Source organism: Microcaecilia unicolor, unplaced genomic scaffold (genome assembly GCF_901765095.1).
Source record: "Microcaecilia unicolor unplaced genomic scaffold, aMicUni1.1, whole genome shotgun sequence".
In the NCBI taxonomy this organism is placed as follows: Eukaryota; Metazoa; Chordata; class Amphibia; order Gymnophiona; family Siphonopidae; genus Microcaecilia; species Microcaecilia unicolor.
The window spans coordinates 1-54,532 of NW_021963063.1; the positions used below are offsets into that span (position 1 = coordinate 1).

The window sequence follows — 54,532 nt, forward strand, 5'->3', positions numbered from 1 at the left end:
CTGAGCTAGTGTAGGCACGTGCTTTGGCCAGGCGCAGATACATTTTTCAGTGCGCCTGTATAAAAAGGCCTTTTTTAAAATTTTCCCAAAAATGGATGCGCGGCAAAATAAAATTGGCACGTGTCCATTTTGGGTCTGAGACCTTGCTGCCAGCCGTTGATTAGCAGCAAGGTCTCGTGCGGTAACCGAGCGGTAAATCATCTACATGTGAAAATGATGATTACCACCCAATTTCTGCCGCACGCCGGAAAATAATTATTTTCCGGCGCGTAGCAGACGCATGTCAAAAATGAAATTACAGCGAGGGCCACACGGTAGCCGGGTGGTAACTCAAACTGACGTACATTGGGCGCACATAGGTGCCTGCATGGCTTTGTAAAAGGGCCCCAATAATTAATTTATTTATTATTTGCTGCATTTGTACCCACATTTTCCCACTTATTTGCAGGCTCAACGTGGCTTACAAAATGTTATAAAGATGATCACTTAATGGAATAAGAATTTCAGAATATTGTTGCAAATAAGGTGCATAAGAATATCATGTAGGATTAGAAGTAGATAAGTAGATAAAGCATAACATAATGAGATGTGTAATTAAAATGACCAAATTAGAAGAGTTCCAAGTAGTTAAATCTGATGAAGTTTAGGAATCAGTTCGTTATGGAGGATCCTTATGTATGTCTTTTTGAACAGGTTAGTCTTCAATAATCTCCGGAAGGTTGTCAAATCGTGTGTTGTTTTTATGGTGGTCGGTAATTCATCAAATCAAAAAAATCCGCTGTTCAGTGGAGAACTCGAACGCCTCATGGGAGAACACAGGTATGGAAGAAAGTGGGATGTTTGGCCACGGAAATACAAGAGAGATGGATCTTAAAAATACTTGTTTATTGATGAAAAAAAGACTCTACAAACTGTTGTGGTTCGGCCGTTAGGCCTGCATCAGGAGTCTCACTCGACGTGTTCCGTATAGTGGGTCTCAGACGTCGTAAATCAGCTGATGCGTGCGCTGGAAACACTTAATGTGATAGTCTATAGAGTGGGTCTTTAAAAAGACCTTTATGAAAGAACTTGCGCGTAAACAAACAAAATGTCCGCGGACCCATAGTTGTGTGCAGATGTATGAGAAGCTAGATGTATGTATAGATTTGTATTTAAGTCCTCTGCAGTTGGGATAATGGAGGTTTAAGAAGGTACGTGATGAACTTTGTTGTTTCTCTCTGGTAAATCTATCAGGTCAGATATGTAAGATGGGGCATTTCCATAAATGATTTTATGAGCTAACGTGCAGATTTAGTTCTACTACCTCTGCATTAGGCAGTTCCAAGCGCATGTTACCCTTTCACAGCGGCGTAGCAAGGGCGGGGCGGTGGGGGTGGTCTGCCTTGGGTGCATGCCGCTGGCTCCGCTGGTTCCATGCTCCCTCTGCCCCGGAACGTGGGGAGCCAGCGGAGCAGAGAGCCACGTGGCTGCTCCCAGCAGCCAAGAATGCACCCGGGGGGGGGGGGTTGATGCGCTGGAGGGGGTTGTCATTGCACCGCAGCCGACCTAGGATCGTCACTGCCCTTTCAGTAAAAAGTGTTTCCTCACAGTTTTCTGAGCTGCCCCTCCTTCTAACTTAATATCATCAGCCCCTTTCGTTGCATTTCTTTTCACTAATGTTGCCTTGAGTACTCAGTTGAACCCTCCTATATAGTTACATATTTTTAATTTAATTTTTCAATAATCAGTTCAAACCACCCTAGTCCTAGTATTTTTGGAAAGCGTGAACAGACGCTTCACATCTACCCGTTCAACTCCACTCATTATTTTATAGACCTATCATATCTCTCCTCTCTATTACTTGTAGAGAACGATCACCACAGACAGCTCACAGCTATCAATTGGACCCTTCAATTTTTTAGTGATCTTTGCCAAATAAGCATTTGCACACTTTTTTTTTGGGGGGGGGGGGCTATTTATTTATTTATTCAGGGGCCCTTTTACTAAGCCGCGTAAGCGTCTACACATGCCCAATGTGCGCCAAAATGGAGTTACCATGTGGCTACTGCGTGGCTTTTGTGATAGTTTCATTTTTGGTGCACGTCCGAAAAATAATTTTATTTTCAGACGCACGTATCGGACGCGCGCCAAGTGGCATTTGACGCGCGCAGGTCATTACCGCCCGGTTACTGCGTGAGACTTTACCGCTAGGTCAATGGCTGCGGTAAGGCCTCAGTCCCAAAATGGACGCGCGGCAATTTTCATTTTGCGCACGTCCATTTTTGGCAAAAAAGTTTAAAAAGGCATTTTTTTACAGGTGCGCTGAAAAAAATGGATCTGCGTGTGCACAAAACCTGCACCTACACTACCGCAGGCCATTTTTCAGCGCACCTTAGTAAAAGGACCCCTTATTCTTATAACCCACAATTATCTGTATTTCTGTGCCAAGGATGCTGGTTGACCCATCAAGTATTATTCTTTTTGGTTCTTTGAGCAGTTTGCTTCTGTTTTGTTTCCTGCCTCTCTGGTTCACCTTGTTAGAGACATTTAAATACCTTTGTGACATAAATGCACGGGAGGCGAGTCTCTTCCAATTTAAAAGGAAGCTCTGGAACAAGGGGGAATAGGATGAAGGTGAAGGAGACAGACTCAAAAGCAACCTGAGAAAATACTTCTTCACAGAAAGGGTGATGAATTCGTAGAACGGCCTCCCGGTGGAAGTGGTGGAGATCAAAACAGTATCTGAGACAAGTACACAAGATCTCCAAGGGAGTTATAAGGAGAGTAGATGCCACAGATGGGAAGACTGGATAGGCCATATGGTCTTTATCTGCCTACATTTTTCTCTGTTTCTATGATCAGGACCGCCGAGGGGGGGGGGGGCAGGGGGGACAAAATTCCCCAGGCCCAGGCCTCCAAGGGGGACCCAGTGCTGGGGTCAGGCCACCAGCGCTGCAGTCCCTGGTCTCACTTGCCTGCCCTCGGCTTCGTCTGCCACCGGGCCCTCTACGTTAAAATCGGCAGCACCGCAGCTCTGTTTGGAAAGGCAGACCGCCTCCCTATGTCCCGCCCTCGCGGAAACCGGAAGTTACATCAGACGAGGGCGGGACACAGTGAGGGAAGGCCCGAAGGGAGGCGATCTGCCTTTCCAAATTGAGCTGAGGCACTGCCGATTTTAATGTAGGGGGCCCGGTGGAGGACAGAGCAGAGGGCAGGCAGGTGAGACCGGGGACTGCAGCGGCAGTGGGGGGAGGGGAGGTCGGTGAGGGCGTCGACGGGGGGGGGGCAGCGGCCTTGCCCCGTGCCTAGCTTAGTCTCTTGGCTGCCCTGTCTATGATCCCTTCTGAGTTTCTGTTTCCAATTATCCAAAAACAAGTTTCGGTTCAGCATGGCTTACAATTGATAGGAGAGGTTACATTTTTGGTATACAATTACAAGCCATATGGAACTTTGGTAGCACATTCGGTTAGCTGTAGAATTTATTGAAAAGGTAGGTTTTTAGTTCTTTTCTGAACTGGAGATAGTTGGTAATGCTTCTTGTGATCTTGGGTATTGAATTCCACCATTTGGAACCCAGATAACTAAACCCAGCCATGTACATGGATTTGTAGGTTATGTTTCTGCAATTTGGTAGATGGTTCCTGGATTTGCATTTCTTGGTGATAGTTTGATCGAGTCTAACATGTAATCAGGAGACATCCCAAATAGTGTTTTGAAAATTATGGTGTTAGTTAAAAAAAAAATAATCTAGCCTTAATTGGGAGCCAGTGTAACATTAAAGTAGTGGGGTTACTCTTTCGTATTTTGACTTTTTGAATATTAGTCTTACTGCCGTGTTTTGAACGGTCTGCAGTGATTTATTATGTTTTCTTTGCATCCTACATATGCTGCATTGCAATAATCTAGTTGGGGTAATATCAAAGATTGTAGTATGAGACGGAATGATTGTCTTGGAAAATATTCTCTGATCCTTCTCAATTTCCATAGAGTGTTGAAACACTTAGATGTGGCCTGCTGAAACCTGATTTTCAACAGATAGATGTTTATCAAGAATGATTCCTAATATCTTTAGCTGTGATTCAGTTGGGTTATGTTGTTTGGTCGACTGTGAAATTTTTTATAAGGGGTAGAATTCTGCAAGCTAGACAGACCCAGGAATTTGGTTTTATCTCTGTTCAGTTTAAGTCTGAAAATTTTGGCCCCATGTTCCATGAAGTCCAGACCTTTTTAAATCTTGTTCAATATTTCTGTGAGATTGTTGTTAAAAGGTACGTAGACAATGTGCTAAATCCCATCTGAGTTTTTCCAAATGGGTTAGATTTGCACATGCTGTGATAGGAACGAACTTCACTTCTAAGCCAGGATATGTGGCATATTATCCCAGTAATGCATTATTTTGGGGACTGATGTGGGATCCGTGTCCAAATTTGGGTGACCTTCACAAAATTTGGTGGAATGTGTGTCCTTTGTGCACATAGGAGGCCTTTTTACTAAAGGGTTGCCACTCGGCAACCTGGAACTTCTGCCATCCCAATGTTGAAGCCAGCGGCAGTTCCGCCTTGAGCGCGCACTGCTTCCAGTGCTATGGAAAATAATTCCATCATTTCTAGCACAGCACTAACCTGGTGGCACTGCCTAGTTACCGCCCGGTTACCGTGGGAGCCCTTACCACCACTTCAATGGGTGGTGGTAATTGCTCCTCCTGCACAACCATGTGGTAAGAATAATCTTACCGCGTGGCCATGTCTTTTTACTACTACTACTTATCATTTCTAAAGCGCTACTAGACGTACACAGCGCTGTACACTTGAACATGAAAAGACAGTCCCTGCTTGTCAGAGCTTACAATCTAATTAGGACAGACAAACAGGACAAACAAGAGATAAGGACAAAGAGTTTCAAGATTCCGGAATCCCAAAGAGTAACAAGGTTCCGGAATCCCAAAGAGTATCAAATTCTGTGCAGAATCCCGAAGAGTAGCAAGATTCCAGAATCCCAAAGACTACTACTACTACTTATCATTTCTAAAGCGCTTCTAGACTTACGCAGCGCTGTACACTTGAAACATGAAGAGACAGTCCCTGCTTGTCAGAGCTTACAATCTAATTAGGACAGACAAACAGTGACAAATAAGTGATAAGACAAAGAGTAGCAAGATTCTAGAATCCCAAAGAATAGCAATATTCCAGGAATCCCAAAGACTACTAACTACTCATAATTTCTATAGCACTACTAGATGTACGCAGCGCTGTACCTTGAACATGGAGAGACAGTCCCTGCTCCAGAGAGCTACAATCTAATTAGGCCAGACCAAACAGGACAAACAAGAGATAAGGGAATATTAAAGTGAGAATGATAAAATATTGCTTGTTCACTCTTTCCAAAAATACAAGGACTAGGAGGCACACAATGAAGCTAGTAAGTAGAAATTTAAAACAAATTGGGAAATATTTCTTCACTCAGTGTACATTTTAACTTGAATTCGTTGCCAGAGAATGTAGTAAAAGAAGTTAGCTTAGCAGGGTTTAGAAGAGGTTTGGACAAGTTTCTTAAGAAAAGTCCTTAAACATTATTAAGATTGACTTTGAAAAACCCACTGCTTATTCTTTTTGGAGAAGCAGCATAAAATCCTGTTTTACTCTTCGGGATCTTGCCAGGTACTTGTGACCTGCGTTGGCTACAGGATTGAAACAGGATACTGGCTTGATGGATCTTCAGTCTGTTCCAGTATGGTGATGCTTATGCACTTATGCACTTATTTTCAGCAGATGGTAGTGAAAAGGCTTCTCCAGTTGTAGGTTGATGAGTCTGTGTGACTATAGTGATTAAATGGTGATAGACTAGTGTTTCAAAAGTGACACATATCCTCTTAGTAATTCTTAAAGTCTATTTCAGCCTTAGTAGGTGATAACATCTTTCAGAACTGAGCCTCTTGATGACATACCAACAGATGATAAGGACTCTTATGCCGATAATTTTGAATTGCGTCATTTCTCCCTGGAACAGTGAAATCAAGCAAGTTTTACAAGGGTCAGAGATCATAATATAAGTAATGCCACACTGGGAAAGGACCAAGGGTCCATCGAGCCTAGCATCCTGTCCACGACAGCGGCCAATCCAGGCCAAGGGCACCTGGCGAGCTTCCCAAACGTACAAACATTCTATACATGTTATTCCTGGAATTGTGGATTTTTCCCAAGTCCATTTAGTAGCGGGTTTATGGACTTGTCCTTTAGGAAACCGTCTAAACCCCTTTTTAACTCTGCCAAGCTAACCGCCTTCACCACGTTCTCCGGCAACGAGATACTGTATGATGTTAATCTAGTCATTGACTTTTTAGGGGCTTTTTACCCACAGGGCCCTTTTTATTACCGCAGTTCGGTACAAGGACCCCCCATAAGCCCACCCTCTTTCAAAAGACTTTGCTCCAGCGATGAATAAACGGCCAAATGAAAACAAATAAAATGAACATTCCCAGAAATGACATGAACCAAAAGTTGTCTGGCTGCCCAGCCGTACTTTTAACCAGCTATGGGGACATATTTTCTGCATTCTCAGGGCTTCTGGAAAATAGCAGCAACCATCATGGACCCTGAGAGGCCATGGTTTATCTCACTCTCAGTTTAGATGTTCCAACTTGTGTATTACAATGAAAAAAGTTGGAAGGATGGTTTTGGACAAGGCTGTGCTCTGCATAATTTGTCTTTACAAAGGCTGTTTACACATCACCAGCTTCAACACTTGCAAAAATAAACATGGTTTTTAAGTGTTTAAGCCAGAACTAACAATGTTTACAGAAGATGATCTCTGCCTTATGCCGTCCTGGACTGCTGCTCTACCATTCCATGACGCTTTTTGCCTAACCCAACCCAGCACATAATTTCATTGGCTGCTGTCATGAAGCCTGGGTGTACTGTAGAATGCAAGGCAGGGCCGCAGAGAGGGGGGTGCAGGGGGACAAAATTCCCCAGGCCCGGGCCGCCGGCGCTTGCAGTTCCCGGTCTTACCTGCCTGCCTCCTCCGGTCCGGGCCCCCTGCATTCGAAGCGGCAGTCACAGCTCGCCTCCCTTCAGGCCTTCCCTCCCTGTGTCCCGCCCTCCGCGGAAACCCGGAAGTTACATCAGATGAGGGAGGGAAGGCCAGAAGAGAGGCGATCTGCGACTGCCGCCTTGAATGCAGGGGGCCCAGAGCCGAGGAGGCAGGCAGGTGAGACCGCGGACTGCAGTGGCGGGGGGAGCAACAGGGGGTGGCAGGGGGAGCGACGGGGGGCGGCAGCGGCGGGGGGCAAAGGCAGGGTGGCTTTGCCCCGGGGCCCAGCCTAGTCTCTCGGCAGCCCTGACGCAAGGATCAGAGCAAAATAAGGGACCCTTTTACTAAGACTTGTAGTCGTCCTACATGCGTACAATGTGCGTCAAATTAGAACTACTGCTTGGCTACCGTGTTCCCGGGCAGTAATTCTAATTTTCACGCACATCCAAAACGCGTGGCAGAAAATAATTTCTATTTTCTACTGTGTGCCGCTAACCGGGCGGTAAGCGTCAGTGTACGCGCACTGATGATTACGGCCCGGTTAACGCGTGAGACCTTACCACTAAGTCAGTGGGTGGCGGTAAAGTCTCAGGTCCAAAATGGATACACGGTGGTTTTTATTTTGCTGCACATCCATTTTTGACAAAAAAAAAGGCCTTTTTTGCAGGCGCACTGAAAAATGTACCTGTGCACGTCCAATACACATGTCTACACCAGCTCAGGCCATTTTTCAGCGCATCTTAGTAAAGGGCCTTTAAGTGAAAGACCTGCCAGTCTATGGGCTTGGGGACATTTAAATAGTACATTTGTTTTCCCAGAGATTTCATGCCTGCAAAAAAATAATCCACAGATAATGATATGCAAGTAAAACAATCCACCCGATATTAGCACTATTTAACTGGTCAGAGCGGATTGCTGACCAGTTAAATAACGCTTAACTGCTGTCCGCCAATATTCAGCGGGGAATAACCAGCTATCCTCCATATCTGAAGAGCGTGACCATATGCTGTCATTCTTTGGAGCGTATTTATAGACCCATCCTGGAGGAAGTCTATCTGCTGGGATTTTTGGTTCTCCTGCTGTTTTGCTTTACTTCGCACTGCATTCAAGCCCCTGACGCAGCCCCTTGTGGGCGAAACACAGTCTCTGTCGGGACAATTATTTTACAATAAAGTTTGAACTGTACTGCTGATTGTAAACATAGTAAATATAGAAGATGACGGCAGAAAAAGACCTGCACGGTCCATCCAGTCTGCCCAAGAAGATAAATTCATATCTGCTACTTTTTTATTTGTACTGTCCTCTTCAGTGCACAGACCGTATAAGTCTGGCCAACCCTATCCCTGCCTCCCAACCACCAGCTCTGGCACAGACCCTATAAGTCTGCCCAGCACTATCCCCGCCTCCCAACTACCAGTCCCGCCTCCCACCACCAGCTCTGGCACAGACCGTATAAGTCTGCCCAGCACTATCCCCGCCTCCCAACTACCAGTCCCGCCTCCCACCACCAGCTCTGGCACAGACCGTATAAGTCTGCCCAGCACTATCCCTGCCTCCCACCACCGGCTCTGGCACAGACTGTATAAGTCTGCCGAGCACTATCCCCCGCCGCCCAACCACCAGCCCCGGCACAGACCGTATAAGTCTGCCCAGCACTAGTCCCGCCTCCCAACCACCAGCCCCGGCACAGACCGTATAAGTCTGCCCAGCACTAGCCCCACCTCCCAACCACCAGCTCAGGCACAGACCCTATAAGTCTGCCAGCACTAGCCCCGCCTCCAACTACCAGTCCCGCCTCCCACCACCAGCTCTGGTACAGACCGTATAAGTCTGCCCAGCACTATCCCCGCCGCCCAACCACCAGCTCTGGCACAGATCCTATAAGTCTGCCCAGCACTAGTCCCGCCTCCCAACCACCAGCCCCAGCATAGACCGTATAAGTCTGCCCAGCACTAGCCCCGCCTCCCAACCACCAGCTCTGCCACCCATTCTAGGCTAAGCTCCTGAGGATCCCTTCCTTCTGCACAGGATTCCTTTATGTTTATCCCACGCATGTTTGAATTCCGTTACCGTTTTGATCTGCTTTGTTTGTCTCCACTTGGATTTTGCGGCTCGTCTGCCTTGCTCTGTCTGAATATTGACATAGCCGGGTATCTTCAAACCGGCTAAAAAAAAAACGAAACGGCCCGGCATTGAAAATCTGGGTTCAGTGTGGACTGTGGAGACAGCCCAGCTATCTCCTGCATTCTGAATATCGGGGCCAATGGAGTCTTTTTGCAAAGGAGCAGTACAAAATAGCTTTAGTGTGTCTTTACGCGGGTCTTTCCCACACGCTTAGGCCATTTTTACTGCTGCTGTAAAACGCCCTGTTTTCTAATGTATTGTATTAATGATTCCTGCCACCCATTTTGTAGGTGATAAGGACTCATGCTGTATCCTTGCGCAAAACCAGCTAGTACATGTAATGTAGATACAATAACTGGTTGGTACAGGAATATCCACTATGCACATGTTGCCAAAGGACGCCTGAAAGCATCCTATGATATTCTGTTTTCAGGTGTGTGCTAGAGGCAGGTCTTTTTGAGGGGGTACTTGGGGTACTGAGTACTGGCACCTGTTCCATTGTCTGCTAAAATTGACCCAGGGACCCAAATTTTAATGAAAGAGCTGTGCCTTGTCATAGATTCTGAAACTGGTTTGCAGGGGGCCGGCTATGTGGGGTGGGTTCCTCAGTGATCACCCCACCCCTGAAGGGTGACCTAGCATTTGAGTACCGGCATCTTTTTTGCTAGAAAAACACACACTGTATATATATATATATATATATATATACAGTGGTGGAAATAAGTATTTGATCCCTTGCTGATTTTGGTAAGTTTGCCCACTAGACAAAGACATGAGCAGCCCATAATTGAAGGGTAGGTTATTGGTAACAGTGAGAGATAGCACATCACAAATTAAATCCGGAAAATCACATTGTGGAAAGTATATAATTTATTTGCATTCTGCAGAGGGAAATAAGTATTTGATCCCCCACCAACCAGTAAGAGATCTGGCCCCTACAGACCAGGTAGATGCTCCAAATCAACTTGTTACCTGCATGACAGACAGCTGTCGGCAATGGTCACCTGTATGAAAGACACCTGTCCACAGACTCAGTGAATCAGTCAGACTCTAACCTCTACAAAATGGCCAAGAGCAAGGAGCTGTCTAAGGATGTCAGGGACAAGATCATACACCTGCACAAGGCTGGAATGGGCTACAAAACCATCAGTAAGACGCTGGTGCGAGAAGGAGACAACTGTTGGTGCCATAGTAGAAAATGGAAGAAGTACAAAATGACTGTCAATCGACAAAGATCTGGGGCTCCACGCAAAATCTCACCTCGTGGGGTATCCTTGATCATGAGGAAGGTTAGAAATCAGCCTACAACTACAAGGGGGGAACTGTCAATGATCTCAAGGCAGCTGGGACCACTGTCACCACGAAAACCATTGGTAACACATTACGACATAACGGATTGCAATCCTGCAGTGCCCGCAAGGTCCCCCTGCTCGGAAGGCACATGTGACGGCCCGTCTGAAGTTTTGCCAGTGAACCCTGGATGATGCCGAGAGTGATTGGGGAGAAGGTGCTGTGGTCAGATGAGACAAAAATTGAGCTCTTTGGCATGAACTCAACTCGCCGTGTTTGGAGGAAGAGAAATGCTGCCTATGACCCAAAGAACACCATCCCCACTGTCAAGCATGGAGGTGAAATGTTATGTTTGGGGGGTGTTTCTCTGCTAAGGGCACAGGACTACTTCACCGCATCAATGGGAGAATGGATGGGGCCATGTACCGTACAATTCTGAGTGACAACCTCCTTCCCTCCGCCAGGCCTTAAAAAATGGGTCGTGGCTGGGTCTTCCAGCACGACAATGACCCCAAAACATACAGCCAAGGCAACAAAGGAGTGGCTCAGGAAGAAGCACATTAGGGTCATGGAGTGGCTAGCCAGTCACCAGACCTTAATCCCATTGAAAACTTATGGAGGGAGCTGAAGCTGCGAGTTGCCAAGCGACAGCCCAGAACTCTTAATGATTTAGAGATGATCTGCAAAGAGGAGTGGACCAAAATTCCTCCTGACATGTGTGCAAACCTCATCATCAACTACAGAAGACGTCTGACCGCTGTGCTTGCCAACAAGGGTTTTGCCACCAAGTATTAGGTCTTGTTTGCCAGAGGGATTAAATACTTATTTCCCTCTGCAGAATGCAAATAAATTCATATACTTTCCACAATGTGATTTTCCGGATTTAATTTGTGATGTGCTATCTCTCACTGTTACCAATAACCTACCCTTCAATTATGGGCTGCTCATGTCTTTGTCAGTGGGCAAACTTACAAAATCAGCAAGGGATCAAATACTTATTTCCACCACTGTATATATATATATATATATACACTGTGATACATTGTACCATACTTTGTATTACCTCTGTGATACATTGTAACATACTTTGCACTGTCTCTCTGATACTTTCTAACATACTTTGTATTGTATCTGTGATACTTTGTACCATACTCTGTAAGCCGCACTGAACCTGCTATCGAGCGGGAAAGAGCGGGGTATAAATGCTACAAATAAATAAATAAATTATGTTATATTAATTGGCAAGCATTTATACCCTGATAATAATGAAAAACTCCCACCCTCAGCAGATAGCAATTAAAAAAAAAACCATAGAATTACAATTAACTAGCATTCAACAAATATTAAAAACTCCAAACCTGTAGCTCTTTCAACACCCCCCTCCCCGGCTCTCTGCTGTTATGAACAAGTGACCTGTACCGTCCTCAAGTTCAACCATTTGTGAGCAGAGAAACCTAAACATGATTGGGTTATTTTATTTCGTTTTGCTGAGTAGGCAGTTTCCTCCCATCTCTGCTAGAGCTTGGCAGTGCCTGATAAGCAGGGTAATTTGTTTTAAGCCTGTTTATTTATGACAGTTCAAGCCTAAGGGGAAGTTGTTACTGTTTGGGATTCTGTAGGTCAAATGCATCCAGTGTATTCTTTTCTTCTGCCAAGAACAATTTCTGTTTTAGGACTGGAGCCTGGTACAAACAGGAGGAGAAGGTTGGTCCTAGAAATATATGGCAGAATTGCATAACTGGTACCCAAAGTCAGGGATCCTTTCACTAAGGAGCGCAGAAAAATGGCCTGCACTGGTGTAGACCAGGGCCGCCGAGAGACTAGGCCGGGCCCGGGGCAAGGCCACCCTGCCTCCACCCCCTGCCCCCGCCGCCCCTGTTGCTCCCCCTGCCGCTGCCGCCCTCCGTCGCTCCCCCCCCCCCCCACTGCTGCCATCCCCCACCGCTGCAGTCCGTAGTCTCACCTGCGTGCCTTCACAGCTCCGGGCCCCCTGCATTCAATGCGGCAGTCACAGATCGCCTCTCTTTTGGCCTTCCCTCCCTGTGTCCCTCCCTCGTCTGATGTAACTTCCAGTTTCCGCGAGGGCGGGACACAGGGAGAGAAGGCCCGAAGGGAGGCGATCTGTGACTGCCGCTTCGAACGCAGGGGGCCCAGAGCCGAGAAGGCAGGCAGGTGAGACTGCGGACTGCAGCAGCGGGGGGTGGCAGCAGTGGGGGGGGGGGAGCGATGGGGGGCGGCAGCGACCGAAGACTGCACAACTCAAAAGGTGGCACGGCCAGGGGTGGTAGGGATGTTCCAAAAATTTGCACACGGCGTTATAAAAAACCGCTATTCCCACACCCAAATGCCAAGAGTTGGGCACCAGCACTTACACCAGGTTTCAGCTGGCGTAAATTTGGGCGTGGGAATGGGCTCAAAGCACTCAACTCGGGGCAACTCTTTATAGAAAACATCTGTGCCAAATGGCACCGTGTAATGAATCCGGGCCGTAGCTTTAGGGCAGACCTCTGCAGCCAGACTTGCCCACCGAAATATCTGGTCTACCAATAATCGTTGCTGGGCAAATCAAGGGCCCCTTTTACTAAGCCGTGTAGGTGCCAACGCACGTCAAATTGGAGTTACCGCCCAGTTACCATGTGGCCCCTGCGGTAATTTCAATTTTGGCGCATGTCCGCTACGTGCGTCTGAAAAATATTTTTTTATTTTCTGGCGCGCATTATGGATGCGCGCCAAGTGGCATCTGACGCATGTAGGTCATTACTGCCCAGATTCTTTACCGCTAGGTCTATGGCTGGCGATAAGGTCTCAGACCCAAAATGGACGTGCAGCAATTTTCGCAAAAAAAAAAAAAGGGCTTTGGTACCGGTGCGCTAAAAAATGGATTGGCGAGCGCCCAAAACCCACGCCTACACTACCGCAAGCCATTATTCAGCGCACCTTTGTAAAAGGACCCCTAAGTTTTGCTGTGGCATGCAAACCCTCCAACCAGCCTATTTTTATGCGGAGATTGGAGGTGGTGGATGCAGGAATGACTGATAAGTCTTGCTGAGTCAGTTTTGTTTTGTTTTCTAAAATGTAGATCAATTTAAAACATCAGGCTTTGGTTAACTCCAAAAATTATCCAGAAAAATCCTTTGAATGTTGACCCCATAATGCATATTTTGATAATGCTCCCTATCTCTATGACACTCCAGCTTATAATCGAAAGACAAAAACGCCTATATTGCGAGCTAAATCGGGAGATAGGCGTTTATCTCCCAAAAACGAATAACTGGGTATAATCGAAAGCCGAACTTGGACGTTTTCAACTGCACTCCATCGCGGAAGCGTACAAAGTTGACGGGGGCGTGTCGGAGGTGTGGTGAAGGCGGGACTGGGGCGTGGTTATCACCTGAACAGAGATGGGCGCCTTTCGCCGATAATGGAAAAAAAGTATGCGTTTGTAGCTAGAATTTAGGGCAAATTCCTGGACCCTGTTTTTTCACGAATAAGGCCCCAAAAAGTGTCCTAAATGACCAGATTACCACCAGAGGGAATCGGGGATGACCTCCCCTGACTCCCCCAGTGGTCACTAACCCCCTCCCACCACAAAATATGATGTTTCACAACTTTTTATTTTCACCCTCAAATGTCATACCCACCTCCCTGGCAGCAGTATGCAGGTCCCAGGAGCAGTTGTTAGGGAGTGCAGTGGACTTCAGGCAGGTGGACCCAGGCCCACCCCCCCCCCCCACCTGTTACACTTGTGCTGGTAAATGGGAGCCCTCCAAACCGCCCCCCAAACCCACTGTACCCACATGTAGGTGCCCCCCTTCACCCCTTAGGGCTATAGTAATGGTGTAGACTTGTGGGCGGTGGGTTTTGAGGGGGATTTGGGGGCTCAAAACCCACGGGAAGGGTGCTATGCACCTGGGAGCTCTTTTACCTTTTTTTTTGTTTTTGTAAAAGTGCCCCCTAGGGTGCCCGGTTGGTGTCCTGGCATGTGAGGGGGACCAGTGCACTACGACTCCTGGCCCCTCCCACGAACAAATGCCTTGGATTTATTCGTTTTTGAGCTGGGCGCTTTCATTTTCCATTATCACTGAAAAACAAAAACGCCCAGCTCACAAATTGTCAAATAAAACATGGACGTCTATTTTTTTCGAAAATACGGTTCGGTCCGCCCCTTCATGGACCCGTTCTCGGAGATAAACACCCATGGAGATAGACGTTTTCGTTCAATTATGCCCCTCCACGTACCATAATTTGTAAGCCGCACTGAACCTGCTATTGAGCGGGAAAGAGCGGGGTATAAATGCCACAAATAAATAAATAAATAGATAGAACATGCCTAGCACTGCACAATAGTGATAAACCTGCAGGTATGATAAGTCCATACCCCAAACAGATTACAGTCTAAATAGGTATCTGAGGTCATGAGAGAGAAACTCATGTGCCCAATGCCACAAGGAATGTTGGTGGGTGAAGTGGGATCTGAGCACTGATGTGCAGATCGTTGCTCTAACCTCTGCGCTATGCAGCTTCCTGAAGGGTACAGATGAAAGAGTGCAAAATTTCTAATCTAAATTCAGATTCAAAAAACCCCACATACAGGAGAAGTGGCCTAATGGTTAGTGCAGCAGGTTGCTGACCTGGGGAACCATGTTCAGTTTCCCGCTGCTGCCTGACAGTCGGCAGTGGGTTGAGATCCTGGGGAACTGGGTTCAATTCCCTCTGCAGCACCATGTGATCCCTGGCAAGTCATTTAGGAGGTGTTTTACAAAGGCAAGCTAGCAATTTTAGCACATGCTAAATGCTAGAGACGCCCATAGGAATATATGGGCATCTCTAACATTTAGCGCATGCTAAAACCGCTAGCGTGCCTTTATAAACTGGGCCCTTAGCCCTCCATTGCCCCAGGTACAATATATAACTTAGATTATGAGCCCATTAGGGCCAGTGCAACATACCTGTAATAGAAATTGTAAACCACCTGGAGGGGCATAATCGAACGGTGCAAGCCATCTATATGGCTGGCCCCATAAAGCAGTGCCCCAACCGTATTATCGAAATAAGATAGCCGGCTATCTTTCGTTTTGATAATGCGGTCGGAGCCAGCCAAATCTCAGCATTTGGGCTGGCTTTAGAGATGGCCGGCATTGGTTTCAGGCGATAATGGAAACTAATGCCAGCAATCTCAAACCCGGCCAAATCCAAGGCATTTGGTTGTGGGAGGAGCCAGCATTTGTAGTGCACTGGTCCCCTCTCACATGCCAGGACACCAACCGGGCACCCTAGGGGGCACTGCAGTGGACTTCAAAAATTGCTCCCAGGTGCATAGCTCCCTTACCTTGGGTGCTGAGCCCCCCAAATCCCCCCAAAACCCACTCTCCACGATTCTACACCACTACCATAGCCCTAAGGGGTAAAGGGGGGCACCTACATGTGGGTACAGTGGGTTTGGGGGAGGGGGTGTTGAAGGGCTCCCATTTACCAGCACAAGTGTAACAGGTGGGGGGGACGGGCCTGGGTCCATCTGCCTGAAGTGCACTGCACCCACAAAAAACTGCTCCAGGGACCTGCATATTGCTGTCAGGGAGCTGGGTATGACATTTGAGGCTGGCATAGAGGCTGGCAAAAAATGGTTTTTAATTTTTTTTTTTGGGTGGGAGGGGTTTGGTGACCACTGGGGGAGTAAGGGGAGGTGATTCCCGATTCCCTCCGGTGATCATCTGGTCAATTGGGGCACTTTTTTGAGGCTTGATCCTAAAAATAAATGGACCAAGTGAAGCCGGCCAAATGCTCGTCAGAGCTGGCCTTCTTTTTTCCATTATCGGCCGAAGCTGGCCATCTCATAACCACGCCCCTGCCCCGCCTTCCGTACCCTGCAGAAACGCCCCCTTTAACTTTGGCCGGATCTGCGACGGAAATCAGTTGGAGCCGGCCAAAATCGGCTTTCGATTATACTGATTTGGCCGGGTTCATAAGATGGCCGGCCATCTCCCGATTTGTGTCGGAAGATGGCCGGCCATCTCCTTCGAAAATAAGCAGGATGGTCAACTCAGGGATCAACTTGCAGTATGTCAAGTGCTGATAATAAATACAATTTAAGATGATAGACCTGGAAATTTTCTAGAACTGAACTGCCAAAGAATAAAAACCAACTGAGCCCTTTTGCAGTCTGTCCCTATTGGGGGGAAAAAAATGAGATAAACTTGTAGGATATGAAATTGATGAAGCAAAAAGTGTGTCCTGCGTGGTTTCCATCTCTTCTTGGTAACTGATCATCTTCTGTTCCCCTTTTCGTTTTAGGTCTCTCGGAGGACAGAAGCAATTCTTCTCGATGGGCCTCCGTAGAGACTCCTGTGGTCCTTACAGGGGTAGAACCTCAGTCATGTTGCCTGCCACCTAAATCTTCAGCCGCTGTTATGGTTCATAGCTGTGGTCCTAGACCAGGCATGTACAGACTTGCTTTATTGATCAACCTCTGTGAGCACCAGCAGTCACCTGCATCCTGGAAGTGACCGCCCCAATCGGCCCGCTCTTGAAGGACCACCACAGCCCTGGGAAGTTACTATGCATTTTGGAGTGCTACTGGCCCTGCTTTTCCTGAGCCTGATGGATGGAGCAGACTGCAACAAGATTGTCAAGGGGAAGAGGCAGAAGCGAAGTATGTATGGACTTTTCTGGTTGCTTTGCTTCCCTCACTTTCTTCCAAGCTGCAACTTTTGTTTTCTGTTACTAATGCATTGGTCCTAATGCGCATTTTATGCAAAGAAAGATAATAGAGTTTTGCTAGTATATAAATACGTAATGACAGAGGCAACGTTACTGTTTTAGTAAAATATTTACAAGACTGATCAGACAGCTGTCTAGAAAGCAAAGTGCACTGGTGCTTTAACCCCTGAGAGAGGTTTTAGGATTTTCAGGGGAGTGTGAACGGATAGCGAATGGCATTTAAATGTCCTCACAAATGACACTACATTATTTAAATCCAGCGCCACTAAATGGAAGAATGCGCAATGGGTTCTATGAATCGTAGTCTAAAAAGACTGCTAAAAGAAATCAGCTCAAGAATGTCAAGGAGTTTTTTTCACGGCTCAGTGAAAGTCTTTTGATGGGGAAGTCCACCGAATTAGCGGCTAAGTGATATAGCTGTTCAATTAAACTGCATGAGGGGAAACGCCGAGATCCCACATGCACAGTAACTGCAACGCAATGCAGGATAATGCGTATTTTGATAATGCTCATTAGAACATGCCTAACGCTGCACAATAGTGACAAGCCTGCAGGTACGATAAATCCATACCCTAAACAGCTTATAGTCTAAATGGGTATTTGAGGCCGTGAGAGATAAACTTATTTGCCCAACATCACAAGGAATGTTGGTGGGTGAAGTGGGATCTCCTTCGCTGGCTCTTTATTTCTCCTCTTCCCGCCGCTGTGCTTGGGCCACACCCCTTCACCGGCTTCCCCACCAATCCCTGCCGGGGTTTCCTGTGAGATCACTCCGTGCAGCGAGAAAGCCGGGAGAGGGCAGAACATGAGTTGAGAGCTCCCGCATGGCAGCCGCCATGTTATTTTCGGCTGCTCGCAAGTCAGTTTGCCGGCCTTCTTAAATGGGTATCTGAGGCTGTGAGAGATAAACTCATTTGCCCAACATCACAAGGAATGTTGGTGGGTGAAGTGGGATCTGAGCACTGATGTGCAGATCGTTGCTCTAAGCACTACAAGATCATTTTTATTTTCTGGCATGCGGCAGAAACCGGGCGGTAATCGTCATTCTACGCTCGTAAACGATTACCGCACGGTTACTGCGTGAGACCTTACCACTAAGTCAACGGCTGGCGGTAAGGTCTCAGACCCAAAATGGATGTGCGCCAATTTTTATTTTGCTGCACATCCATTTTCAGCAAAAGATTTTAAAAGACCTTTTTTACAGGTACGCCCAAAATACGCGCCTACACTCCCGCAGCCCATTTTTTGGTATACCTTAGTAAAAGGGGCCCTACTACTACTACTACTACTACTATTTAACATTTCTAAAGTGCTACTAGGGTTACGCAGCGCTGTACAATTTAACATAGAAGGACAGTCCCTGCTGAAAGAGCTTACAATCTAAAGGCATCTTCCTGAAAGGTACAAATGAAAAAGTGTAAAATTTCAAATCTAAATTCAGATTCCAAAAACCCACACACAGGAGTACAGGATGTCAAAAATGTGTTTGTTTATTTTGTGAAGGGTAATTTTATAAATTGACGTCTAAAGATAGGCGCCAATCGTACGCATAAGTTACAGAATAGCGCTGATTGGTACTACTGACTGGCAATTACATACATAACAACTAAGTGCTAATCTGTAATGTGCATGACATCACTTATGGGAAAATTCTATACATGACGCCCAACGTTAGGTGTTACTTCTGCACTGAATTTTCGGCAGAAGAGCCTTCTAACGGATGCAAAAGTACTGAAATGGGTCACAAATTGCAGATCTGCGTGAAAACAAATAACAGGAAATATTTTTTTCACTCAAGGAATAGTTAAGCTCTGGAACTCTTTACTAGAGGATGTGGTAACCGCGGTTAAAGTGTCTGGGTTTAAAAAAAGGTTTGAACAAGTTCCAGGAGGAAAAGTCCACAGTCTGTTATTCAGATGGACATGGGGGAAGCCACTGCTTGCCCTGGGCTTGGTAGCATGGAAATCTTGCTACTCTTTGGGATTCTGGAATGTTGCTACTCTTTGGGATTCTGGAATGTTGCTAGTCTTTGGGAATGTTGCTACTCTTTGGGATTCTGGACTCTTGCTACTCTTTGGGATTCTGGAATGTTGCTACTCTTTGGGATTCTAGAATGTTGCTAGTCTTTGGGAATGTTGCTACTCTTTGGGATTCTGGACTCTTGCTACTCTTCGGGATTCTAGAATGTTGCTACTCTTTGGGATTCTGGAATTGCTACTCTTTGGGATTCTAGAATGTTGCTACTCTTTGGGATTCTGGAATCTTCCTACTCTTTGGGATTCTGAAATCTTGCTACTCTTTGGCATGGGCGGGTTAGGGGCCATCCCTTGAATTGTGCAGTGTTATAGAATAGTCCAGATCCTGATTTCAGTTGGTTTAACTCCTTGTGCCCAAAGTTGAGTGCAGATTCTGGCGCTATGTGCTGTTCTGTAAAGGGCACCAATCCCGGTATTAAGTGCTGCCTCACAGCCTCCCTAGTGCAAGAAGCAGGAGATAGGAGAAGAAATAGATCCCAGATCTCCTGCCCAGCTGTACTGGACCATTGGGTCACCCTATTTTCTGTATAAGGAAGAGATTCTGGATTTAGTTCACACCTTTTTAAGCAGTAGCTCAAGGTGACTTACATTCAGGTAGAATAAGTGCTTTCCTGTCCCAGGAGGACTCACAATCTAAGCGTGTACCTGAGACGAGGGAGGGTTAAGTGACTTGCCCCACATCACAAGGAGCTGGGACCATGCTCTAAGCAGGGGATCTCAACCCAGTCCTCAGGACACACCTACCCAGTCAGGTTTTCAGAATATCATGAGATCCATTTGTATGCACTACCTCCCTTCTATGAAAATCTATCTCATGCATATGCATTGTGAATATCCTGAAAATCTGACTGGCTGGGTGTGTCCCGAAGTCTGGGTTGAGAACCCCTGGGTAAGACTAAAGTCAGCTATTTACGCGGCTGCAGAAGGGGGGACAAATTTATCAGGTTAGTACTGAATATCTTGGTGAACTAGTTAGATTTGAAAACCTCATCTGAGCTCACCTGCCCCATCCCTTTTTTTTGGTCTGGTTAGATCTGTGCACACACAGCATTTCCTGAATGTAACTCACCCTGGGCTACTACTGAAAAGGGGTGAGCTAAATCCTAAATCCAAATCCCCCCACAGTGATTTCCTCCAAGCGTACTTTTTTTTTAAATTATTTGGAAAAACTGCGAACAGATTTTCGTTGCGTAGGGGAAAAAATGTGACCAGTCGGATTTATGCCGTTTAAAACTGATTAACCACATCAATCTTTTGAACGTCAACCCTATAGTTTTCTCTCTTGATGAAGTTATTTTGTTGTGCATTTTAAGGGCAATTACGCAAATAGCCCACCTAGCTGCAAAGAGCAGCCGCATTGACCACATGTACTTATGGTTAAACTTGAAAGAAAAACTACCCTGGAAATTTCTCTCTGAAAATTAGTATCTATCAATGTTCAGTCTAAAAGTCCCCTTATACTCCCCCCCCCCCCCCCCCCCCCCCTGCTTTTTCCAGTGGTTAAAATAATCTCCACACTTTAGTAAATCCCAAGCACACGGTCTCATGTCCTCTTTCAACTTAAACCCATTCCAGGAAAGCGGCTCCTTTTAAGTCAACTAAAATACTGTGCACACTTTGAGAGCCCACCGACGTTCCGTCTAAGGCAGGGGGTGGGCAGCCATGATCCTCGAGGGCCACAACCCAGTCGGCTTTTCAAGATTTCCACAATTGATTTGCATGTCCTGCTTCCATTGTATACAGACAGATCTCATGCATATTCATTGTGGAAATCTTGACAACTCAACTGGGTTGTGGCCCTCAAGGATCGTGGTTGCCTGCTCCTGCTCTAAGGTGCCCAGGAGCAGGGGCGTAGCCAGACAACAGATTATGGGTGGGCCTGGGCAAGAAGTGGGTGGGCACCAAGTGTTCTCCCTCCCCCCCCCCCCCCCGAAAATAATATCTCAGGTGGCGGGAAAACACTTTTTTCCACCTTGGCAGTCTGCAGCAGGCATACGCTGAAAACTGAGCATGTGCAGGTGCCAGTATCATGGAGAGTAGCGTTTTTTTTACCATCAGGGGAACTCTTCAGCTTGCGGAGCTTGGGATCCCCACCAGCTACTGTTAAACATGTGCTACTGATGGGTGGGCCTGAGCCCTAAATGGGTGGGCCCCGGCCCATCCAGGCCCACCTGTGGCTACGCCACTGCCCAGGAGTCTGTGGCCTGTGTTCTTAGCATTTGGGGTCAGAAGTGTCCTAAGATGGAATCGTACTCTAAGTGACATGCCTTCTGGTACCCCCACTCCGCCCCCATGGGATGGTGCTAAAATTCCAAGGTTTCAATCACGCAGGGCAGGCAGAACCCCAGGAGTCCTGCAGAACCTGTCTCCTCCATGTGGTTGAAACTACCAGATTGCAGCGCCCCCCCCCCCCCAATGATAAGAATGCCAGCAGTGGCCTCCCGTACAGCTTAGAGGAAATGCCGAATCCCATGTATGTTTTAGCTGGACTGTGAGGCGGTGTACCTGAGTAAATAATCTACCGATGTCAATGCCTTTGAGAATGCCCCCTGCTCCATGAGAGATGGAAAAAGGAAGCCTAGCTTCGATGTAGTAAATTTAAAACGAATCGGAGAAAATGTTTCTTCACTCAACCTGTAATTAAACTCTGGAATTCGTTGCCAGAGAATGTGGTAAAGGCGGTTAGCTTAGCGGAGTTTTAAAAAGGTTTGGACGGCTTCCTAAAGGAAAAGTCCATAGACCGTTATTAAATGGACTTGGGGAAAATCCACTATTTCTGGGATAAGCAGTATAAAATGTTTTGTACATTTTGGGGATCTTGCCGGGTATTTGTGACCTGGATTGGCCACTGTTGGAAACAGGATGCTGGGCTCGATGGACCTTTGGTCTTTCCCAGTATGGCAATACTTGTGTACTTATGATGGTATCCTGGGATATTGTACTCCCAGCTAGGATGGGCAGGCTGCATGGAACGTCTCCTAAGCTCTTTCTTCAGCTGTTTATTCCTCTGGGTAAAAATCTCTGAGGGCTAACCCCAAAACCCTTGCCCTTCCACCTGTCAAATTTGTAACAACTTGTCCAGCTGTTAACGTTCTCCTCTCTCACACATAAAGCTCTCCCCTTTTCCACTGCTGCGTCCAATATAAACGCAAGGTATTTGGGACTAGTAACCATGGCGGTGTTTTCCGTTATACTGTGCTCACAGTTACAAGGTACCAATTTGAGTAGTATCACTTCATTAATCAGAGAACATGATGGCATGTAGAGACAGTCTGGCCCATCCAGCCTCTGCGCATGTTCACAATTATAGCATCACAAACCCCATTTGATTTCCAGCTTCTCTCTCACTGGTCCATCGCTAGGGAGAATCCTCAATGCTTACCCCGGGTATTTTTTTTTTTAATTCCATTAGTGGTTTTGCTTCTGTTGTCTCTGCATGAAAGGTCATTCCGTGCATCTACCACCCATTCGTCTGGAAGTAAGATCTGTCATTGAAATGTATCTCTGGCAAGGGGAGGTTCTGAAGGAGAAGGCCACACAAAGCACAGCGAAAATGACACCAAAATATCTTTCTACAGACCACTACAAAAAAGCATAAAGACTCCTCAGGCAGGCCGGTTGGCTGAAACTCAGCCGTGTCGGGTCCTGTAGATTCACATGATTTATATGGACCCATCAATACATTTGAATTTATTCTACATCGTCGAAAGACTATATTTTTGTGTCGTCTTCGCTGTGTTCTGTTTGGTTTCAAGCTTGCGAAGACTGGGTTCCTCTGTGTTTACATCGATCTGAAGGGGAAGCACAATACACTGAGAAAGCCCAGATGGATGTTAAGTCGCATTGGATTCTGATGGTGTTATGATTGTTTATGCATTGTTTATGATCAGGTTGATGGTATTTGTGTCACTGACAACCTGCAGGCTATCGGATCATAGTAGATGACATAGTAGATGACTGCAGAAAAAGACCTGCACGGTCCATCCAGTCTGCCCAACAATTTAAACTCATATGTGCTACTTTATGTGTATACCTTACCTTGATTTGTACCTGTCCTTTTCCGGGCACAGACCGTATAAGTCTGCCCAGCACTATCCCCGCCTCCCGCCACCGGCTCTGCCACCCAATCTCGGCTAAGCTCCTTAGGATCCATTCCTTCTGAACAGTATTCCTTATGTTTATCCCACGCGTGCTTGAATTCTGTTACCGTTTTCATTTCCACCACCTCCCGCGGGAGGGCATTCCAAGCATCCACCACTCTCTCCGTGAAAAAATACTTCCTGACATTTTTCTTGAGTCTGCCCCCCTTCAATCTCATTTCATGTCCTCTCGTTCTACCGCCTTCGTATCTCCGGAAAAGGTTAAGCTGTTTGACAGTTTAACACCTAGAGCAAGCCAATATATTTGTGACCTCCCCACCACCAGCACCCCCAGTTCCCTCTACTTTGATCTCTTTCACCCTGTTAGATGCTTTTCCCCCTGCTTACTCCTTGTATACTTTTCTAAGCTTCCTATTCTGTAATTTTAATTCATGTTTTGTAAGCCACATTGTGCCTGCATGAGTGGGAAAATGTGGGATATAAGCGAACAATAAATAAATAAATCTCCAGTCCTCTTTCCCTTTCTGCCCAGATGCTAGAATTATGACCTCTTCCTAGCACCTTGGATAAAGTTATGCTGACCCATGGTTGGACATTTGTATAAAGGACCTATGGAACTTTGGCTTTGAGATAAGTGAACTATATATATATATATATATACGTACACAAGTGAATTCTTTTGGCTATATACAGGTATAAGTGAAGACATTATGTGTAATTTTTGTCTTGGATGAATGAACTTCAGTTCTTTTTCCTTCAAATTCTAGGAATTATGCTTAGAACATTTTAATTGAGTTTTTAAACCCAGTTAGCCTACAAGCTATGGGTTCAGACTGATATCATTTTTCTCTTAACTTTGAACGTGTGATCATTTGGTTAAAAAAAATACCTTTTCTGTAGGATATTTTGGGTGATTCCTTCATTGTTATTAACTCTGCTGAGGACATTATTAGATACCAGTTACATTGAAAACATCAATCCTGCGACTACTGTTCAGACTTGCATTGATATAGTGGAAACTTCGGCTATTCAATATTGCCTAAAAATTGAACACTGGAAAACTAAAATGTTATGTTAGGACCAACTTTAACTTCTAAGAGTAAGGTATTACCTCTAAATACTCTCTCTTTTCGCATTGAATCTACTCTAAAACTTCTAGGTATAACATAGTAACGTAGTAGATGACTGCAGAAAAAGGCCTGCACGGTCCAACCAGTCTGCCCAAGAAATATGCCACTTTTTTGTGTATACCTTACCTTGATTTGTACCTGTCTTTTTCAGGGCACAGACCGTACAAGTCTGCCCAGCACTATCCCCACCTCCCACCATTGGCTCTGGCACAGACCGTATAAGTCTGCCCAGCACTATCCCCGCCTCCCACCACCGGCTCTGGCACAGACCGTATAAGTCTGCCCAGCACTATCCCTGCCTCCCAACCACCAGCCCCGCCTCCCACCATTGGCTCTGGCACAGACCGTATAAGTCTGCCCAGCACTATCCCCGCCTCCCATCCACCAGCCCCGCCTCCCACCACCGGCTCTGGCACAGACCGTATAAGTCTGTCCAGCACTATCCCCGCCTCCCATCCACCAGCCCCGCCTCCCACCACTGGCTCTGGCACAGACCGTATAAGTCTGCCCAGCACTATCCCTGCCTCCCACCACCGGCTCTGGCACAGACCGTATAAGTCTGCCCACCACTATCTTCGCCTCCCCACCACCAACCCCTCTTCCCCCCACCGGCTCCACCACCCAATTTCGGCTAAGCTTCTGAGTCCATGTTATTTCGAACTCCATGTTAACTTCCCGAGAAAAAGGGTACACTGGAAACTCAAACAGCTCCCAGAATTAGAAAATTCTTTCATTTGGAACATTTCAAAATGATTGTGCAATCCTGTGTAATGGCCCAATTAGATTATTGTAATGTAATTTAATTTATAAAGGCTGCTCTGAGAAGATCAGGAAGCAATTATGAACAATGCAAAATGTCTCAGCTAGGGTTATCTTTCCAGCTGGAAAATGAGAACCGGCTACCCCTCTTTGAAAATCTTTACGTTGGTTGCCTAGGACGCTGTTCAAGACCTGCTCTCTGGTATTTAGAATTATTCATGGCATGGCACCATCCTGATACTTTTAGTTTATCCATCACCTTCTGCAAAGACAATCAAACATATAAATGGCAAGGGGCGTACTCACTCGCAAATACGCAGTAGAGACCCTCTCTGTCCCGCCCCCGCGTCAATATGTGATGACGGGGGCGTGACAGAGAGGGAACCTGCACACCTGTGAGTGAGGGAACCGCCGTCGCCACCACTCCCCCCCCCCCCCCCCACCCAGGGTTGCAGCTACCGCTCCCCCCACCCACCCGGAGTAGCTGCCGCCACCCACCCTCCACCCGGCCACCTGGCTTCACTATTCAAACTGCCGGAATGCAGCACACAGCTCATCTGAGCTGCCGTTGGCCTTCCTTACCTGCCTGTGTCCCGCCCTCGCCGACGTTATGTCACATGAGGGCGGAACACACGCAGAGAAGAAGGAAGGCCGACGGCAGCTCAGATAAGCTATGTGCTGTGTTCTGGCGGTTTGAATAGTGAAGCCAGGTACCCGGCCCGGGTGGAGGGGTGGCGGAGGGGACTCTGGGGGGGAGGGGCGGTGGCGGCAACCTATCCAGGGGGGGCCTTTCAACCCTCCCTCCTCCTTTACTAGCCCGTTTTTACGGGCTCAACGGCTAGTCCACAGTATAAACCACTTAACTGTACACTTTCCATCAGAGCCGGTAGTGGGAGGCGGGACTGGAGGTTGGGAGGCGGGGATAGTGCTGGGCAGATTTATACGGTCTGTGCTAGAGCCGGTGGTTGGGAGGCGGGGCTGGTGGTTGGGAGGCGGGGATAGTGCTGGGCAGACTTATACGGTCTGTGCCAGAGCCGGTGGTTGGGAGGCGGGGCTGGTGGTTGGGAGGCGGGGATAGTGCTGGGCAGACTTATACGGTCTGTGCCAGAGCCGGTGGTGGGAGGCGGGGATAGTGCTGGGCAGACTTATACGGTCTGTGCCCTAAAGAGCATAGGTACAAATCAAAGTAGGGTATACACAAAAAGTAGCACACATGAGTTGTCTTGTTGGGCAGACTGGAAAACTCTTTTTATTGGAAAAAACTAAAAACAAATAACATACAAATCAAAAACAAGCCCCTAGCTATACACAGTCCTCCTATCTATGTACACACCCTCCCCTCCTCAATACTACAGTGGAAACTGTGTATTAGAAAAACCCAAGAAAAAAAAACCGGACATGCAAATCAAACCCCAGGCTCCTAGCTAGACATGGTCTGCCTATCTATGTACACCCCCTCCTCAATAATACAATGGATCAACCCCCCCCCCCCCCCGACCCCCCACAACCCCTTCAGACAACTGGCACACAATCCCCTGGGAAGCATGTTCCCTCATGGTGGCTTAAGCCTCACGTGTCTCCACCACCTCGAAGCCACCCCCACCCCTTTTTCCACCCTTTCCCACTTTGCCGCTTCCTGCACCGCCCTTACCACATCCCAGCTGACTACCTCCGCCGGCCGGACCTCCTGGTACAGGGACACCCTGCAGCGCGCCATCCAGAGGCAGTACCGCAATATCACCGAAATCAGAAAGCGTGTTACCGGATCCCCGCGTCCCCCCTCCACCCTCTGGGCCGTACACCCAGTCCGCATAGCTGTAGTTGCGGAAACTGGGGATCTGCAGCAACGAGGAAACCCGGTCAGAGACCTGGACTGTAAATGGGCACCTCACCAGGAAATGCTCCATCGTCTCTTCAGTTCCAGCACATTCCTCCCGTGGGCACCCTCTATCCCGCACATTGCGATATTTCAAATTTCCTCGGACGTACAGTCTACCGTGAAAGGACAGCCACGCCAGGTCTTTATACTTCACCGGGATGCGGTTCGAAGCAATCAACCGTAACCCCTGCTGCATCCGTGGGGCCGGCGCGTCCCTCAGCGCCAGAGGAGCTGAGAACACCTGCGCCCGTACTCTGTCCATCCAGACCCCCCGTTGTCCTGCCTTCACCTCCCCCACCGTCAGCCCCCACACCCTCACCAATTTCACTAGGGTCTTGCAATAACTCACCCCCCCGGGGCCCCCCTCCGCAGTGCCACTACCCTCCCCCCCTCCCGCCATAGGTCCCAATATCTCGGCCACCACTGCAGGACACTCCTAGCCCACCCCGGTGGCTCCCGCCCTACCGCCCTCCCCAGATTGAACTGCAGGAACAAAGCGCTGAAAAACAGGACTGGGTTTATCATGCCCACCCCCCCCTCCCTCCTAGGCAGATAGGTAACATTCCGTTTTAACCGGATTCGTCCTGTTGCCCCAGAGCAGCCGGAAGAACACCCCATACAAGGCCGCGTACTGGCTCTCCGGCAGCAAGCAGATGTAACTGACGAACAGAAACAAAGGAACTAAGTGTGCCTTGATGAGCTGTACCCGCTCCCCCATGGTCATTTTCCACCCCTTCCATCTATCCACCCTCCCCTTCACTTCTTGGAGACACCTATCCCAGTTGTAGAGCCTATAATCCCCCTTCTCGAAATATATTCCCAAGACCCGTATACGTTCCACAGCTGTAGGAAACCTACCTCCCAACTCAAATTGCAGCCCCTGATCCCCAACCCACAGGCTATTGGACTTTTGAAAATTGACCTGCGACGCTGTTGCCTGCGAGTATTCCTGGATCAGGTTCTGCAATCTACCTCCCTCCCTCTGGTCCGCTACCCACACTGTAACGTCATCTGCATACGCCACGACCCTTAACTGGTTATTGTCCCCCACCTCCACCCCTTCCAGCCCCTCCGCCCCCCCCTTCTCCAGCCGTCTTATAAAGGGTCGATGGCGTATGCATACAACAGCGGGCTGAGTGGGCACCCCTGTCGGACCCCTGCCCCTACCTCAAACCCCTGCCCTCTCCACCCGTTAACCAGGGGGAAACACCCCGCATGCCGATAAAGTAGCTGTAATTGCTCTATCCAGCCCTTCGGAAACCCATAGCGCTCCAAAATGCTCCATAGGACACCCCACTGCACTCTATCAAACGCTTTTTCCTGGTCGAGTGTTACCAACAGCCTACCATGCCCTCCCACTCTACTGCGTTCTACCCCCTCCCGCACCCACGCTGCCGCTTCCAAGACCCCTCTCCCTTTAACCCCACATGCTTGTGAGGCTGCCAGCAAATCCCCAGACACCTGCCTCATTCTCTGGAATAGCATTCGCGCAAAAATTTTCCGATCTGTATTAAGCAGTGCTATAGGCCGCCAGTTGGCCAGCATCGCCGGGTCCTTCCCCTTACTTAGTAGGATAAGAGCCGCCTCCGTCAGGGACCTAGGCAAGGAACCCTCCAACTGGGCTGCCCCCCATACCCTCACCAGGATCGGCACCAGCTGCTCCTTAAAGGCCTGGTAGAACTCAGTTGTTAGCCCATCCGGCCCCGGCGAAGTCTTCCTGTGGAGCGCCCCGATGGCTTCCTCCACCTCCTGTTCTGTCCACGGGTTCAAGAGGGCCTGAAGCTGGGGTCCCCCGTGACCTATCCCCGGGGTTTCTTCCACATAACACTCCATCTGCTCTATATCAATCTGCTGGGCTGAAAGGAACGCCGCAAAGTGGTCCCTCACTGCCCCCAGAATCCCCTCCCTGGTGTCCTGCAGGACCCCCTGTGCGTCCCGTACCCCCTCCATCACCCTGCGCGCCCTCCGCTCCCGGCAGCATGCGAAGGGGTCCGGGCTACACATTTTCCCGAAGTCCCGCTCGTACACCAAGGAGGTGTAGCGGTTGTACTGTACCTGTTCCAGGAGTGCTTGGAGATCATGTATTTCTTCCTCCCTCCCCCCTTGTGAAATCAGTGTGTCCCTCTTTTTCTTTATCGCCATGCCCAACTTTGTCCTTTCCCTCCCCTCCCTTCTCGCCTGTCTGAGAAAGATCCCCGCGTTCGTCTTTTCACTGTATCCCACCACTCCCCCAATGACTGAAATGCCCCCTGCACTGACACCTGATCTTCCAAAAACCGGCGGTACTCCTCCCGCACCTGCTCGCTACCTAACCACTTTAAATTTAGTCGCCATAGCCCCTCCCTGGCCTCTGCGCTGCCACCCCCCCCACCTGAAGGAGGACCATGTGGTGGTCTGAAAAGTCCACGTCCACGGTTCGTGGACCCCCCAGACAAACCCCCTTCTTTACCAGGAATCTATCGATTCTACTTTTACACTGCCCTCGAAAGAACGTGAACCCCTCCTGTTCCTCACAGAAGGCCACATGCGCGTCTACCAGCTCCGCCTCCCGCATGATCCCTGCCAGCCTCACCCCGTCATAGCCCACCTGTACCGATCGTCCCCCACTATCCTTTTTCCGCAATATGGTGTTAAAATCTCCCCCCCAGACTACTTGGCGCGAAGTGTATAGGTAGGGCTTGATCTTCCCAAAGAGGAGCACCCTTTCCTTCTTGCTTTGGGGCCCATACACATTCACCACCCTCAGTGCTCTATCCTCCCAAATCGCATCCACAACAAGACATCTCCCCACCCCCAGCTCCACCACTCGCTGAATATTCACCCGGTGGGACTTAAATAAGATCCCCACCCCACCATACCTCTCCCCCGCCAACCCCCACACCGAGGGACCCCACTTCCAGGCCCGCCTTGCCCGCCTGATCACCTCAATGGACCGCAGCCGAGTCTCCTGGAGCAGGAAGCAATCTGCTTGGACCCTCGCGAACCAGTCATACGCTAAACCCTGCTTCTTCGGAGAGGCGATGCTGGCCACATTCAGCGTGGCAAATGTCAACACTAAGCCTGCCATCCTCATTGCGAGTCACGGGTCTGCTCACTCCCAACTTCTTTCCTTATCTCCTGGGATACCCCCTTCTTACCCTGAAGCAGGTCCTCTGCTATGCGGTCTACATCATCCCCTGCCACATCCCCCCCCCCCCCCCTGCAGCCGTCCTGTCTGCACCTTACCCCCACCTCCCCCTTTCTTCCTTCCTTTCTTCTTTGCTCTATCCGGACCCACCCCCTGATCCCTCCCTCTCCCCTCTTCACCCCCACCCCCTACCTCCTCCACCGAGTCCTCCACCTCCCCCAAGTCCTCCAGATCCTCCTCTAGCTCCACTCTGTCCCCCCAAGCCTGCACTTGGGCCTTCACCACCTGCCCAGCCCCCTCAGCTTTCCTCTTACTCCCCTTTCCCCTCCCTCCCTCCCTTCCCTCTTCCTCCTCCCTCACTCCTCCCTCTTCCCCCAGAGCCTTCCCGCCCTTCTTCCTACCACCAGTACCCTCCTCCAGTGCTTCCTCATATTTCCGTTTGCCCTCTCCAATCCCCCCTGCCGCCCCCTCTTCCTCCATTAACTCCACCTCTTCTCCTTCCCCTGTTCTTCCTCCTCCCTCCCAACCTCCCTATCCTCCTCCTCCTCCTCCAACACCTGAAATCTGTTCCCCCCCCCTCTTCCCCTGCAGCGACCCCTCCCTGCCCACCCCTAGTTTCCCCCCCCTCCGAAACTTCCCTTTCCTCTGTGGCACTTGTACCCACTCCCCCCTCTCCCCCCTGCTCCACTCCTGACCCAGCCCCCTGCCGCCCCCCCTCCTGCATCCCCCTCCTTCTCCCCCCCTTGCCCCTCCCTGCCTATCACCCCCTGCCCTATCCCCTCCTCCATTACCCCCCCTCCCCGTCCCTTCCCCCACATATCCCACTCGTTATGGGCCGCCCTAGGGCAGTTCCGATATGCATGGCCTAACCCGCCGCAGAGGTTGCACCGGATCGCGGTGCAGTCCTCTGTGGCATGCTGATCCCCGCATCTTCCACACTTTACCACTGGGCATGACATGCTGAAGTGCCTAAACGAACCACATCTGAAGCACTGCCGCGGCTGCCCCTTGTAAAAGCACAGTATCCTGTCACGACCGATAAAGGCAGCCGAAGGAATGTGCTGGACCACATGGTTCTCCTGTCTCAATTTGACCAGGGCTCCCCAACCTCCTGCCCAAACCCTGCTTGGATCCGGTAACTTTGTAAGTGGGGATCTCAGCTCCGCGTACCTCTGTAGCCAGTAGGCTAAATCTGCCCCAGAGATAGACTCATTTCTCACGAGCAGGGTGATCTGCACCAGGTCCGGCTTGCTGACTGGAATGGCCCTGAGGTCCCGCCACTCCCCCTTTCCCCTCACCCCCTCGTACCTTTCCCAGAATATTTCCATCCCCCTCTGGGTCATGAAGCTCAAGTCATATTCTGGGATGTTGATGGGGTGTATACACGCGTAAAAGTCCTCGGGTATAAACCCCATCCCCATCACCAGCCTCAAGACCCGATCCCTGGAGGGCATTGCCCCCTCCCCTATCCATTTGAGCTGTACCACATTTCGCCGCTTAGGCAGCTGTCCACCCCCTGTCCCCGCTCCCCCCCAACCCCTCCCTGGGCCCTCAAAACCACCCGATCTCCCCCCCTCCCTCCTTCCCCCTCCCTGGACTACTGCCGCAAAGGACTTGGACCCCAGCCCCCCCCGCCCCCCCTCCACCCTTGTTCCAGCCCTTCCCTCTGCCTCCCCCCCCTTCTGTCCCTCTGCCCCTCCCCTCATCCCTCTCCCTTCCTCAATATCCACCGCCCCCTCCCCCTCCCGTTGTCCCCCGCCCCCTTCCCTCTCAGACAAACATCCAGCAACGTCCATAGTCAGTTCTGCGGCTTGGGCTGCCTCCAACTGATTGTCCTGCCCATCTCCACTTCCTGGAACGTCCCTGCTCGTCCCTGCCACTGCAGGCTCCAGCCTCTGGGCTAATCGCCTCCTCTCCTCTGTCTCCTGGCGATACTCTGGCACCTGCCCAGTCAGGTCTGCAGCTGGCGATACCAGACTCCCTGCTCGCTCTGCCCCCGAACTCCCTCCAACCTCCGGCACCAGGGGCGAAGCCTCCGGAACTCCGCCGCTCCCCTTGGCTCCTCGCTCCCAGCCGTCCTGCTGGCAGGTCTGCTCCACCACCCGCTGCACATCTGTTAGACTTGCCATGTCCACTTCTGTAGTCAACGAAAGTCTCTCAACAATCGGGTTACTTCCCCCTTGCTTCTGGTGCAGTCCCTCCTGCGTTCTCCCAATGGCTGGCGCTTCCCGGGGGCATGGCTTGTCTGTTCCTGATTCCGCCACAGGCTGGCTGTTAGCACCCCCCGATTTCACCTCTTGTAATGGACAGCTGGTCAAATGAGCTCCCAGCTGCTGCCCGCTCCTATTCCTCTCTCTCCGACCCCTCTCCTGTAAACCGCCAGCTACTCCATGCTCAGGGAAGACCTCCCCTGCTCCCGGACTTCGTGGGCGGGGCTTCTCCAGATGCCATGCTGCTTCGGTTTCCACTTCAGTCATTGCAGACCCGGCCAAAAATACCGGAGTCTGCCTCTGCTGACCCTTTTCCAACAGGGCCTCCTTCACGGCAACTGTCTCTGCTGTTTGCACAACTGCAGGTAAGCCCTCTGAGACTTCGACCACCACCTCTGTAGAAAACAGGCTGCTACCTGCGTCTCCCTCTGCTGCCTCCATTATCTGGAGTTTTGAAAAGTTACTGAGTTCTGTCCTCCCCTCCACAGGTAGGATCTCTACTCCAGCCCCCACCTCAGAGCCATGTCCTGCCGCTGCCTCCTTATCCTCTGGCTGCTGGGTAAGTGCTCTGGACTGTGTTGCCAACTGTCTCATGTATTTTAAAGTGGGGTCACCTCTGAACCCAGACAACTCTTTTGAGTCTAATGCTGCTGAAGACACTGAAGCTTGCTGCAACTGTAGTGTTCCTGAACCCCCAGACTGTGGTATTGAAGCCATCCTTTCTCGGTTAACATAGAGCTCCCTCAAAGGATTCACAGAGCCCTTTTTTAAACAGTTCAACAAGTGTTCTTTTTTCCCCAACAACTTTGATATCCGGGCTTCCTCTTTAACATACATTTGTCTGTGCTCCGCTGGGGCAAATTTACACATAGTTCTTGCCATTTTCAGACGTTTCCTAGCTCCACTACTTCTTTTTCCACCAGCTTAATTCGTCTTACAATATTTACCACACTACTTGCTGGATCATCAGGGTCATAGCTCACTTCAAGGAACTCCTCATCTGACGATCCACTCTCCTCACTCTCACTCTCAGCTGCCTCCAGCAAAGGCTTCTGGCAAACTTCCATCGCCTCTTCCTTCTCCCTTCCTTGGAAGCGCCCTTCTGGGGCCTGTACTATCTTCCTCCCCCCTCCACTGTCTTCTCGCTTACCTTCCGCAAGCTGGGCCATGGAGGGGGAAATGCTCTGATGGCCTCCACTGGGCTGCTTCTCCCTTCTGTCCACTGGACTCCTTTCCCTTCTCCCGGTAGTCAAACCAGGGAGAGAGCCACTCCCTTCGGCCTTCTGGTCCCGGGCCCCAGGAGGCCCCATAGCCTGGGACTTTCCTGAGGCCTTCTCCCCAGGGACCCTCCTCATCTTTGGGGAGGGAGCTAGGTCTCACTCCCTTTCCACTGGAAGTCAGCAGAGCTCTCTAAAACACCTCCTTCCTCCTCAGCAGACTGGATGGACCGTGCAGGTCTTTTTCTGCCGTCATCTACTATGTTACTATGTAGCTGAGAACATAAAATTCTATTCTTCTTTGCTTTTAAACCAGGCTGCAAAGATATGGAATTCTCTGCCCCTAAATATCAGAATGAATCCAGATTACTTAAACTTTAGAAAACAGCTAAAAATTTACTTGATTAAATGATTTCTTGAAAGTTACCTTTATATTTAAAGATTTTATTTTGGTTTTAATCTCTGTTGAATATAACACTCCCAGGAAACGTCTGGTCTCTTTTTATTATTATTCACATTGACCTATGTGTCTGGTATTTTGAGCAATATAGGTCAATATGGGGCCCTTTTAATAAGCCGCGTAAGCGTCTACGCGCGTCCAATGCACGCCAAAATGGAGTTACCACCTGGCTACTGCCTGACTCTTGTGGTAATTTCACTTTTGGCGTGCGTCTGATACGTGCATCCGAAAAATAATTGTTATTTTCTGCCGTGCGCAGGTCACTACCGCCCAGTTACCGCGTGAGACTTTACCGCTAGGTCAATGGCTGGCGGCAAGGTCTCAGACCCAAAATGGGCGTGCACCAATTTTGATTTTGCCGCATGTCCATTTTTGGCAAAAATATTAAAAAAGGCATTTTTTTGCAGGCACGCTTTCGTTGGTTGAAGTTCCTTTCTTGTTTGTTTTTCTTGTTATTTTTGTTGTTTATTGTAAAGGCAGTATATCAAGTTTTAATTAAATAAGGTTAGCCTTTATTTAGCTTGTGCTAATCTAACCACACTTGATGTTGTGTTGTGTGTTGAGGCTTAAACAGGTGACAACTTCTATGTTAAATCCGTCTGACATTTACTTAACAAAATGCACGAGTGTGCAAAAACATACCCAAAGGAGTCAGTCTCCGCAGGACAGAGGTAACTATCTCCTGCACTGTCCGGTCCAAATATCCATTTTTGGAGTGTGAGTTAAAACTGGAAGGGCAAAGGCTGAACGCCTGCAGACATTTGGCTATTTGCAAGACTGAAGAATTTCACAGGATTGAAGCCTATGAACTTCAGGACTCTTGTTTTCCTCCTTCTGTACTGGAAGTAGGCTGCGTCTGACATCTAAACTCTTTGGTTGGGACCTGCTACAACTGTACAAATCTTTATGCAAGAAGCGGTTAACAGTTCTGATTTACCAGACTGCAAATCCTTTTATAGCTCCTGGGCAGGCATCCAAAACACTGTGGGTAGACCAAAAAACCCACCTCTCTTCCCTGGCTGGTGCAAAGCCATAATCACCTCAGCCACCCAAACAGGACATCTCCTCCCCAGCTCAGGAACAAGTCCCCTTCCTTTGGTGGCCAAGATCCAATTCTACTTAAATTTTCCACTTCCTTTTGCTGGTGGCAGGTGGGCACAGTTTTCCTTTGGGATTATTTCGGGGATCTGAAAAGCAGCCCCCACAGCTGCCACCCTTCACTAAAAACTTCCTCTCAAGGGGAAACTTCTTCGACTAATGTTCCGATCTCCAAACTGCACTGTCCAAAGCAGGATTCCAGTTTGCCTGTGTGAGGGTCGCTCTGCAACTCAAGGCTGAAAATCATTTTAAAGCGTTCGGCAGGAACAAACCGTGGAACTAGTTTATAGGGCTTGGATGGTTAATCAAGAAACATGGAGCCCAATATTTAGAAAAAGGTGAGCTCCTAAATTAGGATCTTTAATTTGTGCTATTTTCAGCCAGATTTAGGAACATAAATTTTTAGCTGAAAACTCATCTGAATTTAGGAGCTTAGAGATAATATTCAGTGATTTAACCTACCAGAAATGGCTCTGGCTGCCAGTTATATCATCTGTTGCGGGGCTAACCGCTAATTTTCAGCGGCACGTGGACGCTCATTTTCAAAGCACTAGGAGCATAAAATCTTTTGAATATTGGGCCCATAATACATTGTCATAAATAAGGACCATAAGATCCATCCAGTCTGCCTGTGATGCTTCCTGGTGTAGTTCCACAGACCTTAATTTGTTGCTGCCTTCCCTTAACATAGGCAACCCAGACACCACGGGCCTAGGGCATTGGTAAAACAGCAGCAATTTCTTAACATGGCACAATTTGGCCACAGCAAGGGATCTCAAGAGGCCGTCCGAGCTCAGCCCAGGGGTTTTAACCCCCCCCCCCTTTTTTTCCCAGCCCCTCTCAGTGGGGAGCACCTGCGAGGCGGGGTCCTGACCTCCTCCCCTTGCTTGCTTCCCGCTGCTTCGGGTAGGCTGGCCCATCGGTGCACAGCGCCATGTTAATGTCGGCGGCTCCGTGCAGCTTTGCTCATCTCAGGCTTTCTTGTATTTTACTGCTGTTTTTGCCTAGAGCATGTCCGTCCCACAGCTTCCTGACCTACCCATTAATTCTGTCTTGTTGGAGAGGTGATAAATCCAAAGGCTATTTACTTCCACAGTCTTCTGTGGCATCACCCCTCTTAACCAGATTATTCACCTCTATAGACTATGGTACCATTACCCTCTTAACGATTAGGATATTCCTATCAGAATTATTCAAAATAACAAAACCCTTGTTCATTCAGGAGTGATTGAGTTGAGAGTTTTGTATCAAATGACTGTTATCTTGTTGTCCTGAACTCTGAAGCACAAACCAGTATCTTTCACACTTAACAAGTTCAGTCCAATCCAGCATCAAATATTTTGGGGCCAAACCAGGGGCTTCACACAAAGGATTACTTGCTTTCTAGATGAACAAAAGAAAAAATGCTATTTCTTTAGAGTCACAATTCTTAGTCACTAAACTATGAGTAATCTGGCCCCTTTTCTTTCATGGTATGAAAGTCTTCCGGTTCTGAGATACTCTCTCCTAAAACGTTTCAGTTCCAGATGGAAAAACGGTGAGAAGCTCATCAGAAAGCAGAACCGTTCCAGAAATTCCAGGTTAATGAGATTGGTTTTACAGTCGTAAGGCTGCAATCTTTGTAAAAAAAAAAAAAAAGTCTCCAGATATACGCAACAACTTTTATTAAATCTAACCAAGTTGTAATATCTGCTTGGCGCTCGATTTCCCAGGGATGTACATCTGGATCAGCAGTGGGTCCCACGGCAAAACTGAGGGAATAATATTTTATAAGAAAAGAACAGAAGCAAAGCCGTGCTGAGTCAGACCAAAGTCCATCAAGCCCGACATTCTCTCAGTGGCCAGTCTGGGTCGCAAGTACCCGACAGATCCCAGAAAGTAGATCTATATTCCGTAGTTCATTTTCAAAGATGAACAATGACTCCCCCCGAGTCAACCCGGCTAATATTGTTTTTATGGATGTTTCTTCTACGATTTTGCTCAGTCCCATCGCATTTTAAGTATGTCTGTGCTGGTCACCTTGACCACATCCTCTGGCAACAGATTCCACAGTTTAATTATGCATACGTGAAAAAAATGTCTACGATTTATTTTCAACCTGCTTGTCCTCTTGATTTTCTGTTGTCTGACAGGTACAACCATTCTCTACTTATCTGTACATCTATTTATTTATTTATTTATTTGCTGCATTTGTATCCCACATTTTCCCACCTCTTTGCTGGCTCAATGTGGCTTACATTATGCCGAAATGGCAGTAGCCATTTCCGGAGAAGAAATACATATTATTCTTAATTAACAATAAACTACAAAAGATATGAGGTAAATTAGAAGTAAATGTATATAATATAATACTATGTTATGCTCCCTAAATTGTCTTTTTCACCAAGCTGAAAACCCCTAATCTGTTTAGCCTCTCTTCATAAATATGCTCCACTGGGACTAGTCTGGTACTATGACAGTACATTCCTGTAGCACAGCCAGATGCACACGTTACAATACCTGCCTAGCTGATACTAGAGAGAGGGGGAGGGGGGACTACATAAGTACAGCCATACTGGGACAGACCGAAGGTCCATCAAGCCTAGCATCCTGTTTCCAACAGTGGCCAATCCAGGTCACAAGGACCTGGCAAGATCCCAAAACAGTCTAATACATTTTATGCTGCTTATCCTAGAAATAAGCAGTGGATTTTCCACAAAGTCCATTTTAATAATGGTCTATGGACTTTTCCGTTAGGAAACCAGCCAAACCTTTTTTTTTAAACCCTGCTGAGCTAACCACTTTAATTAGCCAGAGTTTAATTAGCAGACACCCTCCCGAGACTGAAAAGTGAGGAGGGCGCTGTGCCGATGCCTCTGGCGCATGGACCATCACAGCTCCAGTTCTCCAAAGGAAATCATGCCACACTCCCCCAGGCCAGGATGGGCCCCGAGTCCCTGCTTTATGTGGCTTACAATCTAGTCAACACACACTTATGTGTCTAAGATCAGGGCCAGACTTTAAGAATTAAAAACCCTGAAGGGGGAAAGATTTTAGCTAGGATTTTGAATATAGATAAGAGTTAGGAGTTGGTGAGGGGAAGAAGACAACAGATAAGAGCGACCAAGCCAAACAAAATCTTCAACCTTTGAAAGCCTTAATGTGCACAGGGCTGGCCGAACCATTAGGCAAGGTTAAGTAGTTGCTTAGGGCAGCAGCTTCTCAGAGGTAAAAAACAAAGCCTGACAAACTGAAAGAAGCACCAAACGCATCCTTTTACTGCAGGAAGGGTGAACAGTTTTCGACTTTTGGAAACTGTCCTCATTATTTGTGTATATGTGACATATAAGGGAAAGGGGATGGATTTGATATACTGCCTTTCTGTGGTTACAAGTGAGGTGGTTTACATATTTTATACAGGTACTTATTTTGTACCTGGGGCAATGGTGACTTACCCAGAGTCACAGGGAGTTGCAGTGATTTCCCTGGTTCCCTGCGCTACCATCAGGCTATTCCTCCAAGCCATTGAAGTATGATGTCTGGGTGGAGAGAGGGGGAGCAGATTAAGGACCTGAAAGTTAATTGAAGGGGGGCATAAGTCTAAAGGTTTCCCGAGGGCCCCCAGTACTCTTGCACCGGCCTTACATAGTAACATAGTAGATGACGGCAGAAAAAGACCTGCACGGTTCGTCCAGTCTGCCCAACAAGATAAACTCATATGTGCTAGTTTTTTGTGTATACCTTACCTTAATTTGTACCTGTCTTTTTCAGGGCACAGACCGTATAAGTCTGCCCAGCACTAGCCCCGCCTCCCAACCGTCTCTGCCACCCATTCAAGGCTAAGCTCCTGAGGGTCCCTTCCTTCTGAACAGGATTCCTTTGTGTTTATCCCACGCATGTTTGAATTCCGTTACCATTTTCCTCTCCACCACCTCCCGCGGGAGGGCATTCCAAGCATCCACCACCCTCTCCGTGAAAAAATACTTCCTGACATTTTTCTTAAGTCTGCCCCCCTTCAATCTCATTTCATGCCCTCTCGTTCTACCGCCTTCCCATCTCTGGAAAAGGTTCGTTTGCGGATTAATACCTTTCAAATATTTGAACGTCTGTATCATATCACCCCTGTTTCTCCTTTCCTCCAGGGTATGCATGTTCAGGTCAACAAGTCTCTCCTCATACGTCTTGTAACGCAAATCCCATACCATCCTTGTAGCTTTTCTTTGCACCGCTTCAATTCTTTTTGAAGCGGTGCAAAGAAATGCTACGAGGATGGTATGGGATTGGTATGGCCTTGGAGTGGCTAATCCACTTTGAGTTTGTTTAGTATTGGCCAACTAATTTCAAATATGGCTAGAGAGGGATAGTAGGATGGAAGGTGAAGACGGCAAGGCCTACCTTGTCTGCCCATTTCTCCGACCCGCTGCAGTGCTGCTGACTTCACTGAAGCTCAGAAATCCTCAGTTCCTCCCTACTAATCCCCTGCATTTGTCCCAGGCTGTCTTGAATTGTCTCCACTCCTTCCATTATACATTCCTCATCCTTTCTCTGAAGAAATGTTTCCCAGTGTTTCAGTTTGACAGCTCCCAACTTCCCTTCTCCATTTCTTATCCCAAACTGATTTTTTCCACATGTCCTTCCAAGAAAGCCAGTGTCAAATGGTGATTTAATAGTTTAGAAACTGGATGGTTTCAATGAGTATGAGGCGATAAGTGGTGAGAAGGAAGCATGGTAGAAATCTCCCAAAGCCCTTTTGAAATCCATTGGACTCCACTAATTTCTTTGCAAGACAGAGACACGATTTATTTCTTCTTTATTCATCTTAACTAAAGTGAAGAACTGTCCCTTCAAATACAGCCACCCTCCTTCCACGCAGACGGCTGCTCTGGCTCTAATGTTTCCAGTGGGAGATGATAGAGGCAGGTCTTCCCTCTTTCTCTCGCCCAACCATCCCCCCAGGGCCAGTCAAACCCGGTAAGTGGGGTAAGCACCGCAGGGGGGCGCCTGCCTTCAAGGGCGCCGCTGCGGCGCTGTGCCACCATACTGCACCGCCCTTGGTGCTTTAAATCTTTAATTTACCTCCATTCCAGCAGCCGCATCATTTGAAAGCCCTGCCCCATCTCTAGCCTTCCCTCCCTTCGTGAGTTCATTCCGCAGTCCCGCCTTCTGATGCCATTTCCTCGAGGGCGGGACTGCAGAACGAACTCACGAAGGGAGGGAAGGCTAGAGACGGGGCAGGGCTTTCAAATGATGCGGCTGCTGGAATGGAGGTAAATTAAAGATTTAAAGCACCAAGGGCGGCGGGGGATGGGGGCGAAGGAGAATCGCTGGACAGGGGCAGGGTGGGAGAAGAGAGAAAGGAGATGCTGGGGGGGGGGGCGGGGGCGCACGGGTGCTGGAGGGGGGGCACGCGGGCGCCAACTCATAGTCTGCAGGGGGGCGCCAGAGACCCTAGGACCGGCCCTGCATCCCCCTAAGGACAGTGGTTACCAAACCTGGTCCTGGAGGCACCCCCATCCGGTCAGGTTTTGAGGATACCCACAATGAATATTCATGAGATAAATCTGCATGTAGTGAAGGCAGTGTATGCAAATCTCTCTCATGAATATTCATTGTGGGTATCCTCAAAACCTGACCGGATGGGGGTGCCGCCAGGACCAGGTTTGGGAGCCACTGCCCTAGGAGATTTCAGCAGCAGGCATGTGACATCGCTCTCTCTCTCTCTCTCTCTGTCTCTCTCTCTCTCTCTCTCGCTGTCTCTCTCTCATACACACACACACCACACATAGAGTCACCTGTGCTTATAATATTTTCTGTTTACAGGAAGCATTGAAGTGAGCCTAGTATGCACCAAGGGCTGCATGAAGTGTTCGGAGTCCAATGGATGCCTCCAGTGCTCCCCTAAGCTCTTCATACTCCTGGAGAGGAATGACATTCGACAGATTGGAATCTGCTTGCCGTCCTGTCCGGAAGGCTACTTCGGGGTGCGCAATCCAGATATGATGAACAAGTGCATCAGTAAGTGAGGAAGAGGCATGCTGAAGGTAGACTCCTAGGCTGGGTCAACAACATGAGAGTATAGTTTAGAGTTAGCGGAAGGCTTTAGGAAAATTGTTCCATCTATCTTTGGGTAAAATGACATGCGTTGGCAGAGGCACTCCTGGGGTTGGGGGCAGGGCAGGGTTTAGAAATAGGTGTGTACAGGGCCGGTCTTAGCAATTGCGGGGCCCTGTGCAGACCAGTTCCATGGGGCCCCCTGCCCCCACCTAGCCCCACCCAGAAGCTCTCCCTCTGTTGCAGTGTCCTGCCTATGCAGGATAGGAAATTGCAGCAGAGAGAACGCTTCCAGGCGGCGTGCCTACCTTACTGACGCTGCCGGCAGCCCAGAAAATTGAAGAAGGCAGCGGTGCTGCAACCTGGAATTAAGGGAGTGGGTAGGAGAGAGCTGGAGGCGGTTAGATTGAGAACAGGAGACAGCTTCTGAAGCAGGGAGTGGGAGGTAGATGCTAAGACTGCCGCAGGTCCCCTGGGAGCGCGAGGCCCTGTGTGACCGTCCCTGTTATCCCTGCCTAAGGCCAGCCCTGGGTGTGTAGTTTTCCCTTTGTATCGCTCCATTGTGCAACCGTACTTTGAATATTGTTGCATATGCATTGCTCCATTATGTGTAATTCTGATCACCACATCCCCAAAAAACAACATAGCGGAATTAGAAAAGGTGACCAAAATGATAAAGGGGATGGGATGAGTTCCCTATGAGGAGAGGCTGCAAAGGCTAGGGTTTTTCAGTTTGAAGAAGAGACGGCTGAGGGGAGATATGACAGAGGTCTAAATAAAATTCTGAGTGGAGTGGAACAGGTAGATATGAATCATGTGTTTATTCTTTCCAAAAACACAAGGACGATGGGGCACATTATGAAGCTATTAAGTAGTAAATTTAAAACAAAAATAAAAATATATATATTTCTTCACTCAGGGGTCCTTATACTAAGGTGAGCTGAAAAATGGCTTGTGGTATTGTAAGCTCGGGTTTTGGGCATGCGCCTATCCATTTTTCAGCATGCCTGTAAAAAAGGCCTTGCTTTCATTTTTGCCGAAAATGGATGTGCAGCAAAATCAAAATTGCCGCGTGTCCATTTTGGGTCTGCGACCTTACCGCCAGCCATTGACCTAGTGGTAAAGTCTCACGGGGTAACCGGGTGGTAATGACCTATGTGCGCCAAATGCCTCTTGGCATGTGTCCAATACACGCACCAGAAAATAAAAATCATTTTTCGGCCGCGCGTATCGGATGCGCGGCAAAAATGAAATTACTGCAAGAACCAACACGGTAGCCGTGCAATAACTCCACTTTGGTATGCATTGGGCATGTGTAAATGCTTACGCAGCTTAGAAAAAGGGCCCCTCAATGTGCAATTAAACTCTGGAGTTCACTGCCAGAGCATGTGGTAAAAGGAGTTAGCTTAGCAGGTTTTAAAAAAGGTTTGACACGTTCTTAAAAAAGAAGTCCATAAATCATTATTAAGATGGGACCTGGTAAAATACACTGCTTATTCCTGGGATAAGCAGCATAAAATCTGTTTGACTTTTTTTCACTTCTGGAAACAGGGTACTGGGCCCGATGGTTCTGTAACTTTTGCATTTTTTTTTTCATATAAAAGGATGGCGCTTGAACTGTTGTTTGCTCTAACAGAATTCATTATAACATCACTTTTTTCTTTATGATGACTTTAGGACATGGTCACATTTAGGGGGTAATTCTGTAAATAAGGGGTTAAGCTTTATGCATGTTAATGATTAGAAAATTGGCATATACTTGTGTAAGTGACAGATGCCAAAACTATTCTGAGAAGTCATTCGTGTGGTATATAGCATGTGTTTTACATGTAGGCAGAGTCTGGATGCAGCGTACAATGATGTATGTAGCTTATAGAAGATTATCGGTTACATGTGTTCTCTGGCTTTAGGCAGAAACATTTCCATCAGCTCTACGGGCGGTAGAAGTGCTCATGCCTGGTCCCAAACGCACGTATATACTACTACTACTACTACTTATAACATTTGTATAGCGCTACCAGGCGTACGCAGCGCTGAACATGAGACACACAGAGACAGTCCCTGCTCAAAGAGCTTACAATCTAGATAAAAACAGACAGTGGTACCCAAATCTGTCCTGGGGAGCCCCCAGTCAGTCAGGATATCCACATAAGTACATAAGTATTGCCACACTGGGACAGACCAAAAGTCCATCAAGCCCAGCATCCTGTTTCCAACAGTGGCCAATCCAGGTCACAAATACCCAGCAAGGTCCCGAAAAAGTTCAATATATTTCATGCTGCTTATCCCAGAAATAAGCAGTGGATTTTCCCCAAGTCAATTTAATAATGGCCTATGGACTTTTCCTTTAGGAAGCTGAACAGACTTTTTTTTTTAAACCCCGCTAAGCTAACCGCCTTTACCACATTCTCTGGCAACGAATTCTAGAGTTTAATTACACGTTGAGTGAAGAAAAAATTTCTAGTGTTGTGTATTTGTAGATCTTAATCTTCTTTTTTTCTTTCCTGAATTGCACTGTTGTTTGAATGATATATTATATTTGTCTTGATTCCTCTTTGCTTGTTAGCCACATTGAACTCAAATCATATGGGATAATGTGGGAAATAAATGTCATAAATACATAATAATCAAGATAGAGATTTGCATGCCCTTCTTCCACTTCATGCAAATCTCTCTCATGAATATTCATTCTGGATATCCTGAAAACTTGGCTGGCTGGCGTTCTTCCAGGACAGGTTTGGGAATCATTCCCATAAAGGGAAGTTAGGTACCTGCTTTTAAGTGCCACATTGTTGCACTGTCATGGAACTGCCATCGTACTGGATATCCTTAGTGGATCGACCTAGGCCCCTTTCCCAGCCCAGGCTATAGTTATACAGACAATCAAGCTCATTTTCAAAGCACTTAGCCTCCCAAAGTTCCATAGAAACCTATGGAACTTAGCCTCCCAAAGTGCTTTGAAAATATGCCTCATAATATCTATCCATTTAGTAATTTAAATGGCCTGATACTGTCCGTATAAATTTTTAATATGTACAGATAAGCAAGTCATGCATTCAGCAGTCTCCGACAAGCGCATAACTTGCTTTGATATCGGGCAGATTGTATTCAAATCCAGCTAAGGTATTTAATTTTGAAGTTGAGCGGGTGAACAGAGAGAAAATGAGTTGCACCCACCCATTCTATCCATTGGCCAGTCCAAAAATTGCCTTCTGGCTATGTCACTGCTGGGATGCCTGAACCAATCTATCTTCATCCCAAAGCATTCTGGGATTAGGGCTTCAGAACCCTGGACAATGTCTAGGGAGCCACTCTTGCCAATCTCACTTCACGGTGTCCTGAAATATGGACTTGATAATTCTGTGGAGGAGTAGCCTAGTGGTCAGTGCAGTGGACTTTGATCCTGGGGAACTGAGTTCAATTCCCACTGCAGCTCCTTGTGACTCTGGTCAAGTCACTTAACCCTCCATTGCCCTTGGTACAAAATAACTACCTGAATATATGTAAACCACTTTGAATGTAGTTGCAAAAACCTCAGAAAGGCAGTATTTCAAGTCCCATTTCCCTTTCCCTTATGAAATCACAATATCAGAAGTGTATCGGGTAATCAAGCCATTGTGACATCACTGATGAGGTTGACTCTTATTGGTGGAATGAGTGGAGGAGTAGCCTAGTGGTTAGTGCAGTGGACTTTGATCTTGGGGAACTGAGTTCAATTCCCACTGCAGCTCTTTGTGAAGTCACTTAACCCTCCATTGCCCCTGGTACAAAATAACTACCTGAATATATGTAAACCACTTTGAATGTAGTTGTAAAAACCTCAGAAAGGCAGTATATCAAGTCCCATTTCCCTTTCCCTTATGAAATCACAATATCAGAAGTGTATCGGGCAATCAAGCCATTGTGACATCACTGATGAGGTTGACTCTTATTGGTGGAATGAGTGGAGGAGTAGCCTAGTGGTTAGTGCAGTGGACTTTGATCTTGGGGAACTGAGTTCAATTCCCACTGCAGCTCTTTGTGAAGTCACTTAACCCTCCATTGCCCCTGGTACAAAATAACTACCTGAATATATGTAAACCACTTTGAATGTAGTTGTAAAAACCTCAGAAAGGCAGTATATCAAGTCCCATTTCCCTTTCCCCCTTTCCCTTATGACATCACAATATCAGAAGTGAGCCAAGTATCGGGCAATCAAGCCATTGTGACATCACTGATGAGGTTGGCTCTTATTGGTGGAATAATGAGTGGAGGAGTAGCCTAGTGGTTAGTGCAGTGGACTTTGATCTTGGGGAACTGAGTTCAATTCCCACTGCAGCTCCTTGTGACTCTGGACAAGTCACTTAACCCTCCATTGCCCCTGGTACAAAATAAGTACCTGAATATATGTAAACCGCTTTGAATGTAGTTGCAAAAACCTCAGAAAGGTGGTATATCAAGTCCCATTTCCCTTATTTTATATAGAACCTGTAGGCTTTGTATGAATATTTTTATAGTGGTCCTTCATCGTTAGTGTTTTAACTTATTCACCCTTGATTTCTCCAATCCAGGATGCAAAATTGATAACTGTGAGGCCTGTTTCAGCAGGAACTTTTGCACAAAATGTAAGGATGGTCTCTACTTGCACAAGGGGAGATGCTATTCCTCCTGCCCGGAAGGCTTTGCCTCTGTGAATGGCACCATGGAGTGCAGCAGCTCTGGTGAGTGGCAGTGGCTTAGCTAGACCTGACATTTTGGGTGGGCCCAGAGCTAATATGGGTGGGCACTGTGTATATAGGTATGAGTAGTGTTTCTTGGGATACTACAAAATAACGCTGTGTACCCAACAGCTGTACTGCAGAGCCCACCTGCACCCAGAAACCCACCTACATAAAATTTAAGACTGGGTGGGCCCATAGCTACGCCCCTGGTGAATGGGCATCGGGCTGGTTGGGTGTGGGGGTAGGGGCGGGCTTCACGGCAAGTTTCAGTGGTAAGCAGCAGAGGGTGCAGATTAATAGAGGCAATTGGGGTAAGAGCGGCATTGGCTCAGGAATTGACAGTCTTGACGGGGGAGGGGCTTCCATACGTTCATCGACAGTTGCATTACCTGGGTCTTTTGCTCCAGTGTGAGTCTTGCTTAACTGGTTCCATTTATAACATGGAGCAAGTGGTGACCGACCCTTGCAGTTGAGCATCGGGTGTACGCTAATGTCCATTATGCTTCTGTAATGCTGATACTAATGCATGAAACCTGCAAATTCGGACTGCAAGTGAGTCGCACCTAATGCTGTGATTAATGCATTAATTATTAATCGTGATTTTGAAAATGCATCATGTCGCGGTATCTCCTGTCTTCTCCCAACATCTCTTCTTCTCTCTTCCAGTCTCGACCCCTGTCCTCGGCACAATCTAGCAACTTTACCCCACCTGTGATTCATCACCCCCCATACACGCACACACACTGGTATACTTTAAAGGTGGCCTTTTGTCAGCAGTGGTAGTCTTGCACATACGCTGCATGCAGCCTCGTCCGAAGCTTTCTGCGTCAATGGCGGTATTCTATAACTTTGCACATGTGATCAGCCTGTGACGGAATGAGGGGGATAATGTGGTAAATTTACCAGGTTACCTTTTCACCGATATTCAGCCATGCTTAGTCGGCTAGTTCTGGTTAACTCTTTCTGCTGACTTGGGCCTGCATTTAATTGGTTTGAATATCACCCGACTGTCTTATTTTTTTCTGCTTTAGACTTGGCTCCGCTTTTACTCAGATCGGTTTACGGACTTGGCAGCGTTAACTCACGTTTACTCGGCTAAAACCCAATTTCTGCTAAGGAAATCTTTAGCTTACTGACCACCCCAGGGGCAGTTCTACGAAGTGCATGAAAAGTTAGACGCCAAAATGGTGGACACGAAGCGCAAATTGTATAACAGGATCTGGGCACCCAGATTTCGTTATAGTACACTAGCATAGGTTGGCATTTACCCCCAGCATTTAGGAGAACCAACTTACGCCATGTCTACGGCAGATGTAAATGCGCACACATTTTTAGATTGTAAGCTCTTTTGAGCAGGGACTGTCTCTCTCTACGTTGGATGTTCAGCGCTGCGTGCGTCTGGTAGCACTATACAAATGTTATTAATAATAATGATGCATGTGCATGCAATTGTGAGAGACATCCATGCCCCGCCCGTTCCCCCCCCCCCCCCCACATGAACACCTCCCCCATACATTTGTGCACTATGCAAGGTATGCGACAACTAACACTATAGTCTGTATGCGCATATGGTGTTACAGAATGAGGGGCTTAACGTAGAGAATACCCTGCATCTATCTGAAGACCAGGGGGAAGGGGTCTCTGCAAGGAAAGCGAATGTATATCATTGAACAAATGAGAACCAGAGTTTGTCTTATCTTTGACAGCACAATGTGAAATGAGCGAATGGGGCCCCTGGGGCCCCTGCTCAAAGAAACGGAAGACCTGTGGGTTCAAGAAAGGCAAAGAGGAGAGGAGCCGGACAATTTTGCAAGCGCCTGCGGGAGACACGTCCGTGTGCCCCAGCATCACAGAGAGCAGGAAATGCACCATGCAGAAAGTACCGTGCCCTGGAGGTAGGTGATGCTGAGTATCCAGGACCCAACCCCTCCTCCTAGAGAGGTCCTGAATTTCCAGTTCTGGAACTCGCAGATTGATTGATTTAGATTTATTCACCGCCTTTATGAAATCATTCACCGAAGGCGGTGTACAGTAGGTTTATCCCCTAGACTAAGAAATGGACCTAGGTTTCCAGAAAAACATTTAAAAAAAAAGGTGCAAGCAGTGAGCCCCCAGCACTTTTAGCAGAACATAATACTTGCATGGTATGCTTTTTTTTCCTCCCCCTTTATGAACTTGCAGGGCCAAAGGTGCACTAAATTAATAAAGTGAACTGGTTTGGTGTCAGTTAAACACTTTGTGGTCCAAACTGAACTTAAATTCAGCTTTGTGCTTTACAATGTATATACCAATATGTAAAAAAAAACAAACAAGTAGAAACCAAACAGAAAAGTCCTGGGAGGCGTCCAGGGTTCAGGCTTTATCCCTTCTTCCGTGACCCTCCTCCCGCCTCCTCAGGCGCTGTTAAGAAATTAGCTATTTTTCATAGCAGCGGCTCCTGCTAGGGAACTGGCGGCAACCCCTGGCAAAAATTTTACACAGTCAGACGCCTTCCTTCTGGAAAGGATCCGACCAATGCAGAAAAGTTGAATAGCAGTGAATTATTACAGTGTAAAACTGGCAGACACCAGATATACACAGAACTACAGCTATTTACAATAGCCACAATGGCAATGAAAAGGCTCATGTAGAGGTCAGAGCAGCAGGCTGTGAACAGGAGAGATCGGGGTTCAAATCCCACTGATACTCCTTATCACTCTGTTGCCTCAGCACAAAAATTTAGGTGCCTCCTGTATCTGAATGTAACTTGCCTTAAATTACCACTGGAAAGGCACGACCTAGGTTATCAATCAGGGGTTCGTAGCCAATGATGCAGAAAGAGTCTTGAAATCTGAGGCAATTTATTGAAACTTTCTAGACAGGTGAAGACAGTGATTGGTAGAATAACTCTGCACTACTGTAATCTTAACAACATGTGAGGAGTTAGCTAAGAGTGACATATGTAGCTGTCAGAGGTCACTAGTGAACATGTGGTTTAGGAACAGAGTGAGAGGGATTCATTGATCAGTTAAAGAGATGCAGGGAATCAAAAAAAAAGGTTAAGAATCCCTGCTATAAATAAACACTGAAAAGGGGCTGATTTACTAAAGGAGTGTACACTGCACTGAGAACAGTGAAAAAGAGCTGATTTACCAACGGGGCACACACAGCACCAATAACAGTGACAAGGGACTGATTTACCAAAGGGACATACACTGCATTGATAACAATGAAAAGGAGCTGATTTACCAATAGGACACACGTAGCACCAATATTATTGGCAAGGGGTTAATTTACCAAAGGAGCACACACTGCACTGATAACAGTGAAAGAGCTCTGATTTAACAAAGAAGGGCACACTGCACTGATAACAGAGAAAGGGCTCTGATGTAACAAAGAGGGCACACTGCACTGATAACAGAGAAAGGACTGATTTATCAAGGGACACAAAATGCACTGATAACAGTGGAAAGGCTCTGATGTAAAAAAGGAGGGCACACTGCACTGATAACAGAGAAAGGGCTCTGATTTATCAAAGGGAAACACAACACACTGATAACAGTGAAATGGCTGTGATGTACCAAAGGGACACACACTGAACTGATAACAATGAAAAGGAGCTGATTTACCAATAGGACACACGTAGCACCAATATTAGTGGCAAGGGGTTAATTTACCAAAGGAGCACACACTGCACTGATAACAGTGAAAGAGCTCTGAATTAACAAAGGAGGGCACACTGCACTGATGACAGAGAAAGGGCTCTGATTTACCAAAAGGAAACACACACTGCACTAATAACAGTGAAAGAACTCTGATTTACCAAAGGAGGGTACACTGCACTGATGACAGAGAAAGGGCTCTGATTTACCAAAAGGAAACACACACTGCACTAATAACAGTGAAAGAACTCTGATTTACCAAAGGAGGGTACACTGCACTGATGACAGAGAAAGGGCTCTGATTTACCAAAGGGAAACACACACTGCACTAATAACAGTGAAAGAACTCTGATTTACCAAAGGAGCACACACTGCAGTGATAACAGTGAAAGAGCTCTGATTTAACAAAGGAGGGCACACTGCACTGATGACAGAGAAAGGGCTCTGATTTACCAAAGGGAAACACACACTGCACTAATAACAGTGAAAGGGCTCTGATTTACCAAAGGAGGGCACACTGCACTGATGACAGAGAAAGGGCTCTGATTTACCAAAGGGACACCCACAGTGCTAATAATCCTGAAAAGGTGCAGACAGCGCTGAAGGTCTTTTTACCCCCCACTCTGTTTTGGCCTGGGCGTTCACTCTTGGTAGGAAGGGAATAACATCCTCATGTTGTTAATTCTTTCCATCAATTTTCTTTCCCTCATGCCTGATTTGCAACTGTCTCCAGGCAATTTTCTGACCTCCCAGAAGAGTTGGGACATGGCTGGTAGGGGGGAGAGGAACACAGACGTGAGCAGAACAGTCTTCTTAAAGGAGCACTTCAGCTTTGGTGACTTGAGGGCTGGAGCACGTGGCATGGGTGTGTGACACTAGAATAGTGCACTCTAGTATAGAGCAAAGCCCGGGGTGGAGTTGGTCACACACAGCCCTGAGCTTTCTCTTCACAGTAACGTAAGGGCCTTTTTTTAGTAAAATGTGGTAAGTTTTTCCACTTACTACAATTGAAAACAAAAATACACATGACAAGCAGGGCAGGAGTAACATTTACTGGGTTCTACGCAAACAAGTGCATTGGTCCCATCACCATAATAAAAATACAGTGTTAAACCCCCTCAAATATGTGAACACCAGTAGGTTAGACTGTATATCTAATGGGAATTGATATACCGCCTTTCTGAGGTTTTTGCAACTACATTCAAAGCGGTTTACATATATTCAGGTACTTATTTTGTACCAGGGGCAATGGAGGGTTAATTGACTTGCCCAGAGTCACAGGGAGCTGCAGTGGGAATTGTACTCAATTCCCCAGGATCAAAGTTCACTGCACTAACCACTAGGCTACTCCTCCACTAGCAACATTCCCCATAGAATCTCAGATAGTAGCAACATTCCATGTAGAATCTCAAATGGGACTTGCTATACCACCTTTCTGTGTTTTTTGCAACTACATAGTATATACAGGTACATATTTGTACCTGGGGCAATGGAGGGTTAAGTGGCTTGCCCAGAGTCACAATGAGCTGTGATGGGAATTCAACCCAGTTCCCCAGGATCAAAGTCGGCTGCACTAACCACTAGGCTACTCCTCCATTCCATGATAGATACCATACGTTACTGCCATGTACCCTCCACGCCCGTTCTCCAGCCATAACCCACCCAGTTCCCACCCCTCAAGTGGCGTGCAGTTGACAAAGCACGCTCAACACAGCAACAATTACCACACTTGGGCTGCAGAAACGTGGGTTAACTGCTTAGCGAACGTTAGTAAAAGAACCCAACAGTAATTAAGAGTAAAGATGGAGGTGATCCATCCAGTGAAACAGAAAACACTTTTGTTTTGTTTTGTTTAACATTGAAAGCTGCTCTCAATGAAATCAGATGCTGGTCTGGTTTCACGGAAAAGGAACTGTTAGGTCTGTGTGGGTGATGTAAAGTCACTGCTCTTTTCTCTGAGAAGGGAAGGGTTTCTATGGATTTCTATACCTCAAGTGTCCCCTGCTGGCTTAATGCTGGCATTGATGGAGGAAAGTTATTTTAGCTCCCAACAGGCTCAGAGGCACACCACAGGCATAGAAATTAATAAAGGCTTAGCAGACGGGACGAGGCAGTAGAATATAAAGGCTCATCTCCCATTCTCTGGCCGTCACAAAATTACAAATACACAGCACTGCACTGCCCATTCCTGAAGCTCAGTGGTGTACCGAGGGCCGGGCGGTGGGGGCGGTCCACCAAGGGAGCACGCTGCTGGAGGGGTGCAGGGAGCAGCCGCGGCTCTTGGCTCCACTGGTTCCCTGCTCCCTCTGCTCTTACTTCCTGTTCCAGGGCAGAGGGAGCAGGGAACCAGCAGAACCGACAGCCGCGCCTGCTCCCTGCAGGTAAGAATGCACTGGGGGGGGGGGGGGGCTTGGGTGATACGCTAGGGGGGAGTGATGCGCGGGGGGGGGGGGGGGCGGGACGCTGATGCGCTGGGAGAGTGACGTGCTGCACCCCGGGGGGGGGGGGTGGCACGCAGCGGCGATCTGTCCCGAGTGGCAGTCGACCAAGGATCGCCACTGCTGAAGCTCATTCACATCTGGTCAAACAGAGGCTTTAAGGGACACATTTTCAAGGATTCTGGGCCAGAGGACTCTGAGAGAGTCATTTCATAGAGACGGTAATGGAATTCAAACATGCGTGGGATAAGCATAAAGGAATCCTGTGCAGAAGGAATGGATCCTCAGGAGCTTAGTCAAGATCGGGAGGCGGGGCTGGTGGTTGGGAGGCGGGGATAGTGCTGGGCAGACTTATACGGTCTGTGCCAGAGCCGGTGGTTGGGAGGCAGGGCTGGTGGTTGGGAGGCGGGGATAGTGCTGGGCAGACTTATACGGTCTGTGCCAGAGCCGGTGGTTGGGAGGTGGGGCTGGTGGTTGGGAGGCAGGGATAGTGCTGGGCAGACTTATACGGTCTGTGCCAGAGCCAGTGGTGGGAGGCACGGCTGGTGGTTGGGAGGCGGGGATAGTGCTGGGCAGACTTATACTATCTGTGCCAGAGCCGGTGGTGGGAGGCGGGGCTGGTGGTTGGGAGGTGGGGATAGTGCTGGGCAGACTTATACGGTCTGTGCCAGAGCCAGTGGTTGGGAGGCGGGGATAGTGCTGGGCAGACTTATACGGTCTGTGCCAGAGCCGGTGGTTGGGAGGCAGGGCTGGTGGTTGGGAGGCGGGGATAGTGCTGGGCAGACTTATACGGTCTGTGCCAGAGCCGGTGGTTGGGAGGTGGAGCTGGTGGTTGGGAGGCGGGGATAGTGCTGGGCAGACTTATACGGTCTGTGTCAGAGCCGGTGGTGGGAGGCGAGACTGGTGGTTGGGAGGCGGGGATAGTGCTGGGCAGACTTATACGGTCTGTGTCAGAGCCGGTGGTTGGGAGGCGGGGATAGTGCTGGGCAGACTTATACGGTCTGTGCCCTGAAGAGCACAGGTACGAATCAAAGTAGGGTATACACAAAAAGTAGCACACGTGAGTTGTCTTGTTGGGCAGACTGGATGGACTGTGCGGGTCTTTTTCTGCCGTCATCTACTATGTTACTATGTTATATGTTTTGGCACCTTTGCGCCCGCTTATAAAATACTGACCAGAGTAAACGAATGGGATGATTGAAAATGCGTCAAATAAATAAATAAAGTTGATGAGAGAATTTGTGCACTGCTGGGGGGGTCATCACACAATCCTATTTTATAAAGACACCCAGATGCCTTTGTTAGACGCTTCACATAGGTGCCCCTGTTATAAAATTACCCCCCCCCCCATTAGAAATTGCCTTTTTTTGTGGTTGTACCTCAGTTCTGGCATCATCTAACCGCTGCGCTGTTCCTCTGCAGGAACTGGAGAACGTAACCGAAACGGAAAGAAAGGCGATCAAGGAGTGCGAGACAAGAGCAGCAACCGAAACAATAAAGACACCAAAGAGGGCAGGAAAAAACAGAAAGGCAAGCAGCGAGGGACTGCAGCACCAGAGATGACAGCCAGCCCCATGCAGTGACTGTGCGAGACGGCCACAGGACGGCCAGAGATCGATGCTGCTATGTGTACGATAACCTTACCAAACTGTGGCGCTGCTGCCTGCCCGGCTGACCTGCACGGCAAAAAGTACTGCAAAGGCTCGGAACTGTCCAGAGAACAGCAGTAATAAAGAGCCCGGAGAGAAACAGAGACAAAAATCAAGCCCCACCCATGGCGCAGAATGCGCCACTTCCTGCGAAAGAGCGGAGGTCGCCAGCCAAATGTGTGGTGGTGTGAGTAGAGGAAAGAAATTTTGCACGATGATAAGCACAGAGAGAACTTTGCTGAGGAAGAACTAGGCCGGAACTGGTTAATAACCAATAGGAGGCGAGAGGGCTCTCAAAGCCTACAGTACTCCCACCCAGCACCCCACTCCCTCTGCTCCTCCGTGCTGTCTGTTTCACCCATCAGTTCTGTGTTTTCAGCTGTACAACTTAATCATTGAAGAGTATATGTTAAACGTTTGTGATATGGTGTCCAAGATAACTGCTTCAAATTTTATTTCAGATTAAAAAAGAAAAGAGTAAACCAGGAGCTGCCTTTAATCTCTGGGTGTAGGCGGCAAGCTGCACCTGCCAGTGGTTGACTAGAATCAAGTCAAAAGGAGACAACCTTTAACTGTCATCGTCTTGTTTAGGTTAGAGAGAAACACGGTACGGGATTTAGAATTTATTACGTGGAAACCTTTCCTTTCTCTGCTGTGGCGTCTGTTTCCTAGATCAAGTAGATCCAGTGTGTTTCTTCTAGCAAAAAAAGGTGCTCAAATGCCAGGCCACCCCTCGGGGGTGGGGTGATCACTGAGGGGCTCACCCCACAATAGCCAGGACCCCTGCAACCAGTCACAGAATCTATGATAAGGTAGAATTGGTGTGTAGAGCTGGAGCTCTTTCATTAAAACTTGGGGACCATGGGTCGATTTTAGAAGACAATGGAAAAGGTGCCGGTACTCAGTACCCCCTCAAAAA

General features: G+C 48.0%; 1 protein-coding gene across 1 annotated transcript; it reads left to right on the forward strand.

Annotated features, from left to right (window-relative positions):
- Positions 1-16,717: 16,717 nt before the first annotated feature.
- Positions 16,718-54,085, forward strand: LOC115458865 (R-spondin-1-like). Its single transcript, XM_030188702.1, has 5 exons — positions 16,718-17,071; positions 40,955-41,149; positions 45,736-45,885; positions 47,592-47,780; positions 53,387-54,085. Exons 1-5 carry the CDS (start codon positions 16,978-16,980, stop codon positions 53,545-53,547), a joined length of 789 nt encoding a protein of 262 aa, XP_030044562.1. The 5' UTR covers positions 16,718-16,977; the 3' UTR covers positions 53,548-54,085.
- The last annotated feature ends 447 nt before the right edge of the window (positions 54,086-54,532 follow it).

Bases quoted from the DNA above. Each gene is read 5' to 3' on its own strand.
- LOC115458865 (XM_030188702.1), top strand. From the start codon at position 16,978: ATGCATTTTGGAGTGCTACTGGCCCTGCTTTTCCTGAGCCTGATGGAT. The intron at 41,150-45,735 runs GTAAGTGAGGAA...TCTCCAATCCAG, and splicing joins TATGATGAACAAGTGCATCA to GATGCAAAATTGATAACTGT. The intron at 47,781-53,386 runs GTAGGTGATGCT...GTTCCTCTGCAG, and splicing joins GAAAGTACCGTGCCCTGGAG to GAACTGGAGAACGTAACCGA.